This window comes from Neofelis nebulosa, chromosome 7 (genome assembly GCF_028018385.1).
Source record: "Neofelis nebulosa isolate mNeoNeb1 chromosome 7, mNeoNeb1.pri, whole genome shotgun sequence".
NCBI classification, from domain to species: domain Eukaryota; kingdom Metazoa; phylum Chordata; class Mammalia; order Carnivora; family Felidae; genus Neofelis; species Neofelis nebulosa.
The window spans coordinates 130,745,407-130,817,495 of record NC_080788.1 but is presented as its reverse complement, the minus strand read 5'-3'; the positions used below and the strand labels follow the sequence as shown (position 1 = coordinate 130,817,495).

The following is a 72,089-nucleotide window of genomic DNA, read 5'->3' as shown; positions in this document are numbered from 1 at the left end:
CCCCATCAACCCTCAGTTTGTTCTCAGTAGAGGACAATTTTTTAAATATATGCATAGATGATTCATTCATTCAATATATGTGGCAGCCATCACTCTAAGCAAGGATACTGAAATAAATATAAAAACATATACTTCTCATGCCATCACAGATTTGGAGAGAGAGAATTTTTTTGAATGATTAACACACAATGCATAAAGAATAAAAATAGGAGTATACCTTTGCTGTCAAGGTGAAAAGGGATTATCGAAAGGTTTACTTAAGCTGAAGGGTGACTGAGTATTTCTTAGGAGGACAAGGCAGAGGGAGATGAAAAGACATATGCACAAAAGCTCAGTGCCCTACCTAAAAAGAAAGGAAACACACTGAGAAAATATCCAGGTCTTGGTATGAGTGGAGGAGAGTGGGTAGCTGATGATTTAAGATCAGTATGCAGGTGGGGCGCCAGGATGGCTCAGTTGGTTAAGCGTCCGACTTCAGCTCAGGTGGTGATCTAGCTGTTTGTGGGTTCGAGCCCCGCGTCAGGCTCTGTGCTCACAGCTCGGAGCCTGGAGCCTGCTTCGGATTCTGTGTCTCCTTCACTCTCTGTCCCTCCCCAACTCACACTGTCTCTATCTCAAAAATAAACAAACATTAAAAAAAAATTAAAAAAACCAGAAGAGCAATATGCAGGAATCACATTATTAACCAAAGACGAGAGAGAGAGAGAGAGAGATGGGATTTGCTGGAGAATCAATAATTGATCATCTTAGGGGAAGTGACACAGACTGATCTGCCTTTGTATAACAAGCTATATCTCAAACTTGATTACAAAGTAAATTAACCAAATCTAGTCATTCATATTTGGGATCCAGAGCAAAAGGAGCCTAAAACATATTATAGGGGCACCTGGGTGGCTCAGTCAGTCAAGCATCTGACTTTGGCTCAGCTCATGATCTCATGGCTCGTGAGTTTGAGCCCTGTGTCGGGCTGTGTGCTGACAGCTCAGAACCTGGAGTCTGCTTTGGATTCTTAGCATCCTCCCCTCTCCCTCCCCTGCTCACTTGCTCTCTCTCTCTTTCTCCCTCAAATTAAATAAACATTTAAAAAATTTAAACACATTATGGATGATGCATGTGGATCTGCCTGCTTTACTCTTTAGTAGCCTTTGGAATGTAGGTTAACGGTCACTCAAAACAGATCCTAATTTTTTACGTGCTGGGAAATGTTGGGGCTTTTATTACCTATCCCTTCTGTACATATCTTCCATAGGTTTCCCTTCAGTTGCATGATCTGGTCACTGCCTACATCCTGAGGGCCAACTTGAATTTGCTGAAGGTCACTCCCCATCCCTTTCCTTGCTCCAGAATATTCACTGGCCCTCCACTGGTCCCCTCCATGGTCCCTCTCATCTTCAGGCCTCTGCACATGTTCTGCCTATTGCCTGACATGGTCTTTCCTCCTGGCAGGTCTTTAGAATTCCTTCAGAGAAGTAAGTGTTCCCTCACCTCCTTATCTAGTAAATGCCCATTCAAAACTTGAAGAAACTGCCCTCCATAGTACAGATGTGCAGATTGTGTTTTGGACAATGAGTGACTTGTAATGTCTTGGAGAAACAGGACCAGCTAGGGTCAAGGGCGGGGTGGGGGGGGGGAGTGGCTAAGTCCTTGGCTGCAATTCCTTTCAGAGACTGAATGCCCTCCCTGTGCACAACAAGCCTGATGAGGGAAGTGCCACTCGCCCCCATGATTCTTGCCAAGTAAAGCCTTTGGAATTGCTGATGTTTGGGATGGAAATATTACCTGTAGTTCTGGGCTACTTAGTTGTTTGTGTTTTAACACAGACCTTTTCAAAATATATGTATTATAGCCTATTTTTTCCTTCATCGTGTGTGTGTGTGTGTGTGTGTGTGTGTAACATTCACAATGTCATACAAGAAACTACAGCTATACGTATATATATTTTTTTCTCCTGGTAGTTTTATGATATTGTTGCCTATTTTAAAATTATTATCACTTTAGAATTATGATCCATTTGGTATATGGCGCTAAGCCTTCATAAATACATTATTTCCTTTCAAAAGGGTATTCCCAATAGTCTTAAAACCTATAGAGAGGTTGGGAGAAGGATTTACAGGACTTTCTGTACACTTTTTTTTTTACAACATCCTATGAATCTCTGTCTCAAAATAGAAGTTCTTTTAAAGGGGAGTACTAGCAAATTGCCATAGCTGTGAGCTACATTAGTGTTGCAGATACCCAACTAAATGGTATGTTTTCCTCCAGCTGAGTTTGTATAGGATGAGAACTTATTGAGACTCTCATTACCTCTTGCCTGACTTTTGGGAGGCTAATTTTTGGCCTTCTGGTTTCCAGAACCTCTTCTAAACCACAAATCAGATCATGCTATTGATTTCCTTTACACTCAAAACATAGAATGCCTCCGTTTGAAATAAGGCATACCCTTGACCAGCCTCATCCATGACAACATATTCCTTCCCTTAGGTGAGTTATCTCTACCTTCTCTGATAACTCTAGACCTACCAAGGCTGTTTTGTAGCATGCACAATCGTTCGGGTCTTCTTCTCATCATGGCATTTATTATCACATGCTGTTCAGAGCATCTAAATCATACTAATCCCTGCATTTGATCATGAAATATAAAATTATGATGACAACTCTTTAAAAGTTTATTTTCAAATTTGTAGTGTGGAAAGAGTAGGAGTGCAGAGTTACAAAGCCCTGGGACAACTTGCTAACGTTTTAGGTTCAAAAGTTAGTTTTCTTTTCCGTGTATGGAGATCAGCTTGCTTACATCATTAGGTTGCTCTGAGAATAAAAACAGTTAGTAGGCATGTACTGTCTCCGTTATTGCAGATAATAAATATGATCTCCCCAATCCTCACTTCCCATGCAGCTTCCTATTAGTTAATCCTGATAAATAAGCTCATTCAAATGTGAAGCCAGAGAATAGCAGGGATTCTTGATAGTGAAAATTCTAAGAACCAAAATCAACTCACAGCTAAATTTATAGGTAATATAAGACAGGCACAGTCAGGACTAAAACTCAGGACTCTTTACACCCAACTGAAGGCTGTATCACTATGTTTGCCGTATGGTAAGACCACGTGTGAATTCCATACATTAAGTGGAACTTTAAAATGTAGGTCATGGAAATTAGAGCCATGAGGTATCTTGACCCCCTGAGTTCTGATGTTGGCCTCACTAGTGTTTTTGATGGAATGGATAGCGACTGTGTTTGATTTCCATCAGCGTGAAAATAAAAACTCTGACATTCTTGGCAAATGAACCTGTGTGGGTCTCCCCGGTGACTAGGAGTGATGAAAAGTTAGCGGGAATTGGATTCCCATTAATGATAAGGATAATTGGATTGGGGGTACAGGTCCATGCTCTGTCTGGGGCACAAACTCACCACTGCCATGAGAGCTCTCAGCTCAGTGCAGGCATTGTATAACGTACACAGTGTTTGCTCAGACCTTCTCCCTCCTCTGTGACATGAACTCAGGCTTCAGAATCCAGCATATAGTCCCTAAACCACATGAGGTCCCTGACAGCTAGAGGTGTCTGTAATCAAATCCTATTATAACTCAGAAGGGACACTTCTATTTCAACACAGCAAGGACCACTACAAGAATGTTTACTTTCACTGATACCATAATGCTTTTGCTAAAAATTAGCAGCTCTGCCTAATACATTTGGTCTATTTAAACTAAGCAAGGTAATTGGCAAGAAAAGAAACATTTCTCTATGAACTAATGGGGACAAAATGTTACAGCTATTACTGCTATCTACTTTTACATAATCTATGAAATATATTCATGAAATAATAACTAGAGATAATTAACATTTCTCTAAGGACTAAAGTGGAATAGAGACTAAAGTTTGCACACATGGTATAGGCATTCTTGATCTATCCAACTGAAATTATTAAATTTTCTTTTTCAACTGTTTCATTTGAGTAAAGGGACCCTGGTATTATGTGATAATTAAGATTTTTCTAAAATTTAAAAATACAAATTTTAAGCCATTGCAGTGATACAGAGTTTCATAAGCTTGAAAAAAAGTAAGGAAACCATCTCTTAGAAAGCTTACATGGGGTTCTGCCATTCATTAACTTGGTCAATTTATCTCAGACCAGTATCTGGCCTTGAAACTTGTAGGCCATGAATTTTATTTGCTCAGCACATCAAGAATGCATTCGTCAACCAAGACTGATCTACAACTCTGAAAAAAAAATCTATTATTTTATAATGAGAAATACGACTATCTCTAAGTCTGGAATATGCACATCAGTGGATCAGTGTATCTCACCCTCATAAATTACTCAGAAAGCAAAATCTTACTTAGATACTTCTTGTTGAGCATGAAGTCAGATCTAGAGTTGCCAGGTGGCCTGGCTAGAAGGGCTTGATTAAAATGTGTCAGCTGGGGGCGCCTGGGTGGTTCAGTCGGTTAAGCGTCCGACTTCGGCTCAGGTCATGATCTCACCGTCCCTGAGTTCAAGCCCCACGTCAGGCTCTGTGCTGACAGCTCAGAGCCCGGAGCCTGTTTCGGATTCTGTGTCTCCCTTTCTCTCTGACCCTCCCCCGTTCACGCTCTGTCTCTCTCTGTCTCAAAAATAAATAAACATTAAAAAAAATTTTAAAGTGTGTCAGCTGGAGGCAGGATGCTGTCCTTTAGAACCACTGAAAACAGCATCTTCCCTCTTGTAGAGCTTTGTTGGAACCTGTATACATTGCCTGTATAATTTCCTTTTCGTTTTCTTTTTAAATTTTTTAATGTTTATTTATTTTTGAGACTGAGAGAGACTGAGCACGAGCAGGGGAGGAACAGAGAGAGAGGGGGACACAATCCAAAGCAGGCTGAAGGCTTTGAGCTGTCAGCACAGAGCCCAATGCAGGGCTCAAACTCACAGACTGCGAGATCACTATAATTTCCTTTTCTAGGCTTCGTGGCTGTTCAATTCCATTTATGATGAGTGTATTTCTCTTTAGAAATCTTAATATATTTGTTTGAGCTACAGGTTAGCCTTAAAGGTCCAGAAATGATACGTCTCTTTAAATTGCTATTTTTTATATCAGCATTTTATATGTGTGTGTGTATATATATATATATATATATATATATATATATATGTATGTATATATATATATATATATATAATTTATTGCCGGGGCACCTGGGTGGCTAGTCAGTTAAGCATCTGACTTCAGCTCAGGTCATGATCTTGTGGCTCATGAGTTCAAGCCCTGCATCGGGCTCTGTGCTGACAGTTCAGGGTCTGTACCCTGCTTCGGATTCTGTGTCTCCCTCTCTCTCTGCCCCTCCCCCACTCATGCTGTCTCTCTCTGTCTCTCTCTCAAAAATAAACATTGACAAAAAGAATGCCACTGTCCTTTAAAAAAATATAATATATATGTATATGTATATATTTATATGCAGTGTGCTCTTGGCTTTGGGAGTAGATTCCCATGATTCATCGATTACATACAACACCCAGTGTTCATCCCAACAAGCACCCTCCTCAATGTCCATCACCCATTTTCTACCCCCTGCAATCAACCCTTAGTTTGATCTTTGTATTTAAGAGTCTTATGGTTTGTCTCCCTCTCTGTTTGAAACTATTTTTCCCCTTCCTTTCTCGCATGGTCTTCTGTTAAGTTTCTCAAATTCCACATATGAGTGAAAACATATATGTATTTCTCTGGCTGATTTATTTCGCTTTGCATAATACCCTCTAGTTCCATCCACACTGTTGCAAATGGCAAGATTTCATCCTTTCTCATTGCCAAGTAGTATTCCACTGTATATATAAACCACATTTTCTTTATCCATTCATCCATCGGTTGATGGATATTTGGGCTCTTTCCATAATTTGGCTGTTGTTGAAAGTGCTGCTATAAACATTGGGGTACATGTGCCTCTATGAATGAGCTATCCTGTATCCTTTGGATACATTCCTGGTAGTGTTATTGCTTGGTCATAGGGTAGTTCTATTTTTAATTTTTTGAGGAACTTCCACACCAGTGTTTTTCAGAGCAACTGTACCAGTTTGCATTCCCACCAACAGTGCAAGAGGGTTCCCATTTCTCCACATCCTCACCAATATTTGTTGTTTCCTGAGTTGTTAATTTTAGCCACTCTGACCAGTGTGAGGTGGTGTCTCAATGTGGTTTTTATTTGTATTTCCCTGATGATGAGTGATGTTGAGCATCTTTTCATAGGTCTGTTGGCCATCTGGATGTCTTCTTGGAAAAGTGTGCATTCATGTCTTCTGCCCATTTCTTCACTGGATTATTTGTTTCTCAGGTGTTGACTTTGGTAAGTTCTTTATAGATTTTGGATACTAACCCTTTATCCGATATATCAACATTGTTCATGTTTTAAGAGTTTAACTTTCAAAGAGCAATCTTATTGTCCTCTTTTTATACTTTTAGATATGCCTCCACAGTATCCCTGAAAACAACCACAGTTAAGAAAACAAACAATAGAAGTGGTTTTCCAATGTTATAACTGATGGCCAGCACTAAGAACAGCAGATTCTATTTATTAGTTGCTGAAAGTCTTATCCACGGATTGTACAAACACTGGTGGATCTTTTCATCCTCTTTGTTTTGCTGGGGCCCATCTTACGGGCTCCTTTAATGCCTGTTTGTGTCAGCCTAAGAGATATGCCCACATTGGTTATTCTAGTAGGTGCCGATACATAAATATGTTTATTCGTTAGTGAAATATTTCTCTAAATTATGTCTTAACTCTTCCAACATTTGAATTAAAAATCATGGGATTTACACGTTTAATTTTGAAAAGAGGTGTCAAAGTACATAAACAGTCAAACCTAAGTTACCTTAAAAATCTGTGACAAAGTTTGAGGATAATCCCCTGATTTATGTCTCTATTCTGCAATAGAAAATTGTGTATATTAATCTTTGATCTTTTTCCCTTTTTTCCCAAGGAAATATTTTAATATGAATTCATGTCATTAAAAATAGAGTTAAATATAATTTTTCCTTGATCCTTCATTATGTTTCTAGGCCAATGAAAAATCAATTTTGGTATTTTATACTCCCGAATCTTAATTCATATGTGGCACGGAAAGAAACCGTCCAAAGATTTGTATTCCCTTTTTACGGTGTAGAGTCATTGACAGGAAGCAGTGTTTCCCAGTAGTAGTGGCATCTCCATATGCCTTGTGACTAGTTACTGATAATAGATTTTAAGCGGAAGTATACTATCTCTGTTCTGCTCCCCTACCTTCTACCTAAATGCAGAGTAGTAGAATGCCCTAAGGGTAAGTGAGTCAAAACACTGAAGGAACCTGGTAACTTCCATCACCCCAGGAAACGCTGATTGCTGAAAACCACACTGAATTTTTGTATAAGTGAAAGATTAATATCATTTATCTGTATAGCATGGAGCATCACCTCTAATAACCACTGAACATCATACAACCATAAATTCTATAAATTTAATATTAAAAGAAACATTAGAAATCATTTAATAAATCCCCACCCAAGAATAATCCAAGATATTAATGCCTCAGGGGATACATTTGGGTTTGAGGAAGGAGAGACTGTAACTAAGAAATGTATCTTCCAAAGCTGACATACCAACTCCGGTAAATTCATTTATCTTTTCTCCGCTTATACAGCTGATTTCATAGGCCCTCAAAATTTATACTTGGCTCTGAACTAGAGAAAGAAATATGGAATAAAGAGAGGGAAAAGAAGGACTACTTTTCTCCTGATTGAATAGGGCTCAGACTAACGAATGAAAAATAATTTTATTTCTAGGCAACTCAATCACCCACATGGCCTTGAGTGATTCAGAGTACTATGTTTAATTGAGGGAAAAATAAATAAAGAGTGTAGGATCAATGGAGAATAACTGATACTAAGTGTACAAAAACATCCTAAAAATGGAAAAATAAAAGTTGAGGAATGGCTGAGGAGAAGGCAAAGGAAATGGGCCAAATCATGTAAATAAATGGGAGCAGAGATCAAATTCCAGGCCCAAATGCCTCAGTTTTCTTCAATTTGTATTGGCTTTCTGTCCAATCAAGCCAATGTACTTGAATATTCATTGTTTTAAATGCTTTTTTGGATTGTGTACAATATCCACTGTGAAAATCTGAGTGTATCTAAGTAGTAAAATAATTTTTTGTCAGATTCTTTATATGTCCTTAATTGTTTAAATATGCACCCAAAACTTCCTATCACTCTACTTCCAACTTTTACCTCAATGGGATTATTTTCATATATGAAATAACAGGATCCATGGATGAGAGTTCTCATGACCAAACAGGGATGCAGTAGCTTATGCTACAGGAATGTGTAGTTGGCCTAGGCCGACATATGTTTTCTCATCAGGATGTAACTTTTGCGTGGCTACTGGACAATCTGATAAGCATGTCTCCTCACTTAAGACCATGTACATCTTTGGGGAGCTCAAGAAAATGCCAATGCAACACCTGAGTAGATAAAAATGCCAGGTTTCTACTAAGCTGGTTCTACTCAATGTGGAGATAGGAGCACTGAGTAGGATTTGATTCCATGGTGTTACTATGAAGGGTAAATACAAGAATTCATGAAATATGCTAAGCACAGTACCTGGTATAGAGTAATAAAGTAATAACTAGATTTTGATTATTACAAATTGAGTGTATCTTAGTTTTCCTATCTTCCCTAACTCAGTCTCCCATGGACCACCAGTTCAGTGCCCTCCCCTAAACATACCTGAGGACACTTAGTGCATAACTTGCCACATTCTCACTTGACACCCTTCTTTGCCATTTAATTTTCTATGCATCTCACTCCTCTCTGACCTGCCAATACTCTTCATACAGCTACTGCTCTCGCTCATCTACTGTGGTCCAAAACCCGAGGCCACAATCTCTCCTTTCATTTACTGGTAAACAGACCAACAGAAGTCAACAAAGATTACAGTGAACAACAGCTTACTATAGAGAATCACATGGAAAACAACAGCTATTTATAATGTATCCATGCATTGGGTTCCCAATTCCCTAGCGTAGCTCCCTCTTGCTTATATCCACTCTCATTAAGGGGTATTAGCCAAAACCAACTTAATTGGACAAGAGAAATGTATGAGGATTCATGGAAATAGAACGTGTAAAATCATGATACAGGAGAATATGGATGATCATCCAGAATTCACAGAATGTAAGAAAGAATAAAAGCAAATTACAATCTTGCCAAGATAGCTGAGATGACCTAAAGAGCACAGCTCAGGCCACATCCAAACTGAGCTGAATATGTGTGGCGCTCCATTGCCTTGTACTACAGCTTGTAGTACTACAGCTCCATTGCCTTGTACTAGGGCGTAAACTACAGATACACGTGACCATCCAGCTCCACCTTAGGGGAAAGCCTGTAGGGAATTTTGACAAGGTTTAACATAGGAAACAATGATGTTACAAAGGAAATACATTTGCACCAGTAAGGAGATTTTTAGGTTTAAGAGAGTCTTGGCTACCAGAGAGCCACTGCAATCCGTTGACCTTAGAGGCAGTCAATGCAAATGATGAACCAAATATTTCCAGGATGCCTAGCTCATTACCTGTCTTAGAAGTCAGCACTACTAGAAAAGAAACCTTTCTTGCAGCCTCCATCCCCAAAGACAGTTGAACCCAAGTCTCTAGGCTGCTCCCGGGAAGGTGATTGATCAGTTACATTCAAATCCCTTCCAGAGACCTTGTTCACCCCTAATAAAACAAACAGCGGACCTGATTTTTTTTTCCCAAAGCAGTTTACAGATTCTTTGTTCAACTTTTGCCATCCTGAACTCTGCCTTTCATTTAGCTCTTCATTCAACAAATATTTAGTTAAATCAACATTTTTCTGATGACTGAGCACATCACAATACATAAACAAGACGAAATCCCTGCCCTCAGGGAGTTGATATTGCGGGAAGGGAGACAGGTAAAATCAAGTAACAAATGTATAAAATCAAGTAACAAATATTGAGAATGATAATGTAAGGGACATGGGATGGAAGGGGCAAGGTTGGACACCATTTTGTATATGACAATCAAGAAAGGCCTCTCCAAGGAGGTGTCACTTGAACAGTGACCAGCAAGAAATACCTATATCTGGGGGATTGGTGCTCTAAGCAAATAGAAAAACAATTGTTAAAGGCCTGGACCTAGAGCAGGATCGGGGTGCTTATCTTCTCATACTCAAAATGTTCTTCAGATAAGTTTTTCCCTAAATAAAAGGACCTCCTCTGAAAAATTCAGAATTTGCAGGCACCTCTGGGATACAGATACATTACAGTGCTATAACACTCTCTTTAGTCCCACTACAATGTATTATAATAATGATCAGATCATGATCATTTTCATTGTTCTTATTAACTATAGACCAACACTAACCCCAAATTGGATCCTGTAGGAAAGTAGACAAAAGGGAAGCATAAAGTGAAGGAAGCTTCATAGATTAAAATACTCATCAACGAACATTATCCTGAACCATATCCCCTGAATTTGCCTTCAGTTTATATCAGAAGGATGCTCTGTCATATTGTGCTTCTATGCCTTAAAGATACGTGACCCTTTTAAGATGTAAATAAGCTTAAATCAACCCGCATTAGCATGCATTTGCCAAGACTAGGTGGTCAGAAATATCCCACATATAGTTAGAGACAGAGTTTTGAGTCTTCCGTTCACATTTTGAGATATTTACAATCTGGCTTAGGACACAAAATGTGTGCTCTGTATTAAGTAGAAATTTACAATTTGACATAGCATTGTGAACAACAACCATTTGTTGGATGAAAGGATATACCAGTTAAATCTTGTTACAAAGGTCGTGTAAAAAAAAAAAAAAGTCCCTCAGAAATGACAGCTCAGAGTTATTAGAAGTAAAAGACTTTACACTGGGAGAGAGTGCCATCAAATCTTCACCCCATGCTTTGTGCAGTGCCTGGGGGACACCCCCTTATATTCCAACCCTTGGACATACACAATAGACATTTCCCCAACCCCCCTCCTGCAGCCTTCCCCAGCTCAAAACGTGGCAACTCCACTCATCTAGCTGCTAAAGCCTGAAATTTTGGAATCATCATCGTGTTCTTCTTAAGCCTCACATCTAGCTCCTCAGTTTACTCTATTTGATATGCTTTCAAAATATATCCAGAATCGGACTATTTCCCCAAACCTCTACCATAGCCATTCCCGTCCAAGTGTCAAGATTTCTCACCTGAATTACTACACAAGCCAAATCACTCACTTCTCTGCTTCCACACATGCCTTCTCTATTCTCCACACAGCAGCCAGAGAGCTTCCTTCAAAAGTTAAGTTAATGCAATGCAATGACAACAAAACCAAAATAAACAACTACATAGGGCTCCATCAAATTAAAAATTTCTGGGGCCCCTGGGTAGCTCAGTAAGTTAAGTGTCCGACTCTTGACTTCAGCTCAGGTCATGATCTCACGTTCACGAATTTGAGCCCCACATCAGACTCTACTTACAGTGCAGAGCCTGCTTGGGATTCTCTCTCTCTCTCTCTCTCTCTCTCTCTCTCTCTCTGCCCCTCCCTCTCTTGTGTTCTCTCTCTCTCTCTCTCTCTCTCTCAAAAATAAATTAAAATATAAAGTTTAAAAAGCTTCTGCACAGCAAGGGAAACGAACAAAATATAAAGGCAACTACTAAAGATAAGAGAAGATATTTGCAAATAGTATATCTAATACAGGGTTAGTATCCAAAATATATAAAGAACTCATCAACTCAACACCAAATTAAAAAAAAACCGGCATTTTTAAAAAATGGGCAGAGGATCAAAGCAGATAATTTCCCAAAGAACATACAGATGGCCAACAGGCACATAAAAAGATGTTCAACATCACTGATCATCAGGGAAATGCAAATGAAAACCACAATGGGATATCATTTCACACCTGTCAGAATGGGTAGAATCAGAAAGACAAGGAATAGCCAATGTTGGCAAGGATGTGGAAAAAAGAGAACCAGAGTGTACTGTTGGTGGGAATATAAATTGGAGCAGCCACTGTGAAAAACAGTACGGACGTTCCTCAAAAACTAAAAATAGACCTACCATAATCCAGAAACTTCACTTCCGGGTATTTATCTGCATAAAATTAAAACACTAATTCAAAAAGATATATGCACCTTCATGGTCATTGCAGTGTTTACAATAGCCAAGATATGGAAACAACCAAAGTGTCCATTGATGGATGAACAGCATTATATATATATGTGTGTGTGTGTGTGTGTGTGTGTGTGTGTGTGTGTGTATGTATGTATAAATACTACTCAGCCATAAAGAAGAATGAAATCTTTCCATTTGTGATGATGTGAATATACCTTGAGGATATTATGTTAAGTAAAATAAGTCAGACAGAGAGAGACAAATATATATGATTTCAATTATCTGTGGAATCTCAAAAACAAACAAAACAAAGCAAGACTCGCAGACATAGAGAATAAATTAGTGGTTGCCAGAGGGCAGGGGTGTTGGAAGTTGGACAAAATCGGAGAAGTGGGGCAAGAGGTATAAATGTCCAGTCATTAAATAAGTCATGGGGGTGTAATGTATTCAGTATGGTGACTTTTGTCAATAATATTGCATTACATATTATGTATCTTTATATGCTAAGGGGGGAAACTAGACTTGCTATCTAGTTATTAGACTCATTGTCTAATCATTTTGCAATATATACAACTATCAAATCATTATGTTGTACACCTGAAACTAATGTAATGGTATATGTCAATTTTACCTCAGAAAAAAAGTTGTTAGGTCATATCAATTTTCTGCTCCAAATCCTGTAATAACTGCCCAGTGCACTCAGATTAAAATCTCAAATCCATACAAGCAACTGGAACATTCATGTAGCTCATCTCTTGCTACCTCTTTGAACTCTGGTCCCACCACTCTCCACCCTTGCTTACTCAGCTCCAGCTATCTGGTCTCCTTGACACTCTTCAGGCACAAGTATTGTCCCACATTTTACTTGCTGTTACCTCTGCATGGAATGTTCTACCTCACGTATTACAGGGCTCATTCCCTACATCCCTCACTGCTCCATGTCTCTGATCAAATGTTACCTTCCTAGAGAAGACTCTCCCCCCCAGCCTTACCTCCCATGAGTCCCCTAGCTATTTTCTGTATCCTAAACTTCCCATACATCATATATGTATATCATATACAGATAGGTGGATACAGATGTAGGTATAGGTATAAGTATAGGGGGAGAGAGAGAGAGAGAGAGAGAGAGAGAGAGAGAGAGATAATATTGTATTACTTTCAGGTGTGTGACATATTGATTCATTATTTGCATACATTGTGAAATAATCACCACAATAAGTCTAGTTACTCTCTGTCACCATACAAAGTTATAATATTTTTGTGGGCGATGAGCCCTTTTAAGATTCACTGTCTTAGGAGTTTTTGAATATGCAATACAATATTATTGACAGTAGTTACCATGCTATAGATTACATCCCTGTGACTTATTTATTTTGTGACCGGAAGTTTGTATATATTCGTGTTTATTTTCAGCTCCCACACTCCCATCCTTAGCCCCCCAATAGAGTAAGCTCCATGGCAGTAAAGGTTTGATGGGGCTTCCCCAGTGTCTATAATAATGGCCAGCACTGAAAACTGACTCCGGAGATAAACTCAGTTTGACACATTCCACTCAAAACTCACATGATATTGATCCTGACACATGAAATAAAATTGTCAAACAACATATTCTTCTTTTTTTCTTTCTTTTTTTTTCCCTTAAGTATGAAACAGGTCTGACTTCTGGTGTGTTGGCACCTTTTAACAATATTTTACTTGGAAGTTATTGGTCCAAATATCACAGTACCTGTAGAGGATGCAAACTAAACATGATTTCATTGGTAAGAATGGGGGCTTTCTAGGTCTATAAAGTTTATATTTTAACATTAGGAGAGTAGTGTACTTAATATTCCATGTATTTTAATTTTTATCTCACCCAAAATTGACATTTCTCTATTTATTTCTTTATGAACATGGATCTGCACTCTTTTTCTTTCTCTGTTTAAAATTTACCTGCTCTCCATCTTCAATTTTTAAATGTTTAGCCTTCTGACCACCTTGCTCTTAAGAATGTTTTAACATCAAAAACAACACTGATATAAACTGAAAGTCACCAGATTCTACTCCTGAAACTAATATTACACTATATGTTAACTAAGTAGAATTTAAATAAAAGCTTGAAACATGAAAAAATAAGAATACAATAAAATTAGAGTCCTTAAATGTAAAAATAAAGGAAAAAGGAGAGGAGAGGAGGGGAGAGGGAGGAGAGGAGAGGAAAAAGAAAGGAAGGAAAGGAAAGAAAAGGAAAGGAAAGGAAAGGAAAGGAAAGGAAAGGAAAGAAAAGAAAAGAAAAGAAAAGAAAAGAAAAGAAAAGAAAAGAAAAGAAAAGAAAAATGATAGGATGGAGAACCCATCCCTATTAATTGCATTAAAACATGCAATTGAGCCTCTACTTTAAAACAAACACAAGAGTGATATGGTTCTAAGGAGTTAACAAATACTTTTACATAGTTACAGCCCTTGCTGCCAAAGGCAGGGCAAGGCAGAAATTTTACTGAGACTCAGAGAAATTAAGTGATTTACTTAATGTCACAGAGCTTATACTTGTCAGAGTGACACCCTAAACACACTTCTAACTTTAAACTCCGGGCAAACAAAATACTGTTCAGGCCATAAATCCTGAACTATCAAAATGCAGTGTAATTTGAAGTTGTCTTGAGGTTCTTACGCTGTGGTTGAGAATATAACTTGCATGTGCAAGAAATGAGGTACAGAAAAAGTTGATGTTTCACATTGACTTAAAATCAGTACACCCTCTAAGGGTAACAGAGTGTGCCCAGCATCTTTATCAAGCAGAATAGACAGTTATGCTGTAGTAACAAACAACTCTCGAATCCTAGTGACTGTGCACACCAACACTGATTTCTTCCTCACTCTACGTGACCTTGCAAAGCAGCCGTGGCTATGTTGTCTGTATTTGGGATACTGCAGTTTCCAGGAAGAGAGAGCGGAGATACGTTGAACCACCACATCCCATATGTGGCATAGCTCAGTCCTGCGCATAGTTTATTGTGCAACTTGAGCTGTGAGAGAGCTGTTTTAACTTTCTACAAGGATCACAGCAAAGTCCCAAGGCCAAGCCCAGTGTCAGTGACACTGGAAATTGCAATTGTCCCTTTGGGGTTACGTTTAAGTATAACACAATCGACTGCACAACCAAGATTATTCAGATGAGGAAACTGGAATTCAGAGAGGGTAGGTAGTACCTGGCCAGAATGTGGAATTCAGCTCAAAGTCATGGTACGAGTTCTGAAGTTCATGCTACTATATGCAAGAACACTACTTAAAAAGTTAGCAACAGCACCGGACATCCCCAAATTGAGGTGAGCCTGGCCAGCGAAGACCCAAAAGGCAGATTCCGCGTGTGTTCTTTATGCCACGCACACTCACATCTCCACCTCCGATCCTACCAAGTAGAGCATCTGAGGAATTTGACCATCTATGAGGATCTCTAGGCCTCCAGAAAGGCAAAGTCTGACAATCAGCATTCTTGTTTGAGTTCCATGAGCCTCGGTTTTTACAACAGTCAAAAGCAATTGGACGGACAGCTCCCTAAGTTCCTTCACAACTGCAATAATCAGTGTGAGGAAGATTCCCTTGGCCTCATACAACTGCTAGAGCATCACTCCTTTTACATAATGTTCTTTTGTTGTAAGATATCAACATAAAGGAAAAGTTGTTTTGTTTTTTTTTAGTGTAGTTTTTCTTTTTTTTTTTTTTTTTAACGTTTATTTATTTTTGGGACAGAGAGAGACAGAGCATGAACGGGGGAGGGTCAGAGAGAGGGAGACACAGAATCGGAAACTGGCTCCAGGCTCTGAGCTGTCAGCACAGAGTCCGACGCAGGGCTCGAACTCACGGACCGCGAGATCATGACCTGAGCCGAAGTCGGCCGCTTAACCCACTGAGCCACCCAGGCGCCCGGAAAAGTTTTTTTAATAGAGAAAAATAAGACATATACCTAGTTTGAGGTAAATAATCTCCTTATTTTTGCTACTTAAAACAAAGAGTCATATAAAAGAAAGCAATTTTACCCAGTAGTGTTTTGTTTTGTTTTGTTTTGTTTTGTTTTGTTTTAATAATATGACTAAGGAAGTCAAAAGCAGTGCTCAAGTCATTCTTGGCAAAATCCAGATTGTGGGAATTCTACCTTACAAGTGACCTGGTTTCTTCAACAAAGTACAGAGAAACAATATATACGTTAAAAAATGTCTTAAAAGGCATATAAACTAAGTGTCTTTCTTCCTGATTTGAGAAAACTCATTGTAAAAATCTTATGTGCTACTAAGGGTCATTGGGAAATTGCATATTTAAAATTGTAGAATAGTTATTGTTTCTAATTTTATAATATTGTATCTTTTAGAGACACACACTGCAATATTTACAGATGAAATTAAATGAATCTGGGAAACACATTTCAACAGAAAGCTATGGGGCTGAGGGAGGTGGATAGGCATATAGACAAAATATAGACAAAATGAGTATGTCCCCAAGTTAATAATCAATCATTAAAGCTGGTGTTAGTGAGAATATTAGCATTCTTCATACTCCCCTCTCTCCTTTTGTAGGTTTGAAATTTGCTATACTAAAATATTTATGGCAATATATGGTAGCAATCCCAGCCCAATATTTAAGACCACAATAGCAACTTTGTTGTATTTTTTTAAATCAATAAAGTTTCATTCATCTGTTAAATCTGATCATACTAATTACGTATTTCTAAGTTGAAACCAGAATACTGAAAAGTGAGTTCAGGCCCAAATCTTCTATGTTGTGACATTTAGATTATTGGAGACATAGACACTCATCAAAGCCACCCTATTTCTCAAACTGCAGCCAAATTAAACCAAAATTAACATTTTTTCTACCCAGTGTATGATTTGGGGGGATGGAGGGTTAACTACATTTCAATTTTTCCCCATTGACATTGAGAACCATTTGCCTGGTATTTGAAACACACAAAAGAAACATTTCTGTAGCTTAATACCTCAGCTGTTTCACTTTCTATTTGCAGTGACATAACACAAGGATTGGATGTGAAGAGGAGTATCCTAATGCTTAATACCTTCTTCAGTCATGTTGTGAGAAGACTCAAAAGCACAGGAACTCCACTTGTTTTCTTCCTAACTCCAAGAAACTCACTCAGAGAACATACACTGGCAGCTTCAGCTTGACTTTGGTTTGTGATGTCAACATGAGGTTCCTTCTAGTCAGAAGTACATCCTGCAAAGTCCATACAACAGCAGGTGAATTTCATTTTTAGTGCGGCACTCACATATCCTGGGATATCAGCTTGCCAGCCCAAATCCAATAGGAGATCTCTGAATACATTTAATTTGAGTCCCTTGTGGCCCACACAGTAAAGATCCGGTGCTGGAGTGCTTAATATGGTCTTGAACAAGATGCTGTATTGTGCTCGCGGGCAGCTCAGTCAGATGCTGGAGAAATCCAGCACCCTGCAATGTTGAGTTGGTTGCTCAACCAGCTCTGGTAATACGAGAGGGGTGTATGTTTTGTGTAAGCACATGGTCTTTGTGTGTGTGGTATTTTATGATTGTCTGCTGCTTGTGGTGTTTGTGTGTAAGCCTAACCACAGGAGAGGTGCACACCAGGCATGGGAGAAGCCCTGAGATGAGGAATGTTTATTGCAGAATTTCGAGCCACGGAGCACAGTTGCATGCAGGTTACCATGGTGAAACAATGCCTAAGTCAGAAGCACTTGGTTTAGATTTCCTTGGCTTTGCTAGATCAGAGCTAAGATAGATTCAAATTGCTTTCTCAGAATCTCCTCAAATTTCATCCACTTTTCCTTTCTGTATTATTTTTCCATTTCCTTCTGGGACCTACCCACAACATTATTCCCTTATGATTTTATAGAGAGAATAAATCATTTTAAACAAAATTAAGTAGCCTAATTCTCTTTCATATAACAAAGCACAGTTGTTAAGACTGGTCCTGAAGCCACTTTGCCTTGGCTTTTATCGCTGACTTGCTGTGTGACCTTGCACAGATAACTTCTCTAGGCCTTACTTTCCCTATCTGTAAAATGTAATAAAGGATAGAACTTACTGTGCAAAGTTATTATGAAGTTTCAGCTATAATTAATGAAAACCTCCAATTCTGTGACTGGTATATAACAGAAGCTCAGAAACTTTCAGAGGGACAGAAAAGAGAGAAAAGAAGGAAAGTTCTTAGTTTGGTTCAACAAAGGTACATCACGAAAGATGGGAGGATGAGGGTGAAAAGAGAAAGGGAAAGTGTAGATTTAAAAAGAGGATAGGGGCGCCTGGGTGGCGCAGTCGGTTAAGCGTCCGACTTCAGCCAGGTCACGATCTCGCGGTCCGTGAGTTCGAGCCCTGCGTCGGGCTCTGGGCTGATGGCTCGGAGCCTGGAGCCTGTTTCCGATTCTGTGTCTCCCTCTCTCTCTGCCCCTCCCCCGTTCATGCTCTGTCTCTCTCTGTCCCAAAAATAAATAAAAAACATTAAAAAAAATAAATAAATAAATAAAATATTAAAAAATAAATAAATAAATAAATAAATAAATAAAAAGAGGATAAAATGCGGAGAGAGAAACCTATACTGCACCCTAGGTGAAAGACAGTGATTCAGGAAAGGCAGCAAGGAGGAACATGTTCATAAGGAAGCAAGCCCTCCATTCTGAGTCTTCTCAATTCAATTCTATCTTCAAATGTCTATGGTGTAATAGACACTAAATGCAACTCTGTATTTGAATAAACATTGTAATTATCACAGTCAGGAGATGAGATGCTACTTCCCTGCAGGAGATCCCAGTCCAGTGCAGAGGCAGGTAAGAAAAGCAGCCACTACATCGGTAAGCAGCAAGCACCTTCCCAAGGGGCAAGCACGGCGACCAGTGGAGCTCAAGAAATGGAGAGCAGGGCCAGAGAGATTCAGAGAAGGTTTTGCTGGTAGCTCTTGACTGGGGTCATGAAGAAAAACTAGGATTTTGTTTGTTGAAGTGGGATTGGAGGGCTGGTCCCAGCAAGTGCTAAACCAAGTAGACTTGCAGAAGGGTATTATTGAAAGTTCCAAAGACCTCCTATGGGAAGCAACCCAACATACAGATCAAGGAAGTGGTCAGAGATTAGGCCAAACCATAAAGAGCTTTCATTTGTATTTTATTATAAAAACAATCATAGCCTTTTGTTATAAAAACAACGGCAGCCCATATGAAGCAAAGGGCCACAATCAAATTTGCTGGGGGTGGGGGCCACCAGGAGAAGGATAGGTGGATATGAAGAAGTCAGTCTAGATTTTTAGACATTCTAGACTTCTGGACTTCTGACTTGGTGATATGGAGAATTGTGAGGCTATTTGCTGAGAGAAAAACTACAAAAAGAAAAAAAAAGACTGATGAGAGCATATGGATAAGTTTGGTTTTGTTCTGCATTTGAAATATGTGTCCAACCTCCAGATACACTCATGCAATGTGTTGAACATCACTAGGTGATGATTACTGAGAATACATACATTTAAGTTTTTAGGATATAAAGATTGATTGACCCTGTTTGTCTTTGTGCGGCTATTTTTTCCCCAGCCAGTGTGTCTGATTTCTTCAATGACATTTAACTCATTCAATACCAAAGGCAACATCATATATTTCCCTCTTACCCCACTGAACCGTCAGCACAGTGTTAGTTATGTAAAATACGTATAATAAATAGCTGGGGAAACAAAGCTGAATTTTGGAAAATGGAAACTAATTCTTGAGCAGGAGAATCTCTTCTTAGGTTGTTAGTCAACTGAAATGCTAAAATAATACATAAAATAAGGGAGACCAGTTCCTAATATATGCTCTTGAGTTTAAAAGGCCTTAAGTTTGAGTTCTAAGGGTTGGCTAGTGCAACCGAAAAGAGTCTAAGACCTATATGCCTTTAAGATAAGAATTACTTATAATTTTTATTTTATTTTATCTCAATCCCAAGTTAAATTCCCTTTTTTAAACTTCCTTTTCTAATTATTTTCCCCCCATGGGTGAAAGCGTATCACCTGACAGGTCTCAAATCCCTCAAAGTTCATTGCTTGCTAAACATCTCCCTTTGGACATCTTCCCTGGCTCTCAGACTCCTCATGTCCTGATTTGCACTCATTCTCCAACATAGAGCATCTCTGCCAGTGACATACCATCTTCCCAATTATCCAGGTTCAAAAACCCTGGGACACGTAGGTGGCTTAGTTGGTTAAGCATCCAACTCTTGATTTTGGCTCAGGTCATGATCTCTGCTCAGATCATGATTTTGTGGTTTCATGAGTTCGAGCCCTGCATCGGGTTCTGTGCTGGCAGCACAAAGCCTGGCTAGTTCTCTCTCCCTCCCTCTCTCTGCGCCCCTCCCCCACTTGTGTTGTGTCTGTCTCTCTCTCAAAATAAATAAATAAATAAACTTAAAAAAAAAAAAAAAAAAACAGAAACGTGAACAACCAGACTTCTATGTCCTTCCTGTCTCATGCCCCATCATTTGCCAAGTCCTGACATTTCTTCTTTCCTTTTAGCCCTTGATCATTACTTTTTCCCTTTTGTTTTCCTTTCCTTTCTTCTCTTCCCACCAACACACTTGCTTTGGCATTGTTTCATGTCTTGTCAGTCAATCTTTAATCCATTACAGATTTACTTGTAGGAGTGTCCACAGTTCTATATTCAAAATTCACGAGTTAATTTTATCCCACAGGGGGAAACTCTTGAGAGGAAGAGTTATCAACACAAAATGGAAGATACAGTTATTCATCATAGCTTCTTCTAACTCCAGTGTTGGGCACCATATGGGATGAGAAATCTAGCGGTCACCAAATGACATTATAACGTTGGACCCTGGGTGTCAGGCTATATTGAAACTTCGACTCTTTCAGCACTTGAAAATTGTCTGGATGGAGGGAAGACCGCTCAGCATGCTGGAAGTCAGGGAGAGGCTCTGTAACAATCTGCACTTGTTTTGTATTAGCAGGTATTTTTAGAGGATTAAAAGAGAAAACTGGCTGTAATGCATAGCACTCAACAGGAGATCTTCTTATAGACCACAGGGGAATCCCCTTTTATTTTTGTAAGTGAGGAAACAGTGAAATGAAGCACACACTTACTCACAAACAAAACAAAACAAACACAAAAGTGTCTTCTGACGTTTTTCGTTTGGAGGGACCTGGTGCAGGAAAGGAGTCATAGGGAATCGCAAAAGCTTAGAGCTAAATGAGGCCGTAGAGATCATACCTTGCAAAGACCTCAAATTACAGACAAGGAAACAGACAAAGGAGTGTGCCATTTTCCCAAGGTCACAGCTAGTTAACTTTTCAGCAGGGACTAGAATTTGAGTCTCTTAAATCCCAGTCCAGCCTCTTAAATCCTAAGAAAAGGTGGGAAAGAAGTGCTGTTTCCCAAGGAATCACTTACCTTCTTGCAAAAGGAGCCTTTGCCTACCTGAAAAAGACACAGTCTGTGTTACCATATGGTTTAAAATATGAAGCAGTTATCCTGACAATTCTTCTGGAAAGTTCTTTCAGGCAACTTCAGTATCTTCCTGCTGGGTTTCCTGGCTGTCCTGAGAAACTTATCCCAGGGCCCATAGTTACTTCTACAGACTTCGCATACAAGAGACTAAACCAGCAGCTTCTGAATTATGATCCCTGAGCTATTTGGGGTTTGGCACACCTTGCCGTTTAGCAGAGAAGTAAATTTTCAATTTCTAGAAGAGTGAAGTTGGGAAGGAAGAGAAAAAGAAACTTTTTAACTGAAAAGTGAAACACAAACTGTAGATTCTACTATGAAAAGCAGACAGTAATTTCATTGTATACACACATACACAAATACAGAGAGAGAGAGAGAGAGAGAGAGAGAGAGAGAGAGAGAACTAGAAAGACCATAAATGATCATAACAAGTAAAGTTAAAAAAGCCAGCATCATGCCTGTGTGTGCTAGCTGGAGGAATGGATACACCACTTGCTAAAATTCTCAGAGCCTCAACAGAAGGCCACTGGGATGAAAGAAAACCTCATCTGTATATAGAAAAATGCAGTGTCTTTTCTGAAATGACTATGAAATAATTTTTCTCAAAGATCCTGTGGCCTTTGCCCCCACTCCTTGCAGCAGAATAAGAAAAGGCATAATAGCAGTGACTAGGGAGAAACCTTATATGTCCCTGGCAGTGTGTTGGAACATACCAGAGAAAATTAACAGCTTCAAGTCAGATAGGTTCCTGGATCATAGAAACCTCCTGTTGAGCATTCATCATTTAAGCTCCATTGTTTTGTTTTGTTTTGTTTTTTTATCAACTGGCCAAATTTCTAATCAGATACACACGCACACTACTAACAATCATACATGCATATGTACCCCATGTACACACACACACACACACACACACACACACACAGCCCTAAAGTCGACACATGGCTACAATTTTCTTATTGTCCCAAATTGAATTTGAATATACAGTAAGCCAGCTGGATGATGATAGTTTTACAAGGTCTGGAGATAATTTATCAATTGAACTTCAAAGCTCTCTCAGCCTTTCTGCACTGGTCATTATTAAGTAGGAAAATATGTAATCATTTGGGAAGAAAAATATTAGATTTAAACTAAGGTCAACTAATCTTGAATCGAGGTAAGTTTCCAATGTATCATCCACCCCCATCTTGTTTTCCTAACCTACCATTCCCTCACACACGGCCATCACCTCCCTAAAGACTTCAGATCTGGGCTGGAGAAGTCTATGGAGACAAAGGAGAAATTAATGACATTTAACAAGATATCCCTCCTCTTAGTTGCACATGGTAGAAAAGAGTTGATAGCTTGAAAATCTTTGCTGACAATCCTCAGGCAAAACGCATCTAAAATTTAAAAGTGTGCAGGGTTGAAAAACATACGTTAGGCATGGAAGAATCTGAATATTTAGCTAACACTCAAAAGCCTTCGAGGCAACTGAATTCTTCTGGAGCACTGGATATAGACAGGCAGTGTGTGAAGCCACTTGCCAGCACGTGAGCATTTAATCTTCAGAACAGTCTGGGAAACAGGAACTCTTTCAACCCCCATTTTACATATGAAAACAATGGTCTTAGGCTGGTTAATGAATTTGAGTTAACAGCCAGTGAAGTCGTCACACTAGTACAGGTCAGTTTGACCCACAAGTTCATCCTCTTACTAGCATGCTATGACTGAGAAACCACCGGAACCCTAGAGCTAGTCTTTTCAAAGTAAAAACAAACACTGTGTTTGACAGATGATCCATTTCTAGCTCAAAACTACAGTGCAAACAGAAAAGAAGATGGATATATGATGGGTTAAGTAACAGTTCAAAACTGCTCTTGGTGTTATTAACAATTTATAGTTCAGTTGACTTCCAGTTGTCAAATACTTATTTAACACCTGTATTTCCAAAGAACTCTTTTTATCAGAAACACAAGAGATTTTTTTTGAAGGTAGGACAATAGCTGCTTCCTATTGTCACTATTAATTTAGTAGTAAATGTAAGACAGGCACCAAAATAATTTCAGGGCAAGCCAGATGAACATCATATTCTAATGGGAGCATTAAAAATATTCCCAAGAGAGATGATCTTTTAACTGAGAACTGAAAAATGGATAGATTTTGAGGCTGATGGGAACAAAATTTTCTCAGTAGGAGAAACGCTAACAGCAAAGGTCTGAGGCATAAAATCTTGGGCCCAATTCAAAGGTCATCTGGTATATCACTGACTAGTTGATAGAGTTGAATCGTGTGCAAGAGTGATAGAATACAATATATACAGAGGGAAATAGTAAGATTGAATCCATGTTGTAGAGAAAATTACATTTGCTTGGATCTTGTTTTGCTTTGGCTTTTTGTGTTTTGCAAAGTTGGTTGTTTATAATAGTATTGTGTAGGAGTATCATAAACCTCTTTGCCAATCATCGCTAGAACTAGAAATCTCCACCAAAATATTCTACTGATTAATTTAACTTGGACACCTTTAGTGACTTCCAGCATTACTCAAGACTTAAAAACCCTAAAGGAACATCAATATTAAAACTTTGTTTTAGCATTCTTTGCAAATCAGTATCGAGTGCCTGAGACTATTTCTTTTTTAAACACTCATTATTGCATAATTATCTGATGATCTCCCACAACCTAGCGAGAAAAAATCAATGCAATAACTCGTTGGGATACTTACTGCAAATGTCTCACCAAAACAACCCAAAAGAGTTTATTTTCTGTTTCTCTTTGGCTGTGCATATGCAAGCACATAACACTAAATTATCTGCATGCTGTATGCCAAGGGGCCCAAACCTACTAAAGTCTTAAAATCTTGCAAATTTCATTCATGCTTTGTTGTTGTTGTTGTTGTTGCTTTAATCAGTGTGCTTGGAATAGGGAAATGAGAAGACAGAAATGGAGTTTGGCCTTGGATTCACCACTAAATTATCATCTTTATTTCCACAAGTGTTACATGTTTAAAGTCCTTTACAGGGGCGCCTGGGTGGCTCAGTCAGTTAAGCGTCCAATTTCGGCTCAAGTCATGATCTCACCGTTTGTGAGTTCGAGCCCCGCGTCAGGGTCTGTGCTGACAGCTCGGAGCCTGGAGCCTGCTTTGGATTCTGTCTCCTTCTCTTTCTCTGCCCCTCTCCAACTTGTGCTCTGTCTATGCCTCTCAAAAAATAAATAAATGTAAAAAAAAATTTTTTTAAATAAAGTTCTTTACAATTCTTGGTTGCCTGTTCCCACGTGGCATACCACTTAAATTTAACCACCACGAAAGTCAAGGTATTGAAATATCAAGTTGTCTCCAGTGTTAAAGGCAGCAGATTCTAGGATACAACAAGCTAGTTGGAAGTAAATAAGGTTGAAAAGGTTTCATTAAAAGCTGTAGTTGTCTAGAAAGGGAAACTGAAAGCCCCCAGAAAGTGCAATAGTTAATGGCCCAAGGGTAAAATAAAACAGATCCCACAAACTAGTGATTTGCACCTAAAAACAAATTTCTGGTTTGTAAATCGGGCAATGAACTACAATGCAAATGCATGATCTAGATTTCAGTTTGTGTCTTGATTTAGCATGTGACTAAACCCTTGGTGTGAGTAGAATCAGTACAAAGAACTTCTGATTGATGAACATGAAGAGATAGATATTTTTCTCTGATATTTCAGATACATTCATGGGAAATTGCTTTTCTTTTAAATGACACCTCTGATATTTGCATTAAAGGTAATCAAAAATAGAATTTTTATAGGAATTTTCTTCATATCAGGCTTACTTAAAAATACCTTTGTGATAGGTGATACTACTAAGTTAAATTCTTAAGAGTGGGGGGTGCAATTTAATGTTCAGTTTAAATTTGACTGTCATCTGACCCAGCCCCCCAACAGGGCATACAGTAATCTTTAAACTCCTTTCTACATATAGACCTTCTGTTTTCCTTCTAAAACAGATTTTATACTTTGCTGTATCAGTGGAACAAATATCATTGCCAATTATGATTGTCCAAATATCATTCTCCTACCCAGAAAGATAAATGTTTTATTTCTCTTATATCAAATCTAAATTCCAAATTCCTTGAGGGAATTTGAAAGCCTGTCTTACACTCATTCTTTCTTACCTAGGCAAGCTTGTTATATCCAAACAAAACATTCCCACTTCTTCCTTAACCATCTCATGCCTCTTCCTCGTACGGATATGCCCACATCTAACACTTCAGCTTTGCATATTTTCCCTTCCTCTCCATGAAATCTATGTGTTTTGCTTCTCTAAATTCAACAAATCCTTCAAGGTTCAGCTTCAATTCTCTGTTTTCCAGCCCATCATGGACAGCGACTTTGGTGATAAGAAATTGCATTTACAGGCAGTATGATACAATTTAGCATACCTGAAAGTATCATATCTTATGTTTCTCTTGTTTTGTAAAAAGTAATTATCATAGTACTGTGGGCCCAGTAGAGGTCCTTTATAAATATTGATCGATTGATTGATGCTTCCAAATATAATTTCCCTCTAGCATTTCTGTAAAGATGAGTAAATTTTAAGAAGTCACTATGTATTCTACCCTTGTGTGACTGTGAATAAGTCACCTGGCATTTGTATTGTTGTTTCAAAGCCTTGCTATGCTATTAACTGTCATTACACATCAAAAAAAGTCACAGTTTCAGATTAAAAGTGACTCCCCATTGCAAACTACAGCATAATTAGATGTATTATGGACTACAGTGATCACATGTATCAAGATCCTTCTACTGTGGTCTCTTAAAAACTGGAACACAAGCCAAATAGAGTCAATTATTGTAAATAAAACGTAATTCTGGTGACACAAGCTTTTCTGAAGCATCGTTGATGCACATTCACTGATGTTCTCTGGAGCTGAGAAATGAATGATAAAATATTACCATTCCCAAGGGTTGCATTTTATTGGATGTCTGGGTAACTACTGCTATACCTCTGTATTTCAGAGCAAGTCCCTCACAGACTGGATACTTCCATTATATGATAGGTTTGCTCCTAAAGAGTTGTGTGTGTATGTGTGTTTGGTACATGTTTGAAAATTAAACTCTTTCCCGCATTGAATGAAAGTAGATTTACATTTCAGATTTTTAATTCTTTTTTTTTTCCTCAAGAAACATTACTTCCAAATTGTAAATTTTTCTGCCTGGCCTTCAACATTTTTTAAAGCTTATTCCATGATCAAATGACTGAATGCATTCCAAAACCTATATATTTTAAAAGTCTGGTAGTAAATATTTCACAATAGTTATTTTACTGATTTATATGCTTTGTCACTTGATCTATATTTTCCTCAAGTTCTCATGTACTGACAAACACTTTGGTCAAGTTTTTTTTGTTGTTTGTTTTTGTTTTTGTTTTGTTCCTGAACACTGTTTTCACCACCTCTTTCCTTCTCTCAATCATGCCTTCTTGTTTGTCTAAAGAGTTTGGAGAGTCAAAGAGAACAGTAAACTTGCTGGAATTCCTCAAATATTTATAAGGTTTAGATCCCTTATTGTAACTAACAGAAAGGAAAAGGGGAACATTTGTGTTCCTTACCATTGTTTTGCTTTACAGCCTTTTTAATTTTGAATAAAAATTATTGTTTTAGTAGCAGAAACCCATGGAGATTGACAAAGAAGGAATTTATGCATAGTACGCAGATATAAAATTCCCCAGTGCACATGTCTATCAGTATGAACTTGTCGGATCAGGTGAAACACTGATAATATGGCAGTTATCAGCATGTAGCCATTTTTGTCATTATGATTGAAGGAAAGACCTGAGCATTTGGCAAAAATAATTTTCTGCAATGTCTCCTCAGCACGTTTTTCTGAATATCAAAATAAACCAAAACATTTTCCATGCTTGTACAGTATAACTGCAGGAACAAAAGCTTAAAGCTGATTTAGGGCTAAACAAGAAGTGCCCGTGTAAATCCTTTTGGGGCAGAATGATAAAGACCCAGAAAGAGAAAACTTGCCCTGGTTCTCTGGAATCAGAGATATAAGGATGCTACAAACTTGAGCTTCACATGGTCATTTCTGTAATCAAACATAAAAGAAATCAGATAAAAGAAGAAAAACAAGGGGTGGGGGGTGCAGGGAGAAAAGAAAGAGACCAGTAGATCAAACTTGATGACCTTATTTGAACATTTAGATTGAGACATGCCTAAAATCACCCGTACCTCCGTGGACTTCTCAACTTTATGAGCCAATAAATTCACTTCTATAGTTTAAATTTATGTGAACTGACTTTCCATCACATACAATTCTCATTTTCTCCTCAAATAAACCAAAGTGATCATATGCTCATGAGCTGGACATGGCTTATTGCTGTCTTCTGGTCAACTAGCCCTCTTTCGGATGTTGATGCACATGCAATATTGGCATGATGATGAAATTAGAAAGACTTTCAAAAGAATGGCTCCAAAGAATTGGTCCTGCCATATTTTTTCTCTGGTTAAGTGTGCGCTTTCTGCCTAGGACGTAAAAGAGCAACCCTTTCCTCTGTGTTAGTTATGGATTCCACTGAGAAGCCACAACAGTATAACTAAACATCTGACTCAATGCTTTCCCCAAGTCACATTACCAAGCAGTACAAAATATCTTTCGTGCAGCCTCAATCTTTACCTCAGGGTGCCCTTTGGGTGACTTCCCTTTGCTCCCCCCCCTCCCACAATAAGGCATATTCTTGAAAGGACTTGTTCTCAGTTGACTGTCAATCCAAATCACTCTAGATGTTGAAGAATCTCTCTTTCATAATGATAGTCAGGTACCATGGTAAGCAGGGAAAGCAAGAATCTGGACAGGTGGAGACCACTGAGTATCCTTTAAATTGCATCCTGTGGTGAGCCTGCTATTCTGACCTCAGGAAAAATGGGTTTTTCCCATTTTGTATTGTAAGCAACTTCTTAGCACCTAAGGCTAATGTTTTGTTCTAACCATCAGGCTCAAAAATCCGCTGAAGTGTTTTACGTTTTGAAAAAAGAAAAAAAAAGGCATCTGATTTTTGGCCTTGCTTGGGTTTTTATAGATGGTATTGATTTGCGTTCCTTAACTACAGGTAGACTTTAAAGTCTCACTTCATTTGGTTAACAACAGGGAATATTTCTCTTCTGCAGGTTTCCCTTTCATTTTGATAAATGGTGTTTCTTTTAACTCTAAGAAAGTATTTCAGTCCAAGGAATGAAAGACTAGATAACTGAATGTTTACATTGTCTAACTAATCCTAAAATCTCTTACAAAACTCATTTACATGTGCACGCGCGCACACACACACACACACACACACACACACTCTCACATATTCCCCAAATCCTAAATAAAATACAAGGAATAAAAACCTACCAAGGAAATGGAAAAGACCCTCTCATGGCTTAAACGGTTTTGAGAATATGCCTGTTAAATAAATTTTGCACGTGATCTCAACCGTGAGCCAAGTAAGTACATATGGTGAAACTTTAGCAAATACTTACTGGGGGAGTAACCCACAAAGGAATTAAAGATCCTAGCCACATATTTAATTTTTTCACCCAAACTGTTAAAAGTTATGTCATTTTTCACTGGAGAATGTAGGTTGGCTAATGGATTTAACACTACCATTTGGTCTAATTTCCTGGTGTCTGCTCCAATCATTGCATAAGCCTCTTTAGAGAGGGGGAAAAAAATCTTAGAGCTTTATCTTTTGTGTTCTCACACAGGCACTCTGTTATTTTTACTCACGGAAAGCTGAGGTTGATTGAAAAGGAAACGATACAGGATAGAGATGAGTTTTAATGTGTTATACCTATCCCCAAAGCCAAAATGACTAAGATAAAAACATTTTCCAACATAAACCATACTTTGTAGGTCAGGATGGAAACTCTGGAAGAAAGAAAAAGTGCTTTACTCTATTTATATAGAGCATGTTTTCTGGTTTTAATAATTTTCATTTTTCCTATCTGAATGTAGTTACATCTTCTCAATTTTACGTTGTTATTCCTAACAAAACCTCTATGTCGATAATCATTCTAGCAATGACAATTAGCCTCTACATGGTTGGGGCCGTCCCTTTTAACTTGCCGTTCCCAGCCCTATATTTGAAGTAGACTTGTTTGTCTAGCAAAGATTTTTAAAGAAGAATCTGGGTGGCTCAGTAGGTTGGGCATCTGACTCTTGATTTCAGCCCAGGTCATGATCTTCCAGTTCGAGCCCCACATCAGACTCTCTGCCAACAGCACCAAGCCTGCTTGGGATCCTTTCTCCCTCTCTCTTTGCCCCTTCCCCTGCTCTTTCTCAAAAATAAATAATAAAACACTTTTAAAAATATAAGGCTTTGAAGATCCTCTTTAGAAGTTTTGGGATCCCGCTTTTTTGCAGGCTGTATACAAACCTAGCAGTTTGAGTAAAATATTTCATAGAATTCATTACTAATCCAGTCATTGAAGATAAATGAAAGTTTAGAAAAGACAAATGAAAGTTTAGAGACAGAACCTGAGTTCCAATCACAGCCGTGCTATTTAAGAGCTACGTGACCTTAGACTATTTCCGTAACTTTTCTTTTTTTTTTTTAATGTTTATTTATTTTTGACAGAGAGACAGAGTGCGAGTGGGGGAGGGGAAGAGAGAGAGGAAGACACAGAATCTGAAGCAGGTTCGAGGCTCCGAGGAGTGAGGACAGAGGCCTATGCGGGGCTCAAACCCACAAACCCCGAGATCATGACCCGAGCTGAAGGCAGATTCTTAACTGACTGAGCCACCCAGGCGCCCCCATAACTTCTTTAACTTTACTTTCTTCTCTAAAATAGAGATAGAAATTGCTTCCACTGCAGATTGATATGAAATATATGTAACATAATGCACAGTTTCGCTAGAATGTTTAATAAATAATGAGTGCTTAAAATAAATGATTCAATTATTGTTACTAGTAATGGACTATTAAAATTGTCATTCAGTGCTAGTCCTTTCATTTCATTGAGGCTTGAAATGTAGAAAAATACTTGGGTTTGGCCATGTTAGACCTGTTCTTCATAAACTCTAAATGCATCTTCATATAACTTTCATAAAAATAGGCAAATCCTGTTTTAGAGTTCCGTTTCTTTTATTATTATGTTGTTTGCATCAAAACATATACCATCCTAAGCGTGGTGCTTAGCCACAAACTCATGTTTATATTTCTTACTTATAAATATTTAGAAGAGAAATGCTAGACTTTATACATCTCACAGTGAAGCCAGTTCCACCAAAGCCTAAAAAAGTAAATATCACTTCATTGTTCGTACATTTATTTGCTTATTTTTAACATTTATTATTTATTCTCTACTATGTTCCAAAAGAACTTGCTAGATAGATGAATAATCATGCGTAAAATGGGAACAAGATTATCGTATCACAATCTTAGGGTAGTGATTACTGAAAAATACTCCTTTATTTTGTTTGGTGTTTCCTAGAAGCAGAGGGTAAGAGGAATCAAGAGAGACTATGAAGTTACAACAAAAGCTGGGTTTGGAAACATGCATGGCATCGATAAAAATGTACTAGCTGCTCAAAACTGCTAGATACTTCAATCAATTTTCATAGCAACTTTTTGAAATATGTGTTACTGTACCCATTCCAGAAATAGACAATGGGTGGTCATAGCAACACAGAGACTAACCAACAGACAAAGGTGCACACTCCAAACTGCCTAAATTCACTTCTTCATATTTCCAGTTGAGTTCTAAAATAACTCCAGGAGAATTACATAGACCCTGGATTCTTTTGTACAAGTGCAAATCACAGATAGGAAGAAATAAGTAGTCCTTGTGTTGTTCATAACTTTTTTAATAAATATTTTTGACTCACTGTAGTCCATTTCCAGAGAAGTAAAGGTGATCTGAAGTTTTTGCAAATTCATATTTGCAAATCCCACTCACAAAAATGTATTTGTAACCTCAAATCTATATTTACAGTGCTTTCATGATTATTCATGGACATATGCAGAGCGGTGAAAAACTGACTCACATTTGCCTGATGTGCATGTGCCCATATGAGGTCAAGTAAGGCGATGCCCTGATTTCTTGTTTCAGCTTTCATACTGTAAACACGTGTCCTTTTCATGGTCTATTTAGAGCTACGTTTCCTTATTTTTTAAAAGTTTTGGGCTTTTGTTGGAGATTTTGCTATTTAAAATGGCCTCCAAGTATGGTGCTGATTGCTGTCTACTGTTCCTCAGAGCAAGACAGCTGTGATGTGCCTTACAGAGAAAATATATGTTTTAGAGAAGCTTCCTTCAGACAGGAGCTATAGTGCTGTTGGCCATGATTTCAGTGTTAATGCATTAACAATATATATTAAAGGTGTCTATAAAGATAAACACATGTAAGACAAGATTATGCATTAACTGATTTATGAAAATATCCTGACCAAAGGCTTACAGATATCTATTTGCAATGGGTCCATATTTGTTAGTTTCATATCCACAGCAACTTTATAGAACCTAAGTACTGTGAATAACAGGAATCAATTATGTATCATTTAAAGAAGCTATGGTCCAGACAAGATATTTAAACAACATTCTCCTCTTCCTCACACATTTACATCAAGATGTGTAGCAGGGTTGATATTTCGAATCTTATTAAATCCCTTACCTTTTAGTATGTCTTTAATGTTTTTGTTCTGTTTTGTTTTGTTTCAAAGTAATTTCTACACTCTACATAGAGTTGGGACTCATGACCCTGAGATCGAGAGTCACATGCTGTACCACCTGACCAGCCAGGTGACCCCCTTACCCTCTTCTTTGGGTAACAAACCGGCTCTGGGGGTGATCCAACATGTTTTCCCCAATACACTCACTCATACAAAGAATTCTATCCCCAAGTGTTGGATTACCAATCCACTCTCAACTCACCTTGCAATGAGCTGTGGGATGTGATGCCCCAGTCCTGTCTTAGCCTCACAAGTCCTATCTTCTCCACCCCAGCACGCCCCCTTAGTGGAATCAAATACTCTTTGAGCTTTGGTATCTTTCGCAAGTCAGTCTGTATGTGTAGCTTTTGTGGTTCCTGTGCTTCCCTGGAAAATGATGGAAGGCAGAGCACCTGGATGGCTCAATCAGTTAACTTTCTGCCTCTTGACACTCTTTGGGCTCAGGTCATGGTCTCACAGTTCATGGGACTGAGCTCTGACAGCACAGAGCCTGCTTGGGTTTCTCTCTCTCCCTCTCTCTCTCTCTGCCCCTCCCCCAATAAATTAATTAATTAAAAAAAAATTTGGAAGGGAGATACTTTGAAGGAGCGGGCAAAGGGGTCGGAGGAAGGATGTGAACTCTACATAAGAAAACCAAAGCATCTGGAAAAGGGGAAAGCTTATTACTCAGTGAACAGACAAGCTGATTCCAGGTCTGCTCACTCTCCTCTCTCTGCCTCTCTTTCTCTCTCTCTCTTCAGAGGAAGAGTAAAGCAGAAGATGACTCACTCATTGCACCTGCTTGGGAAGAGACACAACACCGCAACTCCACCTCATCTCTAGGCCTCATGTCTTTCCTGTGTCTCCTCCTAACCCCAACAGATGTCTCACACTTTTAACTGAAGGGGACCCACTATGCCAGCGAGAGCTTCTATGTTTGCATCTGCCCTTGGGGAGGCACCTTAATACAAATTGTAGCATTGTACCATTCAAGCTGGATAGATGTGTTTGATATATATGGAATCTGACACTTCTCACTCTCTCCACTGCTATGTCCTTGGTTCAAGCAACTCTTTAAATACCACAGCCTGGCCTCAAGTAGAAATTCTTCTCTACGGAGCTTCGGAAGAATCCTTTCAAAATCTACAGGAATCTCTCTTGCACTCAAAATTCTCATGAAGACTTAAGTTCCAAATCCCTCACCAGCTAAGGCTTGGATGTCCTTGCCCCTCTCCTCTAACATCATCTCCTATCTTATTCTTCCTCACTATAGCCACACTTATCTCCAGCTGGTTCTTGAATATTCTGTACATTGCCATTTCTTCCTTCCCCAGATATCTATAGAACTCATGTTCTTTGTTCAGATCTCCATTCAAACATGACCTCCTTAGAGACACCTCACATAATAAGCCACCTTAAAATTTTCCCTCTCCCATCAGTGTCGCCTTTACTTCTTCATCATCAGCCAACACCCACTGAAATATGAAGTCCGTGAAAACAGATTTTTTTTTTTGTTTTGCTCTTTGCCATGTATCCAGAGTTGAAAATCGTGCAGGACGTTCAATGAATATTTTGGAATAAATAAGTTTGCAAGACTAAAATATGTTGATTTGATTAAAATGATTCCATAACAAAGGAACGCTGAGAACCAGCTTCTCCAGTTTATATTTTATTTCCAGCTCAAGTGACTCACATGCAATAGTACACTAGACACCAATTTATTGATTTTAGCGTAACTGTAACTGCATGTGAGGTGGGGACGGTGTTATTGCTCACATGTTCTTGATTAAAGAAAACATTAAAGGTCAAGAAAAAAAATCCAAACCTCACTTTCTAAACAATTTACATTTCTTCTCTTTATATTTATCTTTCCGTATCATTCTAATCTGGAGGCAGAGCATGTCTGATGGTTAATTTTATGTCAGCTTGGCTAGGCTATGGTGCCCAGTTGTTTCCTTGGCTAAGCTATGGTGCCAGTCTGAATGTTGTCATGAAGATGTTTTTTATATATGATTAATTAAATCAGTCAACTTTGGGTAAAGAAGATTCCCCTTCACAATGTTGGGGCCTCATCCAATCAACTGAAGGTCTTATGAGCAAAGACTGATGTTTCCTAAGTGAGAAACAATGCCCAAGGTGGCCTTAAGACAGCAACGTAGAAACCCTGCCTGAGTTCTCAGTCAGTTCACTTCGAACTCAAGACTCAGCTTCAGCTCTTACATGAATTTCCATCCTGCCAGGTTTCTCTCTAGATTTCAGGTTTGCCAGCCCCCCACGACTGTGGGAGCCAATTCCGTAAAAGGAACCTCTCTCAGCATACATATATCCTGCTGTTTATGTTTCTCTGGAGAGTCCTGATAAACACAGAATGTGAGGATTGAGTTGATCAGTGATATTAAACACACGACTTCTTAAAAGGCCACCTCAGGGCTGTGGGCACCACAGACAACAGCTAGTCTCCTGGAAGCAGTGCCCACAGAAGGCAGCCATATGCAATCCACAGAATGCTGAGTCACAAATGCATGACACTAGAAGGCCAGAGTACTGTTGGACCCTTGTAAATTCCTTCACTGATATGATGTGGGAAAGAAATCATAGCTATTTTAGAAAGGTAGCTATCCACATACATCAGTTTTCAAAATTCAGAGATCCATACCTGAGCCAATTTAGTATTCAGTGATCCTTGCTGCCACTGAGGTCTTAGTGAGGAACTCAGAATTTAGCAAAACCTAAGAGCTGTTTCCAAAATATTTCTTGGGTCCTTACAATTTTGTGGCCACCCCGGTTTCTTGGGCTTCCTATGATCATCGTCTCTTTGCCCCTAGAAAGTTCCAGAACAGAATACAAGATTCAAGTAATAAGCACACCTTATCACTGGGCAGTCATCACAAGCCTTGCGTTTATATGACTAAATATGAGTGTTTTGAAGATGTCGTTGTGGCAGTTTCTCCTTAGAATATGTGGGAAAACAGCAAGTCTGACTCGTTTTAAACTGTAAGGACTAAGATAGTAAAAGCCACAAATATAACTCTTGTGTTCCCCCCCAAGATAAGATCTTGTATTAACAAAACAAAACAAAACAAAACAAAACAAAACAAAAACAAAAACAAAAACTTCTTTTAGCAGCCCAAATTGCCACATTTAGCATATTTTAGGATAAATAAGCTAATGATAAGTAAATCCAACAACAAATGTGGGAGACACAAAATAGTTAGTAGCATGTTCAGCTTCTAAAGGGAGAGACAGGAGGTAAAGCAGCCTAAAACAGGAAGCCATCAGAAATACTGATTCTTGGGGCGCCTGGGTGGCTCAGTCGGTTAAGCGGCCGACTTCAGCTCAGGTCATGATCTCGCGGTCCATGAGTTCAAGTCCCGCGTCAGGCTCTGTGCTGACAGCTCAGAGCCTGGAGCCTGTTTCAGATTCTGTGTCTCCCTCTCTTTGACCCTCCCCCATTCATGCTCTGTCTCTCTCTGTCTCAAAAATAAACGTTAAAAAAATTAAAAAAAAAAAAAAATACTGATTCTTTCTTGACTTGAGACCCAAAATACAGATGAGGGATTGATTAAATGTGCTTCTTTGCCTGCTCCACCCTATATACAGGCCCTCAGTGTTTGCTTGTGCATGTGTGTGGGTGCCTGTGTGTGTGTGTGTGTGTGTGTGTGTATGCCCCTGTGTGTTTGTGTTTGTCCCATGAGTTTTCACCTGGACAAGCTTATGTGAGTGGGGTTTCAAAAGACTGGGGCACACTATCTTCTGAGGCCCATTTCCCTTAGGTAAATCAGAAGCCTTCTGGAACCATTTCTCCTCTCCCTCCAAGCCACACCCATAGCTGCCTTGCAGTATTGACTAGATCCCTGTTGTGAAGCCACATGACATAGTATAAGGAGCTTAGAATCAGTGTAGATCAGCTAGGTATCCTTAGGTAAATTTTTCAACATCTCTAAAGCAAACATTCATCTTCTGCGGAATACAGAAATGGCAATACTTACCTTCTTTGATTGTTCATAAGACTAAATAAATCAATACATTCCAGGCATAGGGTAAGAGATCAATTTGCATTAATTATGCATAGTAAGGTCCTGGTATTACTGACCCGGAGGAGAATGGTGACATAAGACAGTCTGATGTGTGCTTGAATGGTCAGAAATGTCCTCATGGCAGACACCTTTCCTTGAAAGTGGTATAGAGTTTGGAGGGTTAGATGAGAAATGTGAGGGATTGTGAGGTGAAGTAAGTCATATACTCAAAGACAAAATGGAAACGACCAGAGTGTGTTCCAGCATCTACCCATACTGACGGAGCTGAGTATACCAGGGAGGTGTGGATAAACCAATATGGCGGTTAATATCAGATACCCCCAATTCTTTTTCTAACATAAAATCACAAAATTTTTCCTTAGTGGTATTGAAAATTTACAACTCAGTCCACTTATTCATTTCATGTTTTTTGTTTTTTTTGTTTTTTTTTTAAATTTTTTTTTTTTTTTCAACATTTTTTATTTATTTTTGGGACAGAGAGAGACAGAGCATGAGCGGGGGAGGGGCAGAGAGAGAGGGAGACACAGAATCGGAAACAGGCCCCAGGCTCCGAGCCATCGGCCCAGAGCCTGACGCGGGGCTCGAACTCACGGACCGCGAGATCGTGACCTGGCTGAAGTCGGACGCTTAACCGACTGCGCCACCCAGGCGCCCCTATTCATTTCATGTTTTGATGATACTTTTCAAAGTATTCAAAATAGTAGTTTGAAAGTTTCAAAAAGTAAACCTGTTTTCTTACCCATTTATTGATTGTTTTCAGTTAGAAGAAAAAAGGAAGAGGAAAAAAAAAAATCCTGCATCCTGCATACCACATCCACTTTATTAAAGAGAAAAAAAGAAATCCAATGATACTGTGTGAAGTAATCATGAGATTTTTTAAAGATGAGATTACTTTGACCAAGTGTTGGTTTGGATTTAAAATTACTTTAACAGCTTAGCCAAATGCATCTGAGGCTTTAATTAATGTGAAATGTTGAAAAAAAAAATATTTGGGACCAAATTATGTCTTGATTTCCCAGCTTTAGTCTAGTATTTACAAAATCTGAAAATAAAGAGGTTTCTAGGATTTATTCGTAAGTGAATAGCGTCACGGTCAAAATATTCCTGGCTCATCAAGCATAAGCAACATTTCCTCATAAAAAAATGTGGACAGGCAGCAGGTGTCAAAGGAAAATTTCATCAGACACTAGCCCACATGCCTGTAGCTTTCATGACCTACATGCCTCCCCTGATCCTTTCTACACCCACAAAATATATTGGAAAAATTAATCCTGTACCAGATTGCAGGACCCAACGATGACCTTCGCCAAGTTTCATAACTTCTCAAAACACACACAGTGCCATCATCATGTAAAGAATGTCTTGGGTCAGAGTGCCATTTCACTCTCTGAATCGTACAGGAGAAGGAATTGCTGCTTTGTTAAATAAGCTCCCTAGATAAACACACCCTCTACAGAAATATGCTTTATTTGATTATTTTCTTGAAGTGTTAGGTATTTTGTTGTGTTTAATCACAAAGATAATATTCACCCTGGGACGGTGGTTGGTAAAGTAATACAGGAAACTACTCTCTCTAATTAGCTGCTCCAGCATTTAAAACAATTTTAATAGTGTTATCAAAATGTATCTGACATTAATTACTACTTTGCCAGGATGGGGTCAAAGGGTCAGACTCTGTTACAAATTTTTGAGGCAACAGATAATAGAGCTAATGCGTCAGTAGTTAACCTATCGAAAGGCTGCATTAGCAAGGTCTAAACTAGGTAAGCTGAGTGCAAGGAAACCATGCAAACATATTCCATAACACAATACTGTGAATACTTTTAATCTTAGGGTAAAGAGATGCTAAGGCAGATTTGAATTAATTTGATTGCTAGAGCATTTCAGCACTGATACAAATCTGACAGTAAATAGGTGATAAAAACTGAGTTTGCAGATTTTTGTGATCCACACCAGAGCAGAGTGTCTGTTTTCTCAATGCAGAATTAACCCAAACGCACCAAATACTACTCTGGCCAAACATTTTACAGCTAAACTTCAGCCAGTGCCCCTGTCATATCACTAAATGCAAAGAATTGTAAGAATTCTAACACAACTAAGAGCTTCAGTATTCGAGAAGCCCCTTCATTTAGATTACAGGTGAAGACATTTCTATATGGGGGCAACATGACTTTTCCCATCTCATTCTTTTCTCATTTGGACAGTTCTGCAAATACCGCTGACATAATTTTCAAATGCTTTCTATATTCCTTATGATTGGACTAGAGTGGCAAAAACTGGAACATAGGAAAGGGATTATCCTTCAGACTTCTACAAAGGAGAATCTGAGGAAATCATCCTATCAACCAACCTTGAAACAAAAGAAGTATCCCCAAGGTCAGGGCACTACCTTGAAGAGAAATTTCACACTAAGCACCGAAATAGCCATTTAGGAAGGGAAATAGCCATTTGAAGGATGGTCTGAAACTTAACTCGAATATCCTTGAACCATTGATAGATAAATGATGATGGAAATTGCTATTTTTAAGGATCAAAAAATTTCTCTATGTCTTTAGGGGAAGGTTTAGATGCCTTAGGCTAGATTTATTCTTAATTGGATTATTTTTGCCGATTCAAAATGTCTTTTTTAAAAGTAACCAGTACTAGGAGGAAGATTCTGAGTTAGTTAAGGCCGCCAGAGAAAATACGGATGCCTGGTTAAATTGAAATTTCAGGCACAGAACAAATAACTTCTATGCAAGTATAAAGTGTATATATAGCACTTTTGTTACTAAGTCTGACAGCCCTAATTATAGTGAATTAATTTTGTAAGCATAAAAATGTAAAATATCTTCATGAAGAGTTATGCTCTATCTCTGCAAATTATAATTATGTTGACTAGGAAATGGATTGATAATTGAGAGCATGAGGTAAACAGTTTTGTTCTTTTTCCTTCCTCTTGCTCCGTTTCAAAGAGAATTGTGAAGGCACAAATAGATTTGGGGTAGTAAAGGCAAGATCAAAGGCACCCCCGCTGATGAAGATGGCCCCTGCAACGTGTGGGCTGGAAGTCCAGGACATAACAGATGGTTAGTTGGAGTTATTTTGGGAATGTCATCACCTATAGACATAAGATCTGGGACAAGTGACACACAGGAAGAATTTGTAAACACATAAACGTTATTCAGAATCACCCAGAAATCCTTGGGGTGTGGAATCTCACAAAAGACTGAAAACCTACTAGTCAAGCAAGATGGGGCTTAGACTACTGTCTAAAGGGTCATTTTATATATTTTTTTTTTTAACGTTTATTTATTTTTGAGAAGAGAGTCAGAGTGTGAGCGGCGGAGGGGCAGAGAGAGAGGGGGACATAGAATCTGAAGCAGGCTCCAGGCTCTGAGCCATCAGCACAGAGCCCGATGCGGGGCTCGAACTCACGGACCGTGAGATCACGATCTGAGCCGAAGTCGGACGCTTAACCGACTGAGCCACCCAGGCGCCCCTAAAGGGTCATTTTAAAGAGAACTGGATCTCTGAACGTTAAAACACTAATATATTTGCTTAGTCGAACACCCCCAAATTAATACCACTACACCACTCCAACCTGTATGTGACAAAAATATTCATAAGTATGTTTCATTGACTCAGAGTCTGGGTTACATGTAGACGTAGATGAAAACACATTTCAGGTTTTCAAAGGTAAAATGTACTTAATTGCCCATTGTTTGTCTAAGGGAGAACCCAAAAAGCCCTTACCTTAAATTAACTGCCAACATTAAGTGGGACTCGTTCCTCCAAGCGACTAATTCTATTAAGACCAGTGGGAATATTCCTTCTAGCCTAAAGCCATGTTTATGGATAGCTTTAGATGCTGCACTGTAAGTACACAAACAGACAAGAGTGACCAAAAATTGATTTCCCAAGCTCCTAGAAAGAGTTCTTAAGGTACAGTAAATTAATTCCCATCTCTTCTTCCCATATGAACTTAATTTACTTTATTAAGAAGCAATTTCAAAACATAACAATGAAACATCACAATGCTATGAGCTACCTTTTAAGGTTTCCAGGCACTTTCTCACGGTCACTTTTTGAAAGATATTTGTGACTTTTGCATCAATTTATACTTACGCAATATTACCAGAATAAATGCCTTGTAAAAGTAGCTACCTAGAGAATTCTGTGAAAGATTTGAATAAGCATTGAGGAGTACTATTATTATCTTTTAAGCTCCTTGAGGTTTTTTCCTTTGACTGTGTTTAAACCAGTGAATGAATGAGGGAAGGAAGGAAGGAAGGAAGGAAGGAAGGAAGGAAGGAAGGCAGGCCATAGGTGAATGATTGATAGATGGAGAGATAGATAGGTGGATAGATAGATGATAGATTTTAAAGACTCATATCAAACTACAGTGAAAATTAGTTAAGGAAGTGTTCTGTAACATGAATAAATCTTGTCAGGAATTACTTTTCCAGATGACTATCAATAAGTTTAGAAAGAAAAGAAATTAGATTAAAAATGAACATGTGAACATTAACTACACAGACATTCTTTGTGGAAAAGCCATGAACCTCCCACAAAGGTTGTTCTAATGCATTTTCTTAGACTCAAAGAGAACAAATTCTTTGCTTTGGTTATTTCTTTCCATACTTTCCATAGAGGTGAGATGCCAAAGGATACTGTTAGTTCAGAGAAAATGGTAGAAACTATTCCATATTTTTATGTGCTTGCGCAAGTTTGAGAGGTGAAGAGAAAGAGATAGTCAGCAGCATTTCTGGGCTAATGAAATTGTTCCACACACATGAAATTTCCATCCCAGATTCCCTAATGTTGGGTCATCTGCATGTCCAGAATCCTGTGGTCTTCAGTTAATGTAGGCTTTTCCAGCCGGTCTTTTTTTATGCTGACAGCAAGGAGAATAAATCCATAAGGTGCTGCAACCACAAAGCATAAAGTCTGATGGTAAAGCTATTGCTTAGCTTAGGGTTTAATAATACTATTTAAAGCCATTTTACCTCAACATTGACAAAACAAATCTACTTTAATAAGGTTAGAGAACAAGAATTATTGCCTTGTGATAGCTGCTCATAAACTAGGCTTGGGTTCTGTCTCTAAAAAGAACATAAATTGGTTGAAAAACTCAAAATTTTGGTCAACCAACCACTTGTTTTCCTCACCACAAACTCAAACATATTGTCTAAATGACTCCTAAAATAAATCCAAAGAAAGTAGTTATCAATCAAAACTGGACAACAATAATTCCAAATAAAACATTTCTTCTTCATTAATCAGGAAGACAACCGGTTGTGTTAAGCAGTTATCCTGAACAAATTATTAGAATGTGTGCCAGGAGGGATGAAGTGGAATATAAGATACAGCCCTTTTCCTCGAGTCCCTGTAATATAATGATATAAAGTAAAATGGTTAAGAAAGTTCTAAAGATTTGGTTGACTAGGTTCTAATGTAGTCATTCTAACATATTTGGGGCCATTCCCTACATTAAGAAACACAGTTTATACCATAAACTAGTACATAGAACACTCACCAACAAGACACATCAAAACTTGTGTAAGTGTAAGGTAACACTTACACTTGTTCCATGTAAAGAATTCTGACATTTTCCATTCTATTTTGTTTTAATTGAAATGATGACTTATGGTCTACAATTTCAAAAACATTCGTCCAGGGGACAAGACTGTGGCATCCTTAAGAACAGCAGACTTATCTTAAATCCTTCTATTCCAAGGAACTAGTTCAGTGTCTAGGGTTGAATACATGTGTAGTGCATTTTTAGTGAATAACTGAATGAATAAAGTATATATGCATCATATTAAAAATAAAGAGTGGAACATTTGGAAGTAGTTATTACAAGTTATTCAATAATGTACCCCTACTATTGCTAGAAAAATAGGTTATTTTGATACATGGGAAGATAGATAGATGATAGATAGGAAAATAGATGATAGATGATAGATCAACAGATAGATGAGGATAGATAGATAGATAGATAGATAGATAATTGGTAGAGTAAACTAGAGCAAGTTTTCCCTAGTAACTAAATAGGTTTTATAGTCTTTCATCTCTCTCTAGACTAAAGTTTTCAACTAATAAATATTGTATTATTGTATTTGGTTAAGAACATGGATTTGGGAGCCAGACTAGCTGGATTTCAATCCCTAGCTCTGCTAATTTCTTTGTGACCCTTACGTTCTGCAGGTTACCTCATTTGTAAAATGCAAATGGTTCTGGATCTAGCTTCATAAACTTGAAAAAAAGTACTAAATAATTAGATATATGTAAAGCGCTTAAAATTCTTCCTTATACCAAAAGACCATTAAATAAGTATCTCTCAGACTGCCTTGGTCAGTACAGACGAGCAGACATCTTTTTTGACCAAGCTCATTCTCAAACACAAAACCTGAGACATACAGATCAAAATCTTGCCAACAACCGAAGCATGTGACTTGGGCATGCAGTAAGTTTCCCACGACAGAAAATACTCAAACACACTCTGGTTCTACACACAAAAAAAAATATGGATGTTACACATGGTCTTCGTAGAAGGCATTGTAATTTTTCCCATTGAACAGCAATAGTGCTGACTGAGTAAGATTAACTCCAGCCCCAACACAGAGATAGGTCAGGGGCACACAAGTAAGTACCATATGCTACCTATTGTACCATTCGTTGATTCAACCATATGGACATTTAATCCCAGATTATTTCTCAGGATAAGCCATTACTTTGACCAGAAGGGATGGGCGTGTGACCTCAAGTGGTGCTATCCAAGAAAAGAAGGGGCATTTGTTTTATACATGTGTAGAAATTCTCACACTTTAGAAGGTGAAATATATAGTTGTAAACCCAGGATTTACTACAGCCATTTGGTTACCCTGAGCGAAGTCAGCATGAGGGTGAAACCAGCATAAGGAATAGGGTGGATTTTAGAAGATTCTTGATTAGCACAGCTCATCAACCACTTGAGACCTGCTCTACCTCTGGACATCTCAGTTATGTGAATTGATACGTGGTCTGTATTGCATAAGTCAGTTTGAATTTAATTCCCTGCTGAATTAAGTTTCAAGCATCTGAAGAGGGGATCATCTGGATTACTTACACTATCACATCCAAAGCTCCAAACAAATCGGGTTCCCTTTTTCTTCAAACATGAAGAAAAGTTTTTGCTAACAGGCTAATTTTATTTAAATATTTATTATTTTTAAATAAAAAAAATACACTCAGTATTTTAAAAATAAGTCGAGCGCTCGGAATGTGACAATAACATTAGTGCTAAGAAATTTGCAAACCTTCTTTTCTTTAATTTCACGCCAAACCAGCCAAACCAATGAGGTTGAAATTGTAACTGTTATCTATTTCAGATGAAGAAGATTAGGCTACTAGAAATTAATAAATTTGCGTTTAAGTCACACAGTCAATTAGGAACTCAAATCCAAATATGATCTTATCTAGCTTTTAAGTTCTTAACCACTACAGTCTACTGTTTTAAATGAATTATGTAACAGGTTCTGTGTTAGTAGGTGCTGGAAGCCCAACTCAGTATGGGTCAACAAAAATTTCTGAGTATATTACATACCAGGTAATATATACAAATGAATAATTGAATCCGATGAACTTATAAAGGCACAATCAGGATTTTTTTTTTTTTTCCTTCCTCACCAATACCTTCAAATACAGTCTGAAATATTTCCATTTTCTGTCACTGGGTTAGAGTGGGCAGATTATGGTAAATTTTAGTGCTAAGGAAAGTCAACTTTCACATATTAAAAAATCTAGACCATCCAAACTCCCAGCATGTAAAACTTCAAGAATAAATTCTAAGGTAAACTATGAACTTAAGAAGGACTATGGTGTGCCAATATACATTCATCAAGTGTAACAAATATAACACTCTGGTGGAAAATGTTGATAATGGAGGAGACTAGGCATGTGTAGGGGCAGGGAGTATATGGGAAATTTCTGTACATTTCTGTCGATTTTGCTGCAAACCTAAAATTGTTCTAAAAAATTAAGTCCTTAAAACATGTAGAAACAAACAAAAAAATCTAGACCAAAGATTTGTTTTCAGGCATGTTGTAGTCATTATCTAGAACTTCACCTTCCAACCTAAAACAAATAGAAAACTAAGAAAATATTTTTAAAAGGTGGTTTACAGATATTGAATAAAACCCATGCGGGACATAATACTTCATGAAAGGGGGAAAAAAAATGAGGCAAACCTACAACAGTCCTAGTGTGCCTGGAAGCAATTATTAGCAGGAAGGAAAAATCCAAGCAGAAACCTAAAGTTCTGCTGAGTTCAGGAGAGCAAGGTCAGAATTTGAGGATGCTAAAGCAGGTGAAATCTGTGCATCAGAATTCATAAAAAAAGGGAGCTACACAGGAAATGAGCTCAAAAAATTTACAAAGATATCCCTTTCAGGATTTGATAAGTATTTCCAATCAGCCCGGGTTAAACTAGAGAAGCAGAGTGAATAGGATGGAGATATACAAACTATTACATTATATTATATTATATTATATTATATTATATTATATTACATTATATTAATGTATAGGTATATATGTATTTAAGTGTATATGTGTGTATATATATATGTATATATATATATATATATATATACATATATATATATATAATTATTAAAATAAATTGGCTGGGGCACTTGGGTGGCTCAGTCTGTTAAGTGTCTGACTTCAGCTCAGGTCATGATCTCATGGTTCATAAGTTCAAGCCCCACATTGGACTTTCCACTGTCAGTGCAGAACCAACTTCAGATCCTCTGTCTCCCTCTCTTTCTGTTCCTCCCTGGCTTGTTCTCTCTCTCTCTCTCTCTCTCAAAATTAAACATAAGAAATAAATAAATAAACAAATAAATAGACTTATGCAATTTTGGGGCTGGTGAAATGAGGCTGTTACAAGACATATATATGGATATATATATATATATATATATATGCAACATATACCTATGTTTAATTAATATAATAATAAGCATGCATGATTAAATAATTGTATATAATTATTACAAGGAATTGGGATCATGAGCAGGCTAGAACTCTACGAGCTTGATGAAGCTTGAATCCACAGGCAGACAGTTAGGAAGAGAAAATCCAGGGGAATGGGAAAGCACTATCAGGCCCAGCTGCTGTTTGGAGTCCCTCTCCTCACGAAAAGCCTACACCTTCTTCTAAAGGCTTCTGTCTGAGGGGTGCCTGGGTGGCTCAGTCGGTGGAGTTCTTGATTTTGGCTCAGTCACGATCCCAGAATTGTGGGATCAAGCCCTGCATCAGGTTCTGTACTGTGTAACCTGCTTGGGATTCTCTCTCTCTCTCTCTCTCTCTCTCTCTCTCTTTCTCTCTCAAATAAAAACTAAAATTAAAATCTTTAAAAAAATACATAAATAAATAATAAAGACCTCTATCTGATTAAATCAGGTCTAAGATGACCATCTTTTGATTGACTGGAAGTTAGTTGATTATGATTTTAATCCCATCTGGAAAATATCTTTACAGCAATACCCAGTTTACTGTTTAACGGGTAAACTGGGAGAAGATGTTTTCATGTTGCAAGATGACTGCTTCCTCCATTTTTTGCCCATTCTAACTGGAAACACACTACAGGGGGAATTGTAGTTTAGTCTTGTTTAGTCTAGAAAACTTGGCACATCACAAAGCGATCACAGATGTGAAAAGTAAAACTTCAAAAGATAAGCAAAGAAGGAGCAGAAAGTCATAAGCTGAGCAATGCTCTATATTCACATCAGAAAGGGAAATATTTGAGTTCCCACAAGCCAGAGTAGAGAAACCAGAGTCTATCTCTGGATAAAAGGCTACTCTTGCCATGCACTAACAAAGTTTCAAAATAGGATTAAAGGGATTAAATTGATCTGCCAGTAACATGACTGGCTGCCAAATCAAACCCCAGTGATCCTTAAAGAAAAAAAAACAAACAAAATCCAAACACTCAACATAATGTCAAAATGTCTAACAAGTATCCAAAAATTAATAGACATGCAAAGAAACAGGAAAATCTTATCCATGACCAAAAGAAATATGAATCAGTTTGGGTTATTTTTTTAAGAGTTAGTTTCATATTTTTGGGGGGGATAACTATGGTCAACTTTCATTAATGTGGAAGTTGACTGATTAATGTTAAAAAGAAAAGGGTAGAATAAAGCCAGTACTCATATTCAACACTGTAGTTTGCTTTTAGTTCCAAAGTTTTAGAATTTCTTCCCCTAAAACATCCATGGCAGGAGGATTCATTTTACTTGCCTATTTCACTTCTAAACACCATGATTGTTGCTGTTGGTAACTGACTACAGTAACAGAAATGAGAGAGATGATGGAATTAGCCAACAAGAACATTAAAACAACTATTAGAACTCTATTCAAGTATTTAAAGGAAAATGTGAACATAATGAAGATGTAAGCGGAAAAAATAAAAAAATATATATATCAGCTGGAATTTCTAGGTATGAAAAGTAAAATATCTGAAGTGAAAATGTCACTGAATGAGACTGACTGCAGATTAAAACTGCAAAAGAAGATTCCACTGATATTAAAAACATAACAATAGAAATGGTTAGTAATGAGCACAGTAAGAAAAAAAACTGAAAGAAAATAAACAGAATTTAAAAGATTATTAGAAATATATCAAGTAGTTTAAGATATGTGTACTTAGGGTTCCAAAAGAGAGAGAGAGAGAGAGAGAGAGAGATCAACGAATGACAAAGACAAAAACAACTCCAATAATAGCAATAGGAAACAACAGCAAACTATCCCAACATATGTGAAGAAATAATAAACATTTTTAAAATTTGATTTAAAATACCCACACACTTAAGTCAAAGCTCAAAGAACCCAGAGCAGAATAAATACAGACGCAGATCCACACATTCAAAAGTATATCAAAAGCAAATTACTAAAAAGCAGTGATAAAGAAAAAAATTATAAAGGCAACCAGGAAAAATAAGGAACATATGGAAAAAGAAAGATAAGCATAATCACAAACTTCTCATCAGATACTATACAAACCAAAATAAATATTATGACACCTCTAAAATGATTAAAGATGAAGACTATGAAACTAGAATGTTTTTACCAAGCGAAAATATCAATCACTAGCTTGGACAAATTAAAGAATTTTTCAAAAAAACAAATGTTGAGATAATTTATCAACTGTTTGACGGTACAAAAAATGTTAGAGAAGTTCTTCAGGTGAAGGTTAAAATGGAAATTTATACACACAATGGGATGAAGAATTCTAACTTGCTAAATATGTTGCCAAATTAAAAAATATATATATACATTTTTAATGTTTATTTATTTTTGAGAGAGAGACAGGATGAGCAGGGAAGGGGCAGGGAAGGGGCAGAGGGGAGACAGAGAATCCGAAGCAGGCTCCAGGCTCCGAGCTGTCAGCACAGAGCCTGACGTGGAGCTCGATCTCATGAACTGCACGATCTTGACCTGAGCCAAAGTCAGATGCTTAAAACTGACTGAACTACCCAGGCACCCCAATATGTGGCTAAATTTAAAAGTGTTCGCTCATGTTAAATTTTTCTCAAACATCTTTTACTGTGTAAAACAAAAATAATAGGGGCGCCTGGGTGGCTCAGTCGGTTGAGCAGCCGACTTCGGCTCAGGTCATGATCTCGCGGTCCGTGAGTTCGAGCCCCGCGTCGGGCTCTGTGCTGACAGCTGAGAGCCTGGAGCCTGTTTCAGATTCTGTGTCTCCGTCTCTCTGACCCTCCCCCATCATGCTCTGTCTCTCTCTGTCTCAAAAATAAATAAACATTAAAAAATAAATAAATAAATAAATAATAAAACAAAAATAATAGCTATGCATTTGAGAGATTACCACACATGCATAGCAGTATAATTGTGTAAAAGACAGGAGAAAGGAAGAGGGGAAATGGAAGCATTTGGTTAAGATCTATTAAGTTACATGAAATGGCAACATTTAATATCAAAATCAAGTGCGCTAAGTTAAATGAAGTATTATAAACCTGAGGACAACCATGGGAAAACACAAGGGTATAGCTAAGAAGTAAATGGTGGAAATAACACTGAATGGTAAAATGCACTTAACAAATCAAAAAAAAAAAAAAAAATCAGGTAAATGGAAAAAGGAATAAAAAAGTGGATGGTATCAATGGAAAACAACAAGCAATGTGACAGATTTAAGTACAATCTTCTTGATAGTTATATCAAATGCAAATGTTTACACATTCAATTAAAATACAAAGATTGCCAGTAAAAACAAAAATGCAAAATGCTGCCTATAAGAAAGTTGTTTTACAGAATTTTTTTTTATGTTTGTTTATTTTGAGACAGAGAGAGAGAGAGAGAGAGCAGGGGAGGGGAACAGAGAGAGAAAGAGAGAGAATCCCAAGCAGACTGCTGAAAGCACAGTAGATAGAAAATGAGCAAGGTGGGGCGCCTGGGTGGCGCAGTCGGTTAAGCGTCCGACTTCAGCCAGGTCACGATCTCGCGGTCCGTGAGTTCGAGCCCCGCGTCAGGCTCTGGGCTGATGGCTCGGAGCCTGGAGCCTGTTTCCGATTCTGTGTCTCCCTCTCTCTCTGCCCCTCCCCCGTTCATGCTCTGTCTCTCTCTGTCCCAAAAATAAAAAAAAAATAAAAAAAAATTGAAAATGAGCAAGGAGATGAAATACTAAATAGTACCAATCAACATAACCCAGCTGACATTTCCATACCATCAGCAGACTACACATTCATAGATGCACTTGGAGTTCCCAGCAAGATAGAAACATAGTTGAACTGTAGAATGTCCCATAACCGCAAAAAAAAAAAAAAAAAAAAAAATTATAGGAGAAGTCGATAACAGAAAGGCATTTGGAAATTCCCCAAATATTTGGAAATTCAAGCGGTATATGTCCAATACATAAACATGAGTTTAAAAATATCACAAGCTAGGGGCACCTGGGTGGCTCAGTCGGTTGAGCCACCGACTTCAGCTCAGGTCACCATCTCACTTTTCCTGAGTTCAGTGGCCACATCAGGCTCGCAGCTGTGAGCACAGAGCCTGTTTGGGATCCTGTCCCCCTCTCTCCGTCCCTCCCCCAATTGCCGTCTCTCTCAAAAATAAAATAAACATTTAAAGAAATCATATGCAAAATCAGAGAATATTTTAAAACCTGTAAAATGAAAAGCCCAGCACATCAAAACTATGGACTGTAACTAAATCCGTGATGAAAGAAAGACGCATTCATTACCTTTAAACATTTACACCAGAAAACAAGCAACACATAAAACCAACGACAAAAGCTTCCGCCTTTAAAAAAATACAATTATTAAATCCAAAGTACTAAAAAAAAAAAGAAGTGATGAGGATAAGAGCATAAACTGATGAAACAGAAACCTGAAAAAAGTAATAGACAAAAGTCATGAAATCAAAAACCGAAAATCAAAAATGAGAAAGCTTCAGCTAGACAGATCAAGAAACAACCCACAGACATCCAGAAGGAAAGGGGCAAATTTACCAGACATCAAACACTGAAAGGATAAGAAAGAATATTACCAACAGTAGTAGGCCGTTAACTTCAACTTGGTAGTTTCCACGGACAAACCCCTTAAAAGATCCCAATTGGCAAAACGAGTGAAAGAATAGAGAGAATACAGAACTTCCTTTATGTCTACCAAATAAATGAAAATCATATCCAAAAGGCTTCGCTGTTGGTTTGCCAACTCAGAGCTTCCCCCGTGAAATCTGAAGTGAGCCCCAATTCTGGAAGGGCAAGGAGACAAGGAAGAAGGAGGCGGGCCGCTCCAGATTGCTGGCTGTCAGGTTCCTTCAGCAAGGGAATTTAGGAGGCTTGTCTTCGTGCCTACAGGCCGAGCAGATTTCCACACCCGCCCATCGGAATCTTAGAAGTTCCTATAAAAGCCTCACCTGGGTTTTGCCACCACGTAGATGGTCCCCACGGTCTCAACAAACACTGCTTTCTCCAGGCTGCATCCTTGGAAATGGCTCCCACCATGGGAACCATGGGCCGAGCGTTCCTTCCGGGCGGGCGGGGAGAGGGGTGGGAGGGAGGGAAGGAGCTTCTGATTCTCTGGGTGGAACCGCCCCGCCCGCCGCCCCCGGGGCCAACTGGCAGTCACGTCCTCTGGCTGACCTCCTGTAACATTTCCGCCCTCGTGACCGGCTCTCAGGACCTCACACGGCCCCTCTTCTGCGCTGTGCCCTGAGCAGTCCGCAGGGAGCCTCGCCAGCTCCGGGGGCCACTATGTGGCTGCCCTGGAGGCCGGTACCACAGCAGCCACAGAGGCACGTGCAAGAGAAACCACAGATCAAGGTAACGATTTTTAAAAGAAGTAACATTTTTTTTTTTTTTTCTACCAAGAGCTCCATGATCCAAACCACTGATTTAAGTCCCCTATGCTGAGGTGGGGTAACTCAGGGTATTCCCATGCGTATTCATGTGATTTAATAAAGTGGATATATTAGCAGACTCTTCAGGTATGAACGTACAGCACTGGGGATAAAAAGACATGGGTGCTGGGGCACTCGGGTGGCTCGGTCGGTTAAGTGTCCTGCTTCAGCTCAGGTCATTATCTCGTGGTTTGAGGGTTCGATTCCCACATCAGGCTCTGGGCTGACAGCTTGGAGCCTGGACCCTGCTTCAGATTCTGTGTCTCCCTCTCTCTCTCTCTGCCCCTCCCTGTTCCCCAGCCACCCACCTCAAAAATAAATACACATCAAAATAAAAATTTAACCAAAGACACGGGTGCCTCCTTCTAATGCAGTAATTATGTTCAAGGCCATTCTGTTCTCTAAGGAGAAAAGCTGTTCAGTACAGACAGGTCCTGCTGGCTATCATTTAAGGCCAGTTGGGTGAGTTTAGTAAGGGCTTCTCTTCATGCTCTAATGTCCTCCAGGCCAACAGAAGGGACAGAGAGGGCAGCCAAATGATCCTACCAGTGGAAACAGAACGTGCCCATCTGGCCTTGGGGAGAGGGAGGCTGGAAATTGTTGTTACTATAGGGCAAATTCTCTACATCAGCGAAAACCCAGGGCTCAACCACCCGTGGGCAAAGATTTATGCCATACATTGGGTCACATTTGGGGGCCACCCAGCCAGTGCCAAACCAGCTGCTATCCTTTACTATGACAGAATGACTTCATGCTTCTGGTGATATCCATTCTGTATCCTTGGTACAAGTGGGTTGATTCTGTTGAAAGTGATTTTTCCGTTCCCAACATAGGGGTGCCCAGATGCTCCAATGTCCATAACCCACGGTGAACCACATTCCAAATCTACTGGTGGTATTTTTACGGCACTTCTTATCAGAAGTTTGATGGACAGCCTGTGTAGTTTGATTGACAGTAAAAGATACCCAGGCCAGTGTGTGCCAGGGGCCAGGTTTCTGGATCACTATAGATAATATCGGATAAATTACGAGTTCTAATCCTAGCTTCTTCTTCCTTACTGGACTGCTTTAGGGCCTTGACGCCCTAAAGCAAATGCTTGACGCCCACCATGGCAGCCCTGACAAGCGAGAGAGGGGCAGCTGCCAACATCTGGATTGGTCTGTCAGGCATGAAAGGGGACCCACTGCAGAAAGGTATTTCCATCAGGAACCCATCACATGATTGGACACCACAGGAGCAGCAGAACTTCAAGATCGAAAAGACAGGTATTTAGTAGGAACTCGTATGGTAAGGTCTCCTCCTGTTATAAGAATTGCACTCGTGGTCTGATCTTTAGATGTTAATGTGGCCGTAACTTTAGGAGTTTGACCTCGTCATGCGTACCACACATGTTCGCTGGGGATGGCAGCACTGTCGGATGTGAGGAGACCGCCTGGGGGCTGGATGTGCCAGACCAGGACCCTCATCGTCTCCCCTCTTCCAATGGTACATGCTCCATTCCACATTTAATGCCTTTGAACAGGTCCTGCTTACAGCAGGACAGAGGGATCCTCATGGAGATTGAGTAGTTTTCCTTTACTCAGAGGTGCAAAGTTACTTACCTACTTTTGTGGAGCATCCCATTACAAATTCCAATAGATGGCTCCTTTCCCGGGTATGATGGGACTTGTGTGCTCAGCACCGCAGCACGCGACCTATGCTGAAAGGCAGGACGATGACTGTCTCCTGTGACTCCATACCTTTAAGGGGTTGGGTGTTTGGACAGAGGCATCCAGTCTGATATAAGGAGAAACAGAGTCTACTGTTGATCCTTCAAAGGTATTAAAACTGGGATAGTACCTTAGTCTACCTGGCCAAAGTGGGTTTACCTGTTCATAATTTAATCTGCTGCTTGAGGATGATAGGGCTGATGAAACCTCTATTCAATACCATGTTCCGTTGCACAGTTTTGCCCATCATGACCTTTGATATGTGACCTCTGATAAGTGTCTAGTCAGTGAGGGTATCTGTACATGGTACTGGGATTCTCTAATTCCCTGCTGGTGGCAGCCTGATTGCATGATGACAGGGGAAAGCTTGAGTTCGGCCAGATATAGTGTCCACACAATCCGAGGCATGTTTAGAACCCTCGCTCAGAGGGAGAAGGCCGATGTAATCAATTTGCTAATCCTGCATTTGTTAAGAATTGCAGTGGATGGTTCCAGACTCATTTGGAAGTTGCCTCATTGCATTGTTTAAAACACAAATGTTGTTATTTTTACTGGCCATATCAGTCTATTGAAAGCACTCTGGGAAGGGTATCCAATCCCCATTTGGTGCAGTTCTTGGATGGTGTCTCCTACTTTCTTACGTCTCCCAGGCACCACTGTTTGCAAGGGTGGGAAACTTACCTGTGCCCATTTGGTGTCCCCTTTCAGGACTGGTTTGATTACTCTAACCCAGAGGTGGAATGCATTGATAGAAGTTTGCAGAGTTTGACCTTGTAGGATTTCCGTGCCCAATATATTCTCTGGTATTGGAGAGGTAACTTAGTATTCTCATAGGCAGAGGAGAATGCCTAATTTGCAATATCAGAAGAATCTTCCCGACCATAACATTTGCCTTTCATAATTATCAAACCTGTTGAGGGGCCCCCAAAACTTCTGACAGCTATCGTGTATTAGAGTACACGCAGCTTCAGTATCCACCAGAGCCATCACCTTTATTTATTTCTGGGGGACCAGTGAATAGTGAGCACAACATGGGCCTCCAATCACCTTCAACAGCCTCCACCTGGAGGTATCTTGGCCTGCATCCTATACCTGGGGCATGAGAGGCACTCATCCTGAATAGGATGGTATCTTGAGACCTCTGCTGGAGCAGGTGAGGCATCAGGGATGGTGGGGGCAGGAGGGGCAGGTCTGAGCTGTTGTTGAGGTATTAAGGCTTTCACAGGCTGGACAACCCAATGTCAAAGTGTAAGTCTGTCTTCTCAGGTGGGGCCTCAGCAGCACAAGGTCAAACCACATTCACCTCTGGGTTGCTTTTCCTGGGCCCTGGATGGCCAACTGAGATAGCCTTTTGGCTTCTGAGTTCCCTCTCTGTCTCAGGTCTGTACAGCCTGTACCCGTTCCAGGATTTGTCAGTTTCTTCCATATCTCCAATGGATTGCCCAACATCATAAATGTTGTGTCCCCTGACTAGGCTCAGCATGAATGTAGTGTCCCATATCAAGTACTAAGGTGGACTGGACTATCTTGTCTTTCATCCCTGCAATGAATACGGCTTGATGAGGGTCTTCAAGGGGCATAGAGTCTGTCTTATTCTTAACTCCCTAGAATTTTTTGTACTTCTTCTATAGATTTCCAGGGTCTCATGTGCCCAGGGAGATCAAGACAAGTTTTCTTTCAGGCTTGAATCATCCAGTCTATAAGGGAGTGAGCACTTTGAACCCCTGGGCTCCATGCAGGCACTGCCTGAGGGCAAGGCTTATGGTGAAGTTGCTGTTTCCCTGCCTCCCACCTGGTCAGAGAAATGCCAACCTCTCCACCACCCCATCCCGTAGCCACACTAACCATGCCTGGACACTTCCCTGAGATTTTTCTGGAACTTGGCAGCTATATCAATAAGCTGTAGTCCTGGATAATATCTCTTGTCATTTATCTCAAACATATAAGGCAGAAAAAATTGTCATTCCTACACCACCTCTTTCATGATATAAAGAGTTATCATTTCCTAACTCATTTTATAATGGCAGTATTACACTGATATGGAACCATAAAGATATTTCAAGAAAAGAAAACTAGAAATTAATATCCTTCATAAACAAAATTCTTAACAAAATATTAGCTGATTAAATCCAATTTTATATAAAAAGAATCTTATACCATGCACAAATGGGATTTATCCCAGGAATGCAAGGATTATTTTGTATTAAAAAATCAATTTAATACACATTAGCTGATGCAAAATAAAATCCACTGTGATTAATCAATGGAGAGAAAAGAAACACTTGACAAAACTCAATACCAATTTATGATAATAACTCTCAACAATTAGGAATAAAGAGAGAGTTCCTCAACCTTTAAAGGAAATCTATATAAGACTTACAAGTAATATTGTAAATGGGAAACAAGTATTCTTACCACTTCTATTCAGGTAGAGGTCCCGCTAGTGAAATGAGTTAAGAAAAAAAAAAGGAAACTAGAGATTACAAAATATGGAGTAATACTGTTTCTATAGACTGAAGACTTGATGGTCTATGCAGAAAATTCTAAAGAATCTCCAAAAATAACTAGAACTAGTCAGGACATGTGGTCAATATACAAATTTCAATTGTATTCCTATTTACCAGCAAATAAATATTAGAAATCCATCCTTACAAATTATTACCATTTACAATAGCTTCAAAAATATGAAATAATTAGGGTAAAATTTAATAAAATATGTGTAAGTGATAGAGTATAAAACTATAAAACATCAGAGAGAGAAACTTCTTTTTTAATCTTCTATTTTATTTTAGAGAGACCAAGGGCATGAGCAGAGCAGAGGGGCAGAGGGAGAGAGAGAATCTCAAGCAGTCTCCACATTTCACATAGAGCCTGTTGCAGGGCTCGATCCCATGACGCTGGGATCATGACCTGAGCTGAAATTAAGAGTTCGGACGTTCAACTGACTGAGCCACCCAGGTGCCCCACAACTGAGATTTTTAAAAGAGTACAGTTACACAAAGAACCATTCTCTGCCAATGGGTTGGAAGAGTCAGTAGGTGTCGATTCTCCACGAATTGTTTTAACACACTCAACATAATCTGAATAGAATGCCAGCAGATTTTTTTTTTTGTAGAAATTAGGAACGTGGTTTAAAATGTATATGAAAGTGCAGAAGACAAGGCATAGTCAAATAATTTTGATAAAGTAGAGCAAAACTGTAGAACTGAGAGTACCTGATTATAAAACTTATATAATCTTACAGGATCCAGGACCTTATGGTATCTGTATAAGGATAAATGTATACATAGATAGTTCAGAAATACACCCATTTGTATATAGTTAATTCATATTTGACAGAGGTTCCCAGATGAGGAAAAGATAGTCTTTCAATAGGATTGGGAAAAAAAATATTTGTTAACATTTGTCTTACAAAGGATTTGTATTGAGTATATATACGAACTTCACATAACTCAATATTAAGGTAATACAAGGCACAAGCTTTGAACATTTACCAAAAGAAAATGCATTCATGGCAATAACCACATAAAGAAATTCAAAATTCATAGTCAACAGTAAACAACAATGAAATACCACTAGTCATAACTTAGGTAATGTTGTTGTATTTTTTTTTTTTAATTTCAATGTGGTTAACATACAGCATTGTATAAGTTTCAGGTGTACAATATCGTGATCCAACACTTCCATATATCACGCAGTATTCATCCGACAAGAGCACTCCTTAATCTCCATCACCTATTTCACCCGTCCCCCTCCCACCTTCCCTCTGGTAACCAATCAGCTTGTTTTCTATAGTTAAGAGTCTGTTTCTTGGTTTGTCTGTCTGTCTAACTTTCTGGTCCCCCCTCTCTCTCCTTTTTCCTTTTGCTCATTTGTGTTGTTTCTTAAATTCCACATATCACTGAAATCACATGATGTTTGTCTTTCTCTGACTGACTTATTTCACTTAGCATTATACTCCCTAGCTCCATCCATGTCATTACAAATGGCAAGATTTCATTCTTTTGTATGGTTGAATAATATCCCATCATATAAATAAATACACACACACACACACACACACACACACACATCACTTGTTCTTTATCCATTCATCTATCAATGGGTATTTTGGCTGCTTCTGTAATTTGGCTGTTGTAAAAAATGCTGTTATAAACATGAAGTGCATGTATCCCTTTGATTTAGTGTCTTTCTATTTTTTATTTTTTTTTGGTAAATACCAAGTAGTGTGATTATTGGATCATAGGGTAGTGAGTTCTATTTTTAACATTTTGAGGAAACTTCATACCATTTTCCACAGTGGCTGCATCATTTTGCATTTCTACCAACAGTGCATGAGAGTTCTTTTTTGTCCACATCCTAGCCTACCGTTGTTGTTTCTTTTCTTGTGCTTTTTGATTTTAGCCATTCTGACAGGTATGAGGTGCTATCTCACTGTATTTCTGATTTGCATTTCTCTAATGATGAATTATGTTGAGCATCTTTTCATGTATATGTTGGCCATCTGTATGTCTTCTTCGGAGAAATGTTTGTTAATGCTTTCTGCTCATTTTTAATTGGATTACTTGTTTTGGGGGTATTGAGTTGTATAAATTCTTTGTATATTTTGGATACTAACCCTTTTTAGGTATTGCTTAAAAACACCTACAATATCAAGATTTGATAAGGATGTGGCACAAATAGAACTCTCATACGTTTGCTGGTGAGACTGTAAACTGATCCAACTTGGAAAATAGTCTTACATTTTCCTATAATTTAAATGCATATACATACCATACAACTCAGAAAATCTTAGGTATTTACCCAGGAAAATAAAAACTTAAAGTTTACACAAAGTTTCCACTGTACATAACAGTTTCATTCAATATAGCTCCGAACTGGAAATGACCCAGACGCGCATCAACAGGTGAATGAACAAATTGTGTCCTATCCCAACAATAGAATTCCACTGAATTCTAGAATTAAAAAGGGAAGAAACTACTGATACATCAGCAGTGTTCATAAATCTCAAAAAAGAACCTGAAATTGAAACAAAACACAAAAGCACACACTCTGTCATCCTATTTATTTGAAATTTGAATTAAAAAAAAAAAAAAAAAACACTCATCTATAGCAACAGAAAGTAAACCAGTGGTTGCCTAGGGCCAGGAGTGGAGACTAGCAAGCAAAAGCCTGTCAAGGGCACCAGGGAACTTCTCAAGATGATTGCCATGGTCTATATTTTGATTTTGTGATGGGTACACAGATGTATGCATTTTTCAAAAAATCATCAAAATATGCACTTAAAACTAGATGTTTTTGAATAAAATGTCTAGTACTACCAAATTTTTCCATTGCCTTTCCCCCACCCTTGTGACTTCGTCTTCCAATGCTGCGGCTCTTCTAGATTAGGAGTAGAATTACAAGCAAAAGAGTAAAGTCTTGAGCACAAAGCCTTGGGTGATTGGTACCCTCTGCCATGACAGCTGTAAAAATACTAACCCTTGATCATAGATTTCATGTGGCACATTTTCCCCAGGCACTGCCTACTCCACTTCCCTTCCAATGACCGGATTCCACTTTTTCCTGACAAAGTAATGGACTATGGTTGATGTCGTGTAACTCCCTCATATCCTGACCCAGACAATGCACCCAGAGCATCTTCCTGCTAAAATCTTTTTGGCCCACTGGGGAATCAAAGCCCACGTCCCTTCCCAAAGTATCCTTGGTCACCAGTGAAGAGCTCTTCTTGCTTTTATAAACAGTAAAAATTGTTGTCCCTGTTGCAGATCTATCCTCACATCCAGCTTTCCAGGTTCAGATACCCTCCTTCCTTCTAGCTTTTTCAGGCAAAAAGGAAGCACAAGCCTTTTCATAGGTAAATGTCAGATTCTGAGAACGCTCCCATGTTTTGCCTGCTGCTGTAACCGTATGGGACCAGCCTATATGTCAGCCAGAGTCTACATGGGTATGAGAGGTTATGCACCATTTTGAAAAAAAAAAAATCTCAAGTGCTCATGGGTGGTGCTTCTGGTGTTCTCCTTATTTTGCGTGGTGGGGGCAGGAGAAGGAGGAGGGAGAAATACCTGGTTGTTTCCTTCAACTTTAGATGACAGAAGTACCACAGCTCTTTCTTCTCCAATGTGTTTTCATTAAAAAAAGAAAAAAATATACTTTTTAAAATGTCTAGCCTTTTCTTATACATAATGGAGGTGGGTAAGTGTATTGGTAGTCAGAGGACCAGTTTGCCAAACTGTTACTAAATCTTACAGAGATGTAGGTAGCAGCTATCATAGCACAGGATTTCTGGTCACCTATTTCCTGAAGCTTGGGGTTATTAGGTAAATTGAGATCTGAAGGCAAGTTCCACTTGACATTCTGTGACACATGCTAGACCTGAGATAATAAGCCGGGGAGAAGACAGATGCACTTGAAGCCCTCCAGAAGATCATAGACAAGTGGAGAAGGCAGTCAGGCAAACAAATCATGTCAGCACAATGTAGTTGAAACCAATGACAGTCACGTAGAGATTCATATCTTGAGGAAGCCAGAGTCTCATCAGAAAAGTCAAGATTATGGACAGTTAGAGAACAGGGTGGGAGGTTCTGCAGGAGAGAAGCAACAGTTGGGAAGGAATTTACAGAGTAGAAGCAGAGGAAGAGCTCCTAACTCCTCACTCATTATATGCATCCCCATTCCTTCTAGGATTTGTTTTACATAATGTTCACTAGTTGCTTTATTTAATTTCATGCCTTTGTAATTATTTGGTCTCTGTTTCCTGTTTTTTTTAAGGCAATCACTAGTTGATGTCCCACTAGAAATTAGATACACACACAGTTTTTTGAAAACCCTTATGTTTCCCCATCTATGGACTGCTGGATTTTACTGGGACATGATTGACTTAAATAAAACACTTAATGTCAGTGTTATATGCAAAGAAATAAATGTATACATTTATGTATATATCCATACTTATATAGCTATACACAATGACTATAATTTGCCAGTGTAATGGAAAGTTCTAAGGGTATCTACTACCCATAAGTAATTGTAACAATCAGACCTTCCTACTCCTATATTTATTCAGGTTAAAGAATATATTATCAGGTTAATATCACTAAACTTCTGTGACTTTAGTACAAAGATTCATGTGAAATAGAAATTATTTGGAGCCAATGATGTTGAATCATATAACCTATAACATGTCTGCCTTTTCTGTTTTCCTATCTTCCTTGTTTTTTCCCTTCCCCGTGACTCTCTCCTCTATACAGTGATTCAAATAAAAAGTGATTGGGGCACCTGGGTGGCTCAGTCGGTTAAGCATCCAACTTTGGCTCAGGTCCTAATCTCATGGTTTGTGAGCTTGAGCCCTATGTTGGGCTTGTGCCAATGGCTCAAAGCCTGGAGCCTGCTTCGGATTCTTTCTCTCCCTCTCTCTCTGTCCCTCTCCCACTTGCCCATGAATACATTCTCTCTCTCTCTGTCTCCCAAAAATAAATAAATAAAACATTTGTAAAAAAAAAAAAATTAAAAAATATATGCAAGTAATTGAAATAATACTCAAGGAAGAAATTACAGAGTAAATGCATTGGTTAAAATTTAACCAAGTATCACTTCATTGCCATTCAAAAGTATTAGATTTGCAAGACAACAATAAATGAAGTGATTTAAAAAATAAGAGAGAGAGAGAGAGAGAGAATCGAAATCATTGGACTCTTACCTATTTGAGAGCCTTCTCACATGAGCCAATCCTGGATTAACAGGTATGTGCTTTGATTAACAAAGAACTGAGTTTACATACATTTTCCCTATAGTATGGAAACCAAATTATTTTCAAAATCATACATATATTAATAACTTACTTAGGTTGAGCCAACAGGCTCAAGATGGAAAAAAATAAGAGACTATGATATGAGAAAAAATGATTCTAATCATTATCATCCTATACTAGATGCTATCCTAAGCAATACATTTTTAAATAATTTTGTTTAACAAATATTTCTCCAGTGCTTACTATATAAAGGGCACTCTTTTAAGCCACTTTGTACACATTAATGTAGTTAGTGTTCATAACTACGCAGAAGTCACATAATATGGCTCCCACTTTACTACTGGTGAAACTGAAGATGGGCGGACATGTGGTGAGAATGTGGTTTAACCCCAAGGCCTCTGGCTTCATCAAGTAACTTTTATCATGAAAGAAGCACAAGCCAAGTTTCCCTTCAGTTACATGCCTTGTCTTTGGTCAAGTCAGGATTTGAACTTGGTTTTATTTGCTGCTATCCATGTTCATGATCTCTACCACACAATAATAAGCAGCGATTCAGATCTATCAAAGACAAAAGAGGATAAATGAAAAGAGGATGCCCACAGTTTGAATTTAGGAAAAACTGATGGGTACCAAGCTGCACCCACAGGTGTGCTAGGTTCAAGGAGTGCAAAAGAGAACAATGAGAGGCTCCCCAGTTTTTCCAGCAGGGAACAAAATGACTCGTACTTGCTAGGTGTGCAGCAAGTGTTTCCTACGTGAAGAATAAATGGTCAATCAATTTAAAAATTACCTCTCCTCAGAGAACTGAATTTGAGAAAGGAGGACTCAGTAAGGAGAAGGAGAATCTAATCTGTCCTAAGCAAGGCTAGAGACAGACTTTAAGAGGGAATGACAATTGATCTGAGATGTAAAGGATAAAAACATGCACACAAAAAAAGATAAAAACTAGACCACCATTCTAGCATATAAAGTAGTGTGCTTCTATTTTTGAATCAAGCTTAGTTCAGTTGTTCCTTTCTACTTAACAAGCATTACCCCAAATTAAAAGCTGAAAACAATAATTTATTACTCGTTCTCATAGTTCTCCAGTTGACAGGTACTTGGAAAACTGTTCTTGCTCCAAGTGTCACCTGCATGATTTTCAGGAGGTAGGTAGACTGGTCCAGGGGGTACACACCATCTCTGGCATCTTCAGAGCCCCCACCTTAATAGACCCATCTCTGAATGACCCAGACGCTAGACTCAGTTGAGAATGTTGACCTGTAAGCCAACAAGTTGATGGTGTCTTGGTTTGGGGTGGGGATTTGTAAACTTCTTGTATGGCAGCTCAGGGCTAACAGGGGGAGCATTTCAAGAGACCTGGGAACATTTCAAGAGACCAAGTGGCCCACACTTCATACACCCTAAACGGAATATCCAACTGCCACTTCCTTTACACCCTATTAGTGGAATAAGTCATGTAGGCCAATCCAAGGGGAGTAGAATTAGACGCCATCCCTCAAAGAGTTTGCAACTAGTTTTAATCTACCACACTCTTGTAGCACATTGGACTTCAAATCACAGTTTGGATACAAACCCAGCAAATGCTCCCTGTGCTAAAATTCTGATTAAGGCAGAAGACTTCATACCATGCTGACGAGCACCCATGCAAACCCAAGCATAGCCTGAAACAGATCCTATCTCCTCACTTTGACTGACCAGGCAGTTGCCACAGATTGTAATTAGCACAACAATGACGATGGTAAAAATAAAGAGGTAGATGGTAGATGGCTGTGTCCCAGCCAACCTGAGGCGCCTTTCCCAAGGCCCACTCTGGATGCAGCCCTCATCACACTGAAGCCCAAATGCACAGACCGGAATATGATATGAGTAAGAAAGATTGCTACAGTGGTGTTTTTCTCCTGTTAGTAGAATTGGGATGGAGACATGCTGTTCCGTTTACATAAGAAAGAATACTCTGAACCTTCCCCTCCTCCTTTCCCCTCATCCCTCCCCACCACCTCAAACCCCACTAAATTAAAGCCATATTTGCGGATCCTAAAAGGAAACTTCTCGTAGCAGCCAATAAATAGTAGTAGGTTCTGATTCTTGTACATGTGCTCTGTGCCCTGCAGAGCGGTTCACTTCATTTGGCATTGCTGGGGGACTGGTAATGAATTTCCCTGACAGATACATCGCTGGTCAGATCAGATCAGGGAAATGAGCTCTTTGGGGCACAGGCTTGTAGGAATTATAACAGTATGTGTTCACTGACCCTAAGTTGGAAGAATGTTTCAGTCCAATACTCTGAAATGGAAACTGATAGTCTCTGTTGTCTTCATTGCTTAAACTGAACATTACTATGGGGGACTTTATTTTAAATTACCTTGGATAGTAACGTAGCTTTCCATGAAAAAAAATTAAATCAAATGATCCATATTTTGCTAGCAGGGCATTGGTTACCTGAAAATAATTTATTTATGGACTTACTGAAAAGGAAACAAAATCCTGAATTTAAGAAGAACTAACAGTAATGTTTCTGTCTGTCTGTCTCTGAAATACACACATGCATACCTGTGGCCCCCCCAAACACTTTCTACTATTTGTCTATGTATTGAATAAAAGTAATAAATTATCTCACTGGTCTCTCTGGCCCAACACCTTTGGAAAAAGACTGTGAAATCTTAGTTTGGACGGAATTTGATGTAACTGTCAGAGATTTCTGCCTGAAGTTGGGTTCGCTTTGAATTTTGATTTCCCTTGGACGCAGTACTTACAATCAAAGTAGACTCCAGATCAGAGTCCAAGGACTGGGCAGCCTGTGTCTGACCTTTTCAACAGATGTTTGTAAATGGAATGGATTGCTCTTCCCGAACCAAACTGCGTAATCTTTGGTTGGGGTTGTTTTCTATGCAAATACTAAGACAGGCTGTGGTTTGTGCCGCTTGGCGTTGGTAATAGGATATAGACAGAGCCCAGGTCATTGACTAAACCCAGCTGAATCAGGAATGATTATTTTTAATCTTGGGATGAAAACTTGATACCTTAGGAAAATTAGTTGATCTGGTCAGCAGGATTTTTCTTTCCTCATTCAAGCCCAAACTATGATCTGGGCAACTGGTTGGTGTAGTGAGTAGAAGAAATACAGAGAAATAAATCTGTTTTGGCCAAAATGCCAGCTGGCCAGCACAACTACAAATATGTCTCATTGAGTGATGCAGGGGATGTAACAAGTTGAGCCCATATATGGTTATTTAATGGGCATAATCTTCCACTAAGTAGAAAAGGGGCATGGGGATAGTCTCTCCTGGAGGCACCATTTAGCACAGCAATTTCATACAAATGAGAAACCTGGGGAAACAGGATATCAGAGCACTGTGGAAACCGATGTTCAAGGGCTGAGTGCATTCTGCTTAAGAGACATCCTATCAGGGTTCGTGAAGGGGGTATTGGCAGATCTCCCACAAGGAGAAAGTGAGAACTGAGTTTATGAGTGAGCACACAGAACTGGTGACTTTCAGGTAGCCTATTGATAGGATGACTTTGGATTTGACTCCCCAGTGCCAGGGAAAACCATATTTCTTGTTCCTCTTGAGAGGTCAAGAAGACCCAATGACCATTGTATCACACAGACAACTGGGGCCTCTTAAATATAATTTTTTTTTTTTTTTTTATGGTGGGGCAGGGGAAAGGAGCAGAGACAGACTGGGGAAGAGGGGCAAAGGGAGAGAAAGAGAATCCCACACAGGCGAATTCGATCCCAACGTGGGGCTCAACCCCACAACCCTGGGATCATGACCTGAGCCGAAACTGAGTGTTGGACACTCAACCGACTGAGACACCCAGGCACCTGGGACTTCTTAATGGTGTAGAAGGTTTAGTGCAATGAAAGGAGCAAAGATGTTTTACTTCCTTTCTGCAAATTTCAGCTGTGTGGCCTTGGGCAGTTCATTTAACTTGCCTGTGCCTACCTTGCGGGTAATACCCTTGGTTTTACAGTAAGGCTTAGTGAAAATGTGTGTAAAGCACTTAACATTATTTCTGGTAGTTCGTAGTGTTTTATAAATGGTAATCTCTATGATCACTCATGTTTTATGTGACAGTAGCATTTAGTGAAGGAGACAGAACCAGGTTTGCATACCAGATTTACCTCTTCGTAGCTGTATGAATTAGAACAAATTTCCTTCCCTCATTGAACTTTCTTTATCTTTATATTGGGAGAAACAATAATTCCATTGTAGGGATCATTTGATCATTAAATCAATTATATAATGAAGTACCTGAGAGAGTCTGTAGCATGTAATAGTGGCCACTTATTATGTCATTACTCTCCCCCAAATTTATTTAATTTTCTCAGATTAGGGCAGAGATGAAGAAGGAGACCTGTCAAGGGTCCTTATTCACTCTCCAGGGACTTCAGACCCAGACCTGAGCTCTGCATGAAGATAGAACTACAGCAAAAGAATATGTGGCCGTAAACTCAAGACGCTTTGCGACAATTTGGGATGATAGAGCACATTCCTAGAGAAGCGGCACTCCGGGAAATCACAACTAGATGCACAGGGTCACACAAATGTTCTTGACACTAATTTCAAGGGGTCGGGAGGGCAAGTGGTCCTTGCTTTGCTGTTGGATGGACAGAGTTGCGTGATTTCTGTTGTGATGATAAGCAGTTACAGGCTCAAAACTGCAGACATGTGTCTTTCTTTCTTTCTGCTTATTTATCATTGAGAGACAGAGAGAGACAGAGCATATGGGAGGGGCAGAGAGAGAGGGAGACACAGAATCCGAAGCAGGCTCCAGGCTCCGAGCTGTCAGCCCAGAGCCCGACGCGGGGCTCGAACCCACAAACCGCGAGATCGTGACCTGAGCCGAAGTCGGTCGCTCAACCAACTGAGCCGCCCAGGTGCCCCACATCTTGTCTTTCTTTAAAGCTCACCAGCTAAGTTTTAAAAGATTTACTCTTCTAATTTTATTCCATTTTGGTATTTCTTCATATTTCCTCTTGGAGAGCTCTCCAGGTCCTGTTGCACACTTCACTTTAAAGGCATCAAGCATGCCAGGAGCTACAGAGAATAAAAGGACTTGTATTTTTGCTGCCGTCCTCAAACTTTCTCCCCTAAACTCACACCCAAGAACTTGTCTATAGGCCAATTAGCATTTTGGCCACACTTTAAGGACTTGGCTACGACGGCCACTGTGCAAACTCACACCACATGTGGTACTAATTGGTGCTGTTGGCAGTTTAAGAAGAAAGGCTTGGGATCCAGCAGGCATGGAAGCCGAGCAATGCCCTCACACAATAGCTCTCAACAGGAGTCGGAAATTAGGACTGGAGGAGAAGGATGGGCCTGTGCAGCAAGGTCAATGAGTTGACTCTCTCAGCATTTTGAGAAAGCATCTGAAAAAATAAAATAAAATAAAGGAAAAAGAAGGGAAAAAAAGTAAAAGAAAAAGAAGACAGGGAAGAAGGCAGAAAAAGAAAGATTTCAACCAGAAACTGTGTTTTCTACCAAACATCTGACATAGACCAAGGAGAGGTTGGTGGTTCACTGAACGTGTACCGTCAGGAAGCCTGAACGTCCAGGTGTGGAAGTAGGAGCAAACAGGTGCCTTGGACTCCACCATTGCTTGAAGCCAGTGAAACTCCCCCCAGGGGTCAGTTTCTCCATCTGCAGAGCTGTCAAAGGCTTCCAAAGCATTTGCCTCCTATCAGCTGAAGAGAACAGGGGGCAGATTTGTAGTTTGCTAAAGTGCTTTGATTTTGCAAACCTCAACCCCCCACAGAGGGATCTCTCATAACATCTTAGCTGTGGGTCTCTGTAGGCATGAGGAAGGTGGCAGTGGTGCTGGGGATAATTATTCCCCTAGTTCAGCCCTTGTAGTTTGCAAGGAACAGAATGGAGCCCCAGGGAATTAGCGTTAATTGTAAGGATACACTGGGGAGGATGGAAATATACAGCTGCCTCAGTAGTCACGTCTAAAGGCTCATGGAACTGGACAGTTTTGTTTTGCTCTGTTTTTTAAGATACAACAGCAGTTTTGGTCTCCCAGTAGAAATTATAATCATCTTAACGTTCGGCTTCTCTCTCTTTGTTCATTGTGCCTGCGTGTGCTTTCTTCCTATCAGAGCACAATTAAGCCACAGAAACTCCCTGATATGACCCTATCAAGTTCTTCACAGAGGATTCAGTTCTCTTTTTCCTAAGAAAGAGAAAGGCAATTTCAAGGACCTGAAATTACAAGTGTACTTCGTGCATCTCCCTCCTCTCACCTACCCCCTTTTTCTCTCCCTCTCCCGTGAGGCCCACCTTTAAAAATTGTCAGGCCCAAGGCAAGAGGACGACCAGAGATCCTGGACCTTGGCTTTTCCCTTCCCAGCCCAGGTTCTGATACTCAGCATAAAGGGTCACCTGTGCCTGTGTGTGGCTGTCCATCTGCTAGATTCTAAGCTTCATCTGTGCTCATGCCTCTGCCCCTCCCAGGTTCTGACAATGGTCATTTCTCAGGTCCTTTAGGAGGCCAATTAGGGAAGAACATTGCAGGACTAGAGGTAGATTCACAGGCAATGGGTCAGGGAATTCTGACTCTTGGTTTCGGCTCAGGTCATCATCTCACAGTTCATGAGTTCGAGCCCCATGTTGGGCTCTGAGCTGATGGTGCAGAGCCTGCTTGAGATTTCTCTCTCCCTCTCTCTGTCCCTCCCCAGCTTGCTCTCTCTCTCTCTAAAATATATGTGTGTATATATATATATATAATATAACATATATTATTATATATATCATATATATTATATCATTATATATTTATATTATATATATAATATAATATATATTATAATATATATATCATATATATATAAACATAATAATAAAAAAGATATCTCCTTAAAAAAAAAAGAATGCAGTGGTCAGATTGGGTTTCAACATATGAGTTTGGTGGGAAACAAACTTTCAGTCCACATACAGGCTAAGCCTGAAGGCATAGGAAGGGGACAGTAGGCAGCGGTCATCAGTACTGAAAGCAGCGAGCAGTAGCAGAAATTTTCCCAAAAGAAATGTTAATGTTGCCCTTCTATTCAAGATCCATGCAGGAAACATTTTTCTTTGTAGATTCACATAAAGATTGATGAGACATTTCAAACTCTAGAAACTGATGAAAGAAAACCGTTCCCTTGTCCCTTTGCCATTTTGTCATAGTACATTGCTCTAGGGAACAGTGTTCTTCTTTCCCTTGTCCTTAAAGCCATCAAGATTTTGAGGGAGTAGTCTGTTACTGCAACCTAATGCATCCCCAAAGGTAACTAGTATACTGAAAGTAGACCAGTCCCCTTATCATTTAGGCTATGTGAACTAGTTTAGGCCAGAGAGCCCTAGGCTCAACCTCCCTGAAGGAGATAAGAAATGGTTAATTGCCAGGCTTCAGAGTCAAAAGTCATGATTTCAAATCCAGAAACTGCATATTGTTAGATTTATAACTGTGAGCAATTCACTTAAATGGCACAGACCTTAGTATACTTACCTACAAAATGGGGAGATCATTTAAATTTTACAAGACCCTGTGCATATTAAACAAGATTGCTTAAGGGACCTAACAAAGGCCATGATTTCAAGCGTAGAAAAAACATTCCTATAAGTTTATGTTACACTCGCTTCATTTTTCTCATCATTGATAACGTGGTAGTTCTCCTATTGGTTACTGCAATTTCACCGAACGCTGGGTACTTGCATCTAATTTTTTATTTCAGATGGGTTATCTTATATTTATCAAAATATTCTACTTGCCTATGACCCAGGGACTTGTTTAAAATGTTTGTCACTTGTGGTATTACGTGGAATTTGCAGTTCTAAACCCATGATGCATGTTCAGTAGTAATACTTAACACAGTGTCCTAGGTGATTTCTACATATCGTGTCGTTACTCCTCACAATCCAGTAGGCGGATATGATTATTCTCCTCCTGTTGCAATGGAGCCATGCAGCACTAGGGGCTTCCTCTTTTGCCTGAGGTCACAGAGTTAAGAAGGGCAAAGCTGGCATTCACACTCAGCCCATGTGACTGTGGAGCCCACAACCTCTCATCGATAATAATAACTCATGTATGGTCAGCCAGACACCAAAGGGCTACCAACCAATACAAGTTGACTGAACATGATTAACTGCCGGTAAGCGAGTCATCCTTTCGCATTTCGACGTCAGCATAAAATGAAATTAAAGCAGATCATTCTACTTCCTTCATTTTGTTGCTATTAGAAGACACTATTTTCCTCCATTGGTTTGTGACTACTAGGTGCATGATATTTATCTCTGAATACCCAAGACATAGCACAATTTCTGGAACACAAAATATCTGAAAAAAATTGCTAAATAAAATAGTACTGGAGATAGAAGTTTCGTTAAAAACAAAATAGCACAGGGGCACCTGGGTGGCGCAGTCGGTTAAGCGTCCGACTTCAGCCAGGTCACGATCTCGCGGTCCGTGAGTTCGAGCCCCGCGTCAGGCTCTGGGCTGACGGCTCGGAGCCTGGAGCCTCTTTCCGATTCTGTGTCTCCCTCTCTCTCTGCCCCTCCCCCGTTCATGCTCTGTCTCTCTCTGTCCCAAAAATAAATAAAAAACGTTGAAAAAAAAATTAAAAAAAAAAAAATAGCACAAAGACAAGAATATATCCATTTATCTCCTGAAAGAAAGTTGGTATTTGAAGTATGTAACCTAAGCAGAAAGGTATAACATTTACATTTTACACATTGCTAATTTAACATAAATTCAACAGTATGGCCTGTAAGTTATATAGATTGGACTTGAAATTTTTTATCTATTTTTTAATTTGCAATGACCTTTCATTTCCATGTTCTATAAACTGTAAGATACCAAACTATCCATTAACTCAAACAAAAGTCATTCAGCTTTACCTGAAACAACAAATAAATATAATTTCCGTTTCTTTATAGAAGTGTTATCTGAAAGCAATGTCACAATAAAACCAATGTTAAAAATCAATATGTAAATGTAAGTGTAGCTTTAAAAAAGGGAAAATTATAGTAAGATTGAGACATAATCATTAATTAAAGCAAAGAGTTTTTCAAACTAGAGTCTCTCCTTAAAGTTTGTGCCAAATATTAGCAATTCCAGCTGAGGAGCCCAAAGTTGGAAGACCATGGGCAACCTCTCTCTCTATCCATGACGAGGCTCTACTCTCATAAGTGTACAGACCACCCACTGGCAGCTGGACCTGCTATGAGCAGGAAACAGTGGGGAATTGGTGTTTTTTCTCTGCTACAAATTCAAGCCAAAAAATAAATGAATCTGGATGCATAGGAATGCTTTCCTTTTCAATCGCCCAAGGTGACCTTCAGCAGAAACAAAAACAAAAATGTTTCTCTCCTCCTAGAGGAGATCATGTCTTCTTGGAATAACAAATATGGAAGCACTTGAAAACTCAAGTATTACCATTGCATGAAAAAGTGTTACTCGTGATAGTGAGACAGTAGTATTTATTTGTAATGAGAAATACCTCAAAGGGTAATACATTTAGAGACTAATATAGAAATACCAAATCCAGGAAATTTCACCCCTTCCTTTTGCCACCATCAAATTCCTAGAAGCAATTGTCTTATATTCCTAGGACATACCAGTGTTGGTTGTCTGGAAGGCAGTCCTCCCAAAACGCAATTTTCCAGCAATGCAACTGATCATTTACTCCATTCATCAGATAAAAGTATAAAGGTGCAACCTAAAAATTCATTTAAGTGGTTAAGAATTTTCGGTGTTAAAATATATATACAACTTCCAGTGCTCAATACAATTAAAATATTTTCCTATACGCCACAGAGATTCAGACATCAAGTATTCAAAATAAACTAAATTTTAAAATTGGTTGAGAACTACCTTTCCAAGTAGCAACCGTCTTGCCCATCTTTCTTTCTTTTTTTTTTTTTTGAATTGCCACAGTCTCTGTACCTCTAGAAGGAAAATGTTATCACATTCACTTAAATTATAATTATTTATGAAATAACACTGTCTCACCCACTTCACTGAAAAAATGTGAAGGCACAGATTTTGTGTTGCTATCTGTGAATTATTTTCAGTGACCAGTAAATCCTCAGAGTCACTTCCTCAATAAATCAATACACATGTAAGCACTTAGTTATATTTCTGATTATGAAAGACTGGATCTATCCTACCAGATCAGAATCTTCCACTCTAGAGCCTACAAGACTTTGTCTATTCAGGGACAGCGCTTCAAGAAGGTGGTGTAGAAAGATCCTAAGCTTATCTCCTCCCACAAACACAGTAAGGCTTTCTTTTCTTTTTTTTTAATATGAAATTTATTGTCAAATTGGTTTCCATACAACACCCAATGCTCATCCCAACAGGTGCCCTCCTCAATGTAACGGGCATTGAGGAGGCTTTCCTTATTCTGCCAACTTGAACCTCCAGTTCTTTCTTTATTTTTTATTCTATGATAATATACCACAGACAACAAAACTGGGCATTTACAAATGAGTGAAACTGAGGTCCAGTGGAAAAGAGAGAAAGAAAGAAGAAGTTCTATTTAAGGGAAGCAAAGTAGAAATGTAATTTGAAGTATCTGAAAGTCTGTAAGTTTTGTTTTCATTCACTTCAAGAATATATTAAACCCTTGGGGCACCTGGATGGTTTCATCGGTTAAGTGTCCGACTTCAGTTCAGTCGTGATCTCACTGCTGGTGAGTTCGAGCCCCGCGTCAGTCTCTGGGCTGATAGCTCAAAGCCTGGAGCCTGCTTCAGTTCTGTGTCTCCTTCTCTCTCTGCCCTTCCCCCACTCATTCTCTCATTCTCTCTCTCTCTCTCTCTCTCTCTCTCTCAAAAATAAACATTTAAAAAAATCATTAAGAAAAAGAATATATTAAACTCTGATGTAGGGGAAAAGGTAGAAACATTTTATCAAAGACACATAGACACAGGCTTAGAAAGTTTGTAATTCATGTTATCATATTACATATTGTCGTCACTAACAGACAAATTTGGCTTCTTATCATTAACTACAGATTCGAGTGGTATATCTGCATGGTCTCAAAGCATCCAAATAAAACCAAATTCAAACCAGTCAACCATCCAGAATGTTAGCTTATTCAACACTAAACATCTATATATTTGAAGCTCTCCAAATCAGTGATTTTCTTTTCTGTTTTTATCCAGATGGTGGTGCATTTTACAATCGAGAAACAAATGAATTACACAGTTTAGTGAGTATACAAAAGATAAATAATAAGACAGGTTTAGAGGATGAGAATGATAATGTAAAATTTACATAAATGATATTGTGAGTCAAATAAGTAGACACATCTAAAACACCATTTAGATCTTCAGATTCTCAGAAACACTAAATTCAGAATTTTTTCAGTATTCTTCATCAAATTTTCTTTGGCACATCTTTGGCACACAGAGAACACATCTGATACCCTAAAATCTTGCCTCTGTTCAGCAACAACTTAAAAACATTTTTTTAATGTTTATTTATTTTGAGAGAGAGAGAGACAGAGCGTGAGTAGGGGAGGGGCAGAGAGAGAGGGAGACACAGAATCGGAAGCAGGCTGAGGGCTCTGAGCTGTCAGCACAGAGCCGGATGTGAGGCTTGAACTCACAAACCATGAGATCATGACCTGAGCTGAAGTTGGATGCTCAGTCAACTGAGCCATTCAGGCGCCCCACTCAGCAACCACTTTTAAATTCCTGAACCCTTGTGGATCAGTTTTCGATGCTTCGTAATAAGTTACTACAAGCTTATGAGCTTAAAACCCCACACACTTATTACCACACAGGTCCTGTAGCTCAGGAGTCTGAGCACACCTTACTTGGTTCTCTACTCATGGTTTCACAATGCTAAAATCAAGATGTTGACTGAGCTGTGTCGTCATCTGGAGACTTGGTTGAGAAAAGATCTGTTGCCAAGCTCCCTCAGTCTGTTGGCAGAATTCATTTCTTAATGGCTTTCGAAGCTGCCTCTTCAAAGTCAAAAACAAAGAGAGTCTCTAA

The 72,089-nt window shown here is 39.0% G+C and overlaps 1 long non-coding RNA gene across 1 annotated transcript; it reads right to left on the bottom strand.

Moving 5' to 3' along the window:
* Positions 1–17,097: 17,097 nt before the first annotated feature.
* On the bottom strand, positions 17,098–50,264 carry LOC131518264 (uncharacterized). The gene is made up of 2 exons (XR_009264978.1): positions 50,155–50,264; positions 17,098–17,332 (listed from the first exon to the last, which is right to left on the bottom strand). It is a non-coding gene; the product is annotated as an uncharacterized LOC131518264 (long non-coding RNA).
* Positions 50,265–72,089: the final 21,825 nt, after the last annotated feature.